Source organism: Solanum tuberosum, unplaced genomic scaffold (assembly GCF_000226075.1).
Source record: "Solanum tuberosum cultivar DM 1-3 516 R44 unplaced genomic scaffold, SolTub_3.0 scf00148, whole genome shotgun sequence".
Taxonomy (NCBI): domain Eukaryota; kingdom Viridiplantae; phylum Streptophyta; class Magnoliopsida; order Solanales; family Solanaceae; genus Solanum; species Solanum tuberosum.
In genome coordinates this window covers 757,955-822,529 of record NW_006239071.1, presented here as the reverse complement: position 1 = coordinate 822,529, position 64,575 = coordinate 757,955, and the positions used below count along the sequence as shown (strand labels likewise).

General features: G+C 31.8%; 7 protein-coding genes across 11 annotated transcripts; 3 read left to right on the top strand and 4 right to left on the bottom strand.

Moving 5' to 3' along the window:
• Positions 1–7,725: 7,725 nt before the first annotated feature.
• Positions 7,726–14,284, bottom strand: LOC102577726 (UDP-glucose pyrophosphorylase precursor). 2 transcript variants are annotated; one of them, NM_001288019.1, is given in 22 exon segments: positions 7,744–7,919; positions 8,004–8,075; positions 8,166–8,270; positions 8,353–8,454; positions 8,554–8,637; positions 8,775–8,831; positions 8,915–8,990; positions 9,098–9,150; positions 9,424–9,456; positions 9,931–9,996; positions 10,090–10,136; positions 10,303–10,307; positions 10,309–10,346; positions 10,464–10,533; positions 11,084–11,157; positions 11,269–11,319; positions 11,418–11,495; positions 11,585–11,645; positions 12,546–12,636; positions 12,776–12,867; positions 13,884–13,931; positions 14,055–14,217. In NM_001288019.1, coding segments are annotated over 22 exon segments (1,416 nt in total). In that variant the 5' UTR covers positions 14,141–14,217; the 3' UTR covers positions 7,744–7,892.
• Positions 14,285–15,966: 1,682 nt separating this feature from the next.
• Positions 15,967–20,063, bottom strand: LOC102605767 (probable tyrosine-protein phosphatase At1g05000). 2 transcript variants are annotated; one of them, XM_006352322.2, is made up of 5 exons: positions 19,620–20,063; positions 19,428–19,527; positions 16,821–16,881; positions 16,673–16,716; positions 15,967–16,567 (listed from the first exon to the last, which is right to left on the bottom strand). In XM_006352322.2, exons 1-5 carry the CDS (start codon positions 19,850–19,852, stop codon positions 16,382–16,384), a joined length of 624 nt encoding a protein of 207 aa, XP_006352384.1. In that variant the 5' UTR covers positions 19,853–20,063; the 3' UTR covers positions 15,967–16,381. The 2 variants fall into 2 exon arrangements, with proteins under 2 accessions (XP_006352384.1, XP_006352385.1); XM_006352323.2 differs by having other exon boundaries at positions 19,434–19,527; positions 19,620–20,059.
• A 2,224-nt stretch (positions 20,064–22,287) lies between these two features.
• Positions 22,288–28,562, bottom strand: LOC102605430 (E3 ubiquitin-protein ligase COP1-like). Of its 3 annotated transcripts, none has more exons than XM_006352321.2 (13): positions 27,950–28,562; positions 26,637–26,714; positions 26,003–26,158; positions 25,115–25,474; positions 24,872–25,029; positions 24,711–24,776; positions 24,445–24,523; positions 24,052–24,207; positions 23,861–23,959; positions 23,516–23,620; positions 23,247–23,426; positions 23,010–23,120; positions 22,288–22,928 (listed from the first exon to the last, which is right to left on the bottom strand). In XM_006352321.2, exons 1-13 carry the CDS (start codon positions 28,298–28,300, stop codon positions 22,758–22,760), a joined length of 2,070 nt encoding a protein of 689 aa, XP_006352383.2. In that variant the 5' UTR covers positions 28,301–28,562; the 3' UTR covers positions 22,288–22,757. The 3 variants fall into 3 exon arrangements, with proteins under 3 accessions (XP_006352383.2, XP_015166404.1, XP_015166405.1); XM_015310918.1 differs by having other exon boundaries at positions 24,711–24,773; XM_015310919.1 differs by lacking the exon at positions 27,950–28,562 and having other exon boundaries at positions 26,003–26,162; positions 26,637–26,716.
• A 3,595-nt stretch (positions 28,563–32,157) lies between these two features.
• LOC102605095 (ubiquinol oxidase 4, chloroplastic/chromoplastic) lies at positions 32,158–37,006 on the bottom strand. Its single transcript, XM_006352320.2, has 9 exons — positions 36,657–37,006; positions 35,749–35,944; positions 35,089–35,182; positions 34,245–34,360; positions 33,717–33,825; positions 33,241–33,309; positions 32,874–32,945; positions 32,742–32,789; positions 32,158–32,651 (listed from the first exon to the last, which is right to left on the bottom strand). The coding sequence occupies exons 1-9, from the start codon at positions 36,830–36,832 to the stop codon at positions 32,431–32,433; spliced, it is 1,101 nt and encodes a 366-aa protein (XP_006352382.1). The 5' UTR covers positions 36,833–37,006; the 3' UTR covers positions 32,158–32,430.
• Positions 37,007–44,137: 7,131 nt separating this feature from the next.
• On the top strand, positions 44,138–47,438 carry LOC102604757 (uncharacterized). Its single transcript, XM_006352319.2, has 4 exons — positions 44,138–44,917; positions 46,091–46,540; positions 46,645–46,948; positions 47,059–47,438. The coding sequence occupies exons 1-4, from the start codon at positions 44,504–44,506 to the stop codon at positions 47,193–47,195; spliced, it is 1,305 nt and encodes a 434-aa protein (XP_006352381.1). The 5' UTR covers positions 44,138–44,503; the 3' UTR covers positions 47,196–47,438.
• A 6,651-nt stretch (positions 47,439–54,089) lies between these two features.
• On the top strand, positions 54,090–56,299 carry LOC107061519 (RPM1-interacting protein 4-like). Its single transcript, XM_015310869.1, has 4 exons — positions 54,090–54,095; positions 54,773–55,231; positions 55,752–55,946; positions 56,279–56,299. Exons 1-4 carry the CDS (start codon positions 54,090–54,092, stop codon positions 56,297–56,299), a joined length of 681 nt encoding a protein of 226 aa, XP_015166355.1.
• A 1,550-nt stretch (positions 56,300–57,849) lies between these two features.
• On the top strand, positions 57,850–62,686 carry LOC102604422 (EH domain-containing protein 1-like). Its single transcript, XM_006352318.2, has 16 exons — positions 57,850–57,990; positions 58,123–58,202; positions 59,103–59,171; positions 59,267–59,324; positions 59,761–59,816; positions 59,906–59,948; positions 60,049–60,110; positions 60,354–60,473; positions 60,583–60,685; positions 60,770–60,819; positions 61,071–61,199; positions 61,290–61,541; positions 61,657–61,736; positions 61,897–62,023; positions 62,121–62,264; positions 62,345–62,686. Exons 1-16 carry the CDS (start codon positions 57,906–57,908, stop codon positions 62,528–62,530), a joined length of 1,644 nt encoding a protein of 547 aa, XP_006352380.1. The 5' UTR covers positions 57,850–57,905; the 3' UTR covers positions 62,531–62,686.
• The last annotated feature ends 1,889 nt before the right edge of the window (positions 62,687–64,575 follow it).

The window sequence follows — 64,575 nt, the reverse complement described above, 5'->3', positions numbered from 1 at the left end:
ATTTTAGCCTTTTTTTTTTTTTTTTTTGCTCATTATTTTTGTTCTTTGTCATGTTACAATACCAAGGCTTCCTGATTTTGCTAGTCAAATCTAATGGAGTAGTGTATATATAGTATTCATGTGTGGGTAGAATTATATGTTGTGAACAAAGATAGCCCAGAGGCTAGCCAAGTTGTTGATCCTAGAGCTAAATCACGCGGAGGCTCAATAATTAGACAACCAAATAATAGATTTGCTTGGGATTCAGATTGAGCACACACGCTTACTTACTTCATTTCTTTCTAGGCAATAACTGATCAAATGAGCACCTATATTGATAGGTGGTGATAGAAGGATCTAGTGGAGAGTGTTTACTACTTTACTCTAGAATGTTCCTCCAACTGCACTTCTAGAACTATCCTTTCTAGAATATTTTTAGACTTTTCTCTCAACAACACTCATTCTAAAGATCTTTCTTCATTTCTTTACAACTCTTAAATATTCTAGATACTTCTCTGGCATGTCTTAGATATGAACTAAGTTGGTAATGAATTCTTGACACTTTCTAGAGTCTAAGCTTTTCATCCTTCATTATTATCTCTATTCTTAGTTACTTGTTATTTAAGTGTTGTCGTATGATTAACAATGATTACATACTACTTGAGTATTTGTGTTAAGAATTCTAGTTTGATACATTATACATAAAAGTTTAATGACGTGGCCAGTTTCCCCGTGCTTTTAATTCTATACATCTAGTTTTTTCAGAATATTTGATTTATAGTCCGCGTTGACATACTTCAGACAAACCTCTATTTTCAAAATTTTGTCTATCTGATTTGTAGGTTATTGTTTTTTTTTTCATGTTTGGTTATAGTAGGCACACTAGGAATTGTTTTGGCACATTAATTAGTGTCTATGTGTCCTTAGAATGAAATATGGCAAGAAAAGTTCTTTTTTAATAAAAAAATCATGATTAATGTCAATTAAGTCATTGTCATTAATTAATTGTCGCAAAAAATCGTTGTTGGTATAGTCAATAGTGTTTAGCCATATTAATTGTACCATGAGGAGCCTTGTTCTAACAAACTTGTTTCTATCTCTTACAGTTGCAAATATTGGACTATTCTAAGTCAGAACATCCCTAATATTCCAAATACAGATACTAATCAACGTCATTTATTAACTCAACTCATTTTGACCAAGCCTAATTCAGCCCATTTAAAAGTTTGGCATATAGATCAAGTTGATACATGAGAAACTTTAGTAAGAGTTGGGTGGGTTGGGCTACTCATTGTTTAGCCCATTTTGACTCAATTCATTTCAACCCAAGTAACATTTGGGGTGGTTAATGACCTGCCCATTTATTAACTCAACACGTTTAATTTTGATTCCTCCAAATTCAACCCAATACGCTGATATAACATCCCTAAACACATGCCCCTTTTATTAGAAATAAATTTAAATCCAAGTTAAAGGAGAAAAAAGTTCGCTCGATATTTATTGACTTTTTATATTTGCAGTAAATTGTTTCTTTATACATGCATGTATAATATATTAGGTAACTCATATGTTCTTCTTGCCATGTTTGATATTAGTTGTATATTTGATGTAATAGAGTATATATATACGGTGATGGCATCAAGGAGGAAGAGACAGTGTTTCAATAAAAAGACTACTCAATTACTCGAATTGTACCGTTGACACCCTGATTGTTTATACCTAAGTTCAAACCAATAAATGTATGCATGATATATGTTTGAATTTGCAGTACCATCACTTAACCTTGATTAATTAATGGTATGCATTTTTACTTACTAAATCACTTAATTTTGGTATAAATATTTTGTGCGAATACATTTTTTTTACTAAAAAAACACAAATAATACGAAATTATTTGGTTCTTGATGATTAATTAAACCTCTTCGTTATTAATAAACAAGTTAAAATTTCCTTATACAATATTGCATCAATATTTTAATTTACCTTACTCTATACAAGATTCTTTTCCATTTATCTAATATTTACCAATTATAGTTTGCACAAAGCATTACGTGACTTCTACAATTCTCTTAATTTTAAGTAAAAAATTTCTTATATTATAAATAAATTTTGACCTATTAGATATTTATAAAAATTTACCAATTAATGTTTGCACATAGAATTACCTTTTAAGTGACCTGATGGAAAACTATAAATTCACCCCTCTTAGAGATATACGTAAACCGTTTTTTTTTCTGTTCTTATATATTATTATATTGTAGTTTCACTTTGAAGAATATACAATTCTCATAGACAATGAAGAGCCTTTTCATGGTTTATGTGATTTTCTTGCTTGTTTCATTCTCTGGTATATTTAATTTGCTCTCTTCGCCTTTTTTTTAATAATCGTGGTGCATGTTCAGGTCAATTTGTATGCATCTCGATTAATTTTTCTATGTTACATGCATCTCACAACACTAGAATAGATACCTAATAACTTTGTCTAGGAGAATCTTAATAGTCTAGTTGGTTAACTACTTATAATTCATATTGTTGGAACTTGGAAAAATATATAGTACTAAGTAAAGGAAGGTGGTAGTAAGTGTGATGATGAGAAACGCACTTGTCCAAAATCTAGTATTCAAGTAATTCAAAGTCCCTCGGGGAGTACACATTATGGCATCCCAGAGTACAATGTCATGATCATGAATGGGTGTGAGTCAAATTGTAGTGGTGTTCACCTCTCTCGTGGTTAATTCATCTCAGCAAATTTTATAGATCCTAAGATTTTCAAGAGAATCGCGATTAATGATTGCCTTGTCAAATAGGAGCACCTATGAAATTTGGACAAGTTCTGTCTTTTGCGTATTCCAATGCCTTCAAATATCCTATGACTGTTACTTCAGTGCCACTAGATATGATTTTGTAGGATTTATTAATAATTCTTAGGTAGTACGAGTATATATGCATGCTTGAATAAGGATAGAGATAAATATAGGCATTTTATATTATATAGTTTATTTTAATTTTATCTCGAATTGAAGTGTAATTAGTTGATTAATTAAAGATTATGCTTGTCTACCTAGTATGATAATGTTGAGGTTGTCTTATTTTTTGGTATGATAATGAGGTTACATTAAGTCAATTACTGTTAAGTATTTTTGTGGTAATAGAAAAATCGATTGCAACTAAATATTCTTTTTGTTGCTTAGTGTGAAACCCCATATTTTTCGATTTATGTTCATTATTTACATTTATGATATCTATAAATTATATAAACACTATGGTCGATAAATAATAATTGATTCTTTCAGATCATTTACATAAAAATCATAGTGAAAATTCTTCTGAAATTGTCATTCTTTCACTAAAGTCGAAAACAAAATAGTAAGTGACATTTATGTTGAAACCTAGTAGAAAAATATGTCACTCTTTATGCTTATGGAACTAACTAAAATGAAAAGTGTGTCACATAAATTGAAATAGAGAAAACAGTACAAGTAATAATTAAAATGACAACTAAATAACAACATGAATAATTTATAATTAATATAATAAAGTTACGTAAATAATACATATTTTAAGAAAAAATCTAAATACTACTACTTCTTTATAAAAATAACTCTAATTTGTCACTCACAAGTCACAATATATATTTGGTTTTCTCCTCTTGGAAAGTAGGTGTAAAATTATAAATTTATTTCTAAGTATATATATTTCAATATCTAACTATTGTCGTGTTATTAAGTAACAAAATCAATTTTTTGCCATTTTTTTAAGATATGAAAAAATTTCAAAATTTATTAATTTCACATTACACTAATATGAACTTTCCATAATATTTTTGGTAAGAACATTACGAAATCAATCTATTTAAAGGGTTTTCTCCTCTTGTAAAAATCAAGTTATATAGCAATCAAGAAAAATAAAAGCATCCATATTTTTTTATTTTCTCTCTAGTTTCAATGGCATCTCCAAGAACATTGCAAGAAAGCATCAAGCAAGTTTTTTTTTAAGAATATATATAAGTAAAACTCTTATTACATAACATTTTTCATATATTTATTTTACGTTTTTTCGTGAATTTTCCTCATTTTTAGGAAACTCGAGAATTTAGAAATGAGGGCACTTAAGATTCAATCCACATTGCTCTTCTGGCAATGCACATTGTTGATTATAAGGAAGAGTGAACCAACTTGCTTTACTTTTGCTCAACACAAAATATACAATGAGATTGATGAAAATATTAAAGAGGTTAGTTTTCGATTTATTATTATAGGTATATTTAAGTTTAATTTGTTCTATTCTATGTATTGATATGCGATAAAAATATATTTATATAACTATGTTATTTACATTAATAATGTGTATAACGTAAATTCTATATATTATTGATGTATTTTTTGTTTCTTTTCTTTTGCAGATCGAAGAGTTACTAAGTGAAATCGACAATGCAAAAAAAATGATCAATGAAGAATAAAGATTTTAATTCTCAATATTTATTTTTAAATTTTGTTGTTGTTATTTTTATCGCACCTTGTTTTGCTGAAGTTAATGATATAAACTTTTTTCAGTTCTTGGTTATATGCACCTTGCAAAAGCATCAAACTCAATATTTTTTTATTTAGAGTATAATTTTTATGTGAGAAGTGACAAAAGTTTTAACAACAATTAAATTTTAAGTTGTAACCTTAAAAATCTAATGAGTTCAGTGCTAAGAACTTTAACGAGTAATCAAACTGAAACCCTAGATCCACATCCATTTATGTTGTGGGTGGGATGAAAGCTTAATCAATATATACATATATATAATTTACAAGTCAAAAGGTGTTTTTTTTTTTTTCAAATTTCATGTCAAATTAAACAATCGTCTGAACCATATCGATACGAAAGAGAAATTGAGATGATGAAACAAACTTTGGAAAGCCTAATTTTTGTTATATAAAACAAAATAACTGGGAAATTGGTACGGTATAACTTCTATAAAATAATATGTCAAACTATAACATTAACTTATAAGGTGCTTATACATACGTTCATAAATGCAGGACATATATTTGAATATGCACAACTATAACGTAAGCTTTGATTAATTAATGCTATACATTTTTACTTTATAAATCACTTAATTTTGATATAAACATATGGTGCGAATAAGCTTTTTTTTTTTTTTACTAGAAAGACAAATAACACGAAATTATTCGGTTCATCATGATTAATTGAACCCCTTCGTTACTAATAATCACAAGTTAAATTTTCCTTATACTATATAGTATGAATATTTTTTGACTTACTATATAGAATTTCTTTTCCATTTTTCTAATATTAATTCCCATGAAAATTAATAAAATGGGAAGTGTACAGAAATATGAAGGAACAAGTTACTCTGATATAGTCATTTCATTTATATTGTATCTATGGTTCCATTAAACAAAACAAGCAAAATTGATTGTTTTCTATTTATGATCAATATTTACATTTATGATATCTATAAATTATGTTAACATTATGCTCGATAAAGAATAATTGATTCTCTTTCAAATCATCTACATAAAAATCATAGTGAAAATTCTTTTGAATTTGTCTTTCTTTCAGTAAAGTCGAAAATAAAATAGTAAGTGAAATTTATGTTGAAACCCTACTAGAAAAAATATGTTGTTCTTTATGCTTATGGAACTAACTAAAATGACAGTGTGCCACGTAAATTGAAATAGAGAAAATAGTACAAATAATAATTAAGATTGGCAACTAAATAAAAACATGAATAATTTATATAATAAATATAATAAAGTTACATAAATAATTATTTTAAGAAAAATTCTAAATACTACTATTCTTTACAAATAACTCAAATTTGTCACTCACAATATATATTTGGTTTCCTCCTCTTGGAAAGTAGTTGTAAAATTATAAATTTATTTCTAAGTATATATATTTCAATATCTAACTAATCTCGTGTTATTAAGTAACAAAATCAATTTTTTGCCTTTTTTTAAGATACGAAATTTTCAAAATTTATTAATTTCACATTACACTAATATGAACTTTCCATATTATTTTTAGTAAAACATTATGAAATCAGTCTATTTAAACAGCTTTCTCCTCTTATAAAAATCAAAGTTATCTAGCAATCAAGAAAAATAAAAATATCCATATTTTTTATTTTCTCTCTAGTTTCAATGGCATCTTCAAGAACATTGCAAGAAACTATCAAGTAAGTTTTTTAAAAATATATATATTTTTCAATATCAACGAGTCAGTTTTAATACGTATATATGTATGTTGTAATATACATTTGTTTTACTTTCACGATTACAAATTCCACATTTTTACGAATGGTTGAATTATTTTCTAGATGTATCAAACTTTTATTTATTTTACGTTTTTCATGAATTTTTCTCATGTTGCTTACTATTTTTAGAAAAATCGAGAATACAGAAATGAGTGCATTTAAGCTTAAATACGCATTGCTTTGCATGCAATACACATTGTTGATTATAAGGAAGAGTAAACCAACTTGTTTAACTTTTGGTGAAGACCAAATATAGAAGGAGATTGATGAAAATATGAAAGAGGTTAGTTTTCGATTTATTATACGTATATTTAAGTTTAATTAGTTGATATGCGATAAAATATATTTATATTAACAATGTGTATAACGTAAGTTCTATATGTTATTTATTGTGTTTCTTTTGTGTGTTTTCTTTTGCAGATTGAAGAGTTACTAAGTAGTATCAACGATATGAAAGAAATGATTGATAAAGAGTAAAGTTGACCTAAAAGCTTTTAATTCCCAATATTTATTTTTAAATTTAATTGTTTTTATGTTATCGCACTTGTTTTGTTGAAATTAGTGATATAAACTTTTTTCCATTCTTGGTATGTTTTAGATTGTTCTAAGCACGTGGATATTGATTTTCATTATATCGTATATGAATAATTTAAAATAAAATTAATAAGGTCACATAAATTATTCTTTTGATAATTAAAAAATATATATTCTAAATGGTACTTTCTCTTTTACAAACAATTACTCAAATTGTTACTCACAGTATTTGGTTACCTCCATTTTAAAAAATAGTTATTAAATTTTAAATGTATTTATAAATATTTTTATTTCAATATCTAGATTTTTTATCAATGACTCCTTTAATTAGGTTCAATTAATCTCATGCTATTGAGCAACAAAATTAATTTCTTACTATTTTCGTAAGATATGCAAAATTTTCAGAACTTATTAATTTCCTATTACATTAATATGAACTTTGAATATTACATTGCTAAAAACTAATGACATTATGAAATCAATCTTTTTTTTAATTTTATTTTTATAAATTTCAAAATAAAATGTAGCCGCTACAATTTCTACCACAACCTTTATCGTTCGGATGAGCACTATGAGATGAATACTTTGTGCACACGGAATAACCCCCACCCTGGGCAATTCTAGTTAAGATGAGCTTTCCTTTTTTTTTCAAATTTCATGTCAAATCAAACAATCGTCTGAATCATATCGAAACAAAAGGGAAATCGAGATGATGAAACAACTTTGAAAAGCCTATTTTTTGTTATATAAAATAACATAACCGGGAAATTGGTATGGTATAACGTCTATAAAATAATCTCTCAATAAAGACAAGTTAAAACTTCCTTATACTATATGGTATATATATTTTTTGACCTACTATATAGAATTTCTTTTCCATTTTTGTAATATTAATTCCCATGGAAATTAATAAAATGGGAAGTAGACAAGCTACAGAAATATGAAGGAACAAGTTACTCTGATATAGTCATTTCATTTGTAGTGTATCAATGGTTCCATTAAATCAAAACAAGCAAAACGTCTGTTTATTTAAAGAGACAAATTTTACATTCACTACAAACATACTTGCTGCACACTCCGCGACGTCGAATTAGCACCAACAGCTCCTCTATATATCCTCAGGTCCATTGATGTCCTGGAAATGAATGAAACAACATCAGACACCTGACTGAAATCTAAATCCAGTAGCTGCGTTAGGCGTTCAGATCGAGTGTATTACCTTGTTTGCAATCACAGCACCATCTGGAATTTCTAGTTTCACTCCGGATTTGGCAGCAATGGTCACTTTCCCCTGTATTCCCCGGATAATGTCATTGATAGGACGTTAAATGCATGTCAAAATAAACGTACTCGAGAAAGAGAATAAAGTTTTGCTAATTACCTTGAGGGTAACGCCAGATCCGAACCATACATCACCGGTCACCTTCAAGCTATCTAGATCAATGATGCTGGGAATAGACTTGAAACGGCCTAAGAAGTTGGCCACCTGAGAGACAAGACAGTAACTGCATTCAGCTAAATGTCATGCAAATCTGCAGCACTAATCTACTTGCGGAGTTGATGCTAACCTTCTTGAATTCAGGTCCCAACTCGATGGATGGGTTGGATGGATTAGACCTGGCCGGGTTTCGGATAACATAGCCCTCATCAGTCAAGGTGTAAAGATCAGACTGCAAAGATATACAGGTGGATGAGCACACTACAAATCATTTAAGCTAACTGAGGACGTATAGTATCGTTAATCAACAAAATGGAGGTTCGTAATTAACCTGAACAAGGAGCAAATCTGAAGTTGCTTTCACGGGAAGGAAACGAGATCGAGGAACATTAGCACCAATTGCCCGGTCAAAAAACTGGTTGAATAAAATGGGAATTAGTAATCCTAGATAGGAACAAGCATCACGAAAAAAGAGGAACAAGGTGACAAAAATATCAAGACTAAAGAGGATGAAGTTGGGTATTTAAAGATACAGAGTTAAGTTTGGCATACCTTAATTGCAGCACCGGCAGCAGTTTCAAGTTGAAGAACTTTGACTCCGTCCACTTCCTGACAATGAATATTGGCTAGATCAGGCACTTATACAAAGTGTTGCAACTATGGACACATGCTAAACAAGAAGAAACTGATACCTTTGGGTTGGGAATAATCTCCATCTTGAGTGCATCTGCTTCTACAAGTCTTTTAATAGCACTCAGATTCACCCACCTGCACAGAAGCAAGGGCTCTCGGTCAGATATTGTTTCATTGACAAGACTGCTGAATAAAGCTGAGAGTAGGTCATAAGAGCTATTAATTAGACTATCTTGACTTACAAGTTGTTGGTGTTGAAAATTTTGAATTTTTCAATTGACTTGAATTCATTGACCTGTACCAAGCAAGTGAAAACGGATCATCAAATTAGGCCCCTCTTGGATGAAGTGAAATAATAGCATACATCGTCGTGTTAAGAGGAAAATAAATGAGCATTTGTAATTTGACACTAGCAACATAAAGGATATATCCATTTCAACAATAGATTCTAGTCCAATTAGAGAACTGTTGACTAAAACGTATTATACAAAGAAACCTGAGTCACTTTCCCATTTCCACACCTAATAACACCACACATAAAACAAAAGAGACGGGAGATATAACTCACATGTTCATCAGGGACTTGTGCTATTTCCAATAGCTGCAGCACCACAGAAAAGAAGTTCAATAAGAAACTTTAGCAAAAGTAACTCATATATATTAAGCAAAAGGCATGCAAGCAGCAGCACAACTATCCTAAGCCTCTCAGAGAAGCGAGAAAATTACGACGACTCCAATCTAGATTCAAAGGACTAGGAGCAAGCATGTTGCCAAGAAATTGCATCATGATGAAGCACCACAGAGGAACTATATTCACTTTGCAGGTACTGTCTTTTCATGGGGTCACATGCAATCTTGGGAGGTAGCAATATGAGGGGTCAAAAAGTAAAATGTAATTTCAGACCCTCTCCAATAGACATACTTAGTTGATCAAGTGAAGTAGACGAGATCTAGGTAGTTGTACTTATTTGTAGGTTGTTTTCGACAAGTCTATATCCAACCAGATGATACATAGACAGGAATTGCTTCGGCGCTTCAGATATAAGAATCAAAAACTGCAGATAAACCCAATTACCTGTACTTTTCCTTCATTTGAGATTAAGGTGCCACCTTTGACATCAGCTAAAGTTTTGGGAGTAACCTGCAATACTCATTAAGCTGTAAAATTGCAGAAAGTAGATAATTGTTTCACCTAGGAAGATGCAGTTTTAAAATAACTGTATCAAGTCAGTACCTCCATGCAATACTCATTTTTGTTTAGGATCAGATGATTTAGGATTTCTGCAATGTCAAATTAAGGAAAAGACAACACGCCATGGCAATTGAGAATGGCTTTAGTGTCAAAACCTTCTTCATGATTGAGATGTTATTAAATTGCACACAAAAGAACTATAGTTTCTTCAACAATGCAAAATCATAGGAAGGATACTCAAATCAACAATGGCACCCAAGTTATCTGAGTTCGCAACAAAGACATATTCCTTTCCCTGTGGAAGATTGAATTATAATAATTAATAGGCAACATTTCACGCAGACAGTAAATGTAAAAAAGGCCACCAGAATGCCAGCCATAATCATAAGAAGGCAATGACATGAGAAGCAAACCTTTGCTAGTAGTGCATCAAGCTTTCCACTATTCATCAAAGAAGGAAAAACATCACCATGACCTGGAGGGTACCTGTACATAAGCAATGTACATTAGGTAAGTGAATATACATGTTATATCTACAAAAGGACTAGAAAAGATGGACAAGGAATCATAATTCTTAAAGCCTTCTCGACTGGATACACTGTTTGAAGAAAGCAATTCAACAAAGCAAACCCAAGAAACAGACAGCTTTACCAAACAATTCTGGCTCACAACAGTAATTACCTACGTTCTGGTTATCATTCTTGAAGCAGAAAGCATACATAAACATAGAGACGACAAATTAGAGACAAAGCTAAACGAAAATAAGCTTTCACGATCAGTTCAGGTCACTAAGTTCAACAGAACAATGATACCCCACCCAATTGCTAACAAAAGAAACAGCAAAAATTTTGATCCAACTATTTCTCAATAAAATGATCCATATCTAACTTGTTTCAGATTTTCAGAAGAGAGGATGAAACTTCGTTATAACTCAACAGAGAGCCCAACAGCTTACATATTCCAGAACTCGAATTAAGATTCATTTTGAAAGAAAAAGAACATCATTAGAAATATCACATCTTAAACTGTCAATTACCATCCATCTTTTCCGGAATTGCCTTTGCATGGAAGTGGGGCAAAGTCTTCCGTAACCAGGCGAGGGTACTGGCTCTGTGAATATTTAACAGAAAACGTTAAATCTCTCTTTACAAATCCAAAACTTTTCCCATGCAGATACAAGCTGATAGATACTTGATATCACTAATGATAAGTCACACTGACCTGATTGAATGTATGAATATCAATGTTTGAGTTCACATATTTTTCTACAATCTACATAGAGAATGCAATGGTAAGAAGTCAGCACTTGCACTCAGCCAAACAGAAAACAAAACCATGGAAGAGAAGACATCAAAGTTATATTGTTTCACCTTCAGTGTATCATCATGGGTGTTGAACGAATTCATCAAAAGCAGGGGAACACTGCATCCGAACTTGGCATTGAGGGCCTACAGAATACGAGTTAATCAAGTTAATCAGAGAACATTTAAAAGTGGAACACCATGATGGATTAAAATATTCCATTGATATGTGGTACCTCAATTTGCTTGACAATCAAGTCGAGGAATGTCAAACCATTACGAACTTCAATAACTGATCTGCATCAACAAAAAAAAAAGGAACTTGAAATTTCTGCATCTTATAAGATAAACAAAAAATGCAATCTACAACTTTGCTTTTAAGTGGAGAACATCATCTCCATATGCAGTTGCAAGTTTCTGAAAGCTAATATTTTTCACAGTAGAAGGAAGGCCAGGTCTTCCCAACATTTAATTGCTCTCTAGGTTCAAGCATACAAATGCTTCAAAAATAAATATGCATGGTTAAAGGTGAAACACATTTGCTGGAGTAACATTATATTTATTTACAGCATGACACAGGAGGATAGATCCTGGCCTCCGACAGGTGAGCTGAATGATTGAATCTGATCTAATTACAAGTAGCCACAAACCATCTTAATTTTACTGCTATCTGAGTTCCTAAAACTTAAAAGGCATCACAAGCAGAAAAATTGTATAGTAGGAGTATCTGTTTTACAGTATTCCTACTCCACCAAATCATAGTGGTAATTAGATCACATAATGGTTGAAGATACCCCCCATCAGCCAGAATACACAACTAAAAGAACCCTCCTATCTGATGACTTCTAGTATTTAAAAAACACAATATTCAAGTAAAATAAATAGTCAAGCATATCGCTTTAACTGGAAAAAATATAAGCAAAGCAGGTGCTAACATCAACCAGCTCGTACACGACTTAGAAATTTTCAGGCTCCCAGCGGACGAGTCTAAAAAACAGCATCAGATGAAAAAAGACATAGAAGGTTGAGTAAAACACTCTAGATCCACCAACAGTATTCACTTTCAAACAGCGGGTGCTCTTAAACTATGGGTTAACGCCAATAAAGCAAGCTTAATGAAGTCAAATTTTCAATAAACTCTGTTTTCCAATAAATATAAGGCCTCAAATTGGCTAGAAAAAAGCTGCATATACATACTTGGGACCAGTGCATCCCATTGTTGTTCCCAAGCCTCCATTGAGCTTCAGGACGACAAGTTTGTCCAAAAGCTTCTTAGTCTCCGCGGGATCTGCATTAATCAAGATAATCAAACTTCTCGAGAAATATATTCAAACCGATCTAATACTAAACAATCCGTGCTGACACTCGTTGATCATGATTATGACAGATCACAAAAATATAAACTTTAGATGATACTGTAAAAATACCTTCAGAAAGAGGTGCTAAGTTGTCATATGGCACCACCACCTCATCAGTTGGCGTCTGGATTTTACTCCAGTCAATGTGTTGCGCTTCTCCACTACGATTCCAAAATGCCACAACAGATCAACAATCAATAACCAAAACTAAACCAAACAAAAAATCTGAAGTGATTTGCGCATTTCGAGCTACAAACTAATTTGATCTACAAAAGCACGGAAATTTAAGTACATTTTTTTATCACACACTATACAAACTAACTTGATCTGCAAAAGCTCGGATATTTATGCAAATTTCGCACACACACACTACACAAACTAACTTGATCTGCAAAAGCTCAGATCTTTATGTACATTCTGTTCACACACACACACACACTATACAAACTAACTTGATCTGCATAGGCTCAGATATTTATGTACATTTTGCACGCACACACACACACTATACAAACTAACTTGATCTGCAAAAGCTTGGATCATTACCTACATTCTGTGCGCACACACACACACTATACAAAGTAACTTGATCTGTAAAAGCTCAGATCTTGATGTACATCCTGCACACACACACAGACACACACACACTATACAAACTAACTCGATCTGTAAAAGCTCGGATTGTTATGTACATTTTGCGTTCACACACACACTATACAAAGTAACTTGATCTGCAAAAGCTCGGATCTTTATGTACATTCCGCACACACGCACACACTACATACAAACTAACTCAATCTACAAAAGCTCAGAAATTCAAGTAAATTTTGCACACACACTACAAATCATCAACTAACCAACAACAATTTCATATCAAGTAAAATATTCAGCATTAAATCACAATTCTCATCACTACTCTTACTCCAGTCAATTGTTGCACTTCACCACTATTTATCCCCAATGCCACAACAGATCAACCATCAATAACCAAAACTAAACCATACAACAAATCAAAAATGCAAATTGATTCGCACTTGTCAAGCTACAAACCAACTTGATCTGCTAAAGCTCACAAATTTGAGCAAATTTTTCAAACACATCAAAAAGCTGATAATTTACAATTCTTACTTAGTACTCCTAATAACCAAAATGATAGCTCCAAAACTATTAACTGTACCTTAGATAGCGACCGACAAGGTTAATAAATCCAGCTTTCTCATTTACACTGAGCCAAAAAAAAAACAAAAAATTAAAATCAGCATCTGGATCCAAATCAACTTAATTATATCACAATCAGTAACAAAACAGCACTGGAAATGGAAAAATTCGTAAAAAAAAAAGAAGTTACCTGATTTGATTAAGACCGGCGACGGCAGATTTGAGATTGTTGAGCTTTTCGGCATCAGCAGGAGAAAGAGTAGTAGCAGTAGCCATAGCGAAGAAGAAGATTTTGATCTACAGAGAGAAATGAGAAGAGAAAGTTCTCGAGGAGCAGAGAGTATGGAGAGGAGTGATAGATATAGTGTGTGAATGTAGAGAGGGAAAGAGGAGAAGAGTTAACACCTATAAATATTCTTCAATTAGGTGACACCTAATGAAACTTAACGATAACCGTTCTTTAACAAAGGCGATTTTATGAATTATGTTGTTGAGACATCGAAAAATATTGTAGGAAAGAATAATATTTCGCTATCATGCCATGTTCGACAGAGTTCCTAATATTTTTTTATTAGATTATAATAATTTTGCAATATGAACACTTTACTCTATGTAAATATTAATGACTATTTTTATAATTCAAACATGCTATAAAGAATTCTTTTATTAAGTATTTAAACTAGTCCATGAAAAATTATATCTCTATTTGAAATATAGGTAAGATATGTGTATGATTTTTTTCAAATTTCATTTTATAAAACTACACGGAATACATTAGTGTTATTATTTCGTCTTTTAACTTCTATGTTTACGTAAAAGGGTTCGAATATGCGCAGGAATAAACTTGGTTTGGATTTCCAGGGTAGGGGTGAGGCCCCCATAGTGTATTTAAATGTAAGAAATAATATTAAATAGTAGATTTGAAATCAAAAAAATTTAAAAAATAATTAATGAACCGATACTAAAAATCTTCAAAATTAAACACATAAATTTTAAATTATGAATCCAAATTCGTTACTATTGTTATGATGAGATTTGTGGTGCATTGATTGATTTTTACGCATTGTTGGGCTTGTTTTGCCCCCACCTCCACCTGATTTTGCTGGGGTCTAGGAGGGCTTCAATTTGGTGAAGCTTCTATTTAAGACGTTTATTTTAAGTTTTAGTTAATAAATTTTTAGGAGTTTCTTGATCTTGTCATATTTTTAGTAGAAAAAAAATATAATTAGTGAAGATTAATGAAGCATTAATGAATGCTGATTAGTAGTTTTTTCTTTTGAGAGTTCTCAAAGAGTCAAATTGATGTACAAGACAACATGTAAATCCACTTTAATCTATCAAAAGGTCACACTAGAGAAAACTTTGAGAAAAAGGAAAGGGAAATAGCATGTTGTATATTAACAAGCATACGATAAATTATTCAAGGTTATCATAGAAAAATTAATATTCATTTATTCTTAATCAGAGATTTCACATTCGAACTTTAAAAATAGAAAATATCCTAATAAAGGAAGTGAGTCTTATACGGTACAAATTTAAATTAATTAAGGCTTCAAACCACGTATATTAAATATTGAGTAGGAAATTGAATACCAAAGAAATTAAAAAGCACAAGATAAAAGAGTTGATAATTCTAAAACACTAGGATAACATACGTTTACATGTGGTGAGGAAAAAGTTTTGATAACTGAAAATGTAAAGACAAATCTATCTTAGTTGCTATCAAAGTGATTTGTCTTTTTTTTAACAAACTCACAACTCTTCGAGTAGAAAGGTTGGGATTTTAACAGCAACAACCAACCAAGGTGCTTTATACGACGTAAATGATTTTCGATCATAAGTGAGAAATCTTTCCTCCTTCTCTGTCTTTATGAAGTAGAGATAAAGTCTCTGCATATACTCTATCCTCCTCAGACACCCCTTTTCCCACTAAGTTCGTTGTTGTAGTAGTATGATTGTTTACTCCACAATTTTGTAACTTGAACTGGAATTAAAGTTTTAACTTAATGATTGTTGACTTCTTGTTGCAAATCTGAATAAATAAAGAGACACTTGCGGTTCAAATTTTGAAAAAACATTTGCACATGTTCTCAAATTCTTTGTAATACAATTTAACTACTTAAAATATATCACCTCCTCCAACAGTTCAAAACCGTATACCAAAGGTATGAAGAGAAAAATATGAAGGTGCACTGAGTTCAAACTGAAGAAAACATAACCCTCCCTTTTCCCTTCTAATAAGCAAAAATAATGCACAACTTTTACAATTCCCAGATCATCTCCAATGAACACAAAAAGAGTTAAGGATGAGAGACCCTTTATCATAGGCCATGGCATCTACTTTCTACAAAGAGAGAGAGTGACTATGTCCAAATGAAAAGAAGAATCGGATACTAACGAAAACCATAACCAGAGTTCATATAAGGAATCCAATACTTTTGGGGGTGGACTCAAATTTTTTGATCCTGTTAAAAATGGAAAGCCAAAATTGCCGCTCGTCCTGTACATCTTATCCATTTAGTTCGGGGAATGTGAACAGAATGTTGGTGGTTGCTTGAAGCCGGAAATGTCAAACAACTCCATGAACCTCAGATCTGATACTCTAGTTTTCTCAGCAGCATACCTTTGGTACTCATCAAAAATTGAGGTGAGGCACCATTTCTGTAATTTTCTGAGGCACCCCACAAGGCTACCAGTTCGGTGCTGCATAATTTACCACGCAAGACGTAAACGGTGGTCAGAAATGTTGAGTGAAGATTCATGTAAGAAGAAAGCCAGATTTTTAAACAAAGACAAATGAAGGACTACCTTTCCTCTTTTGCAGTGAATTAACAGAGGGCGGTTCTTTTCATCTATAAAAAGAATCGAGAGAAATTGTAATACAGAATGTATTTAGCAAAACTAGTGGACAGAAACCTAAAGCAAGATATGATAAAATGCAACCCTTCATACTTACCAAGGACAACCCTCAAAGCTTCCTTTATTGTTTCCTCTGGGATGTTGACCAATGGTGGCTCCTGCATTGAGAAATAGTCGAGTACATGAAACTTTTTTGCTTCATATCAACAACTAGAAAGAAATGCTTCCTATTAACCCGTAGATAGATTGAAAAGAAACAACAATAAGAATATTCACATACACGGTTTGCACAATCATATGAAATTTCTAAAATGTCTGCAAACCAGACATAGCGTTCATATATGTTGCTACTAATGTTTGTAGTATGTGTACCTTCCAGTATAGATTGCAACCATATTAGTACTTTGTTTAAATTTCAAACCATCTCCATAATAGAAATATGTCTTTTCACTTGACCAACACCTTCGGATATCCAGATACAATGTGGTAAAGTGGTTATAGGACAAGAATACACATGGACGTTTTTTTATTCACCAATCAAGCCTCAGTGGAGGAGACAGAGATGGACCAAAAAATTTGGAGTAGCTTTGTCCAGCATTCGGACAGCAGAGAGAAATCATAGCTAGCATATGATGATTAAAAAACAAAAACATAGAAGAGGGTATGACAAATACAATGGTTTCCTAGTTTGATAGGCAACTATTTGACTTCCTCTAAGGCTGCTCAACATCAGGAAGGTAAGAAAAGAAGAAGTCATATGGACTTGATTGGGGGCTACATATCAAATGGCATGACAGATATGACAAACAGCAATAAACTTGATAAACCAGCAGATTCATCAGATTCTCTCTTCATAGTCAATCATCTAGTGATCTTCCTAGTTTAGCAATCCAATTAGTTGGGACTTGGGATGTAGAGTCGGACAGCTAATATGACCTGCTTCTGGTGAATCCGAAAAGAATGCAATTACATATTGCTAGTGGATAAATTTCTCTCTCCTACACACCAATTGGAGGATTTTCTCCAAGAAAGTGCAAAGCTCCAACAGGTTCAACTACTAGAATGTATCTGTTCTCACTTAGAATGTGGAAACTGGACAATCTTTCTTCAGGCTTTGGAAAACCACAAGAAACTCCCTACCTCCTTTCTTAAGTTATGAATTATTTTCGTTGCAGCATTACCTGTATTGCACCACCACCGAAACCATTTGGTTCATGCATCAAGAACAGAGGAAAACTAAAAGCTAAAACAAATAGAAGGAAGACAAAATAAATGCTAAGAATGATCAAGTAGCACCAGTTGCAGCAGGCCCTTATGAAGTAGAACTGTGACAAGTAATGTTGAGTGGTGGCTAAGAAGGAAGCAATAGTAGGAACTGTAGCTATACTTGCATTTTGTTGTAAAAGCAGAGTGCAATTTAAGAGGGAGAGGAACTTTAAGAACTAGACCCTTGAGAGAATCATAGAAAAAATTACAGCATGAGGCTGCAGGTGACAATCCCCATGGTGAAAATCTTTTAACCTATTATAGGTCTGCAGCTATCTGAAACCCAAACATATCACAAAACCATCTCAACTACTAGTTGATGAATATAAACACATGAAAACTTGCAGACGGTTTTGAAACAAGAACATATTTTGGGCCATGCAACCAAAAGTACAAGTTTAATACTCTGACATGACGTATACTAGTTCTGTAAGTCAAAGCCACGATGGCCAGATACATAGTTCACTTCCACAACAACTAAAGGAGAAATCAAGGGTCTGTGACTATTCCAACATACTGCTGCTAAATGACTCAAAATATCCTAGACCACAAAATTTTATAACCTCATCTCCTACAAACTAATACCACAAAACCTTTTGACTTTGGTCCTTGAAGAAAGATGCATCCTAATGCCTGTTTAGTAAGAAACTAATGATTAAACCTCCTGTTATACAAATCAGAATAACTTCAGACATGGAATAAATAAGGATGAGAACAAGTTAACAAACATATAGAGTAAGTATTCAATGCCAATAAATAGACTCTTTCTAAATAACCAGTCAACTAACTCCCATTTTTACATTCTTTGATAGCTAGAAAACAAGTCAATTAACTAATTAGAGAGCAAAAACAATGTCTTTTTCACCATCAGCCGACATAAGGAAATGGAACGAATAAAAGAGTTACTTTTTTTCTTTTCTTTTTTGGATAAGTCAAATAATTTCCAGAATATCACACCTAGTTGGTATTACAAAAATGGATAACGTAGTGTATAGTTGGCTAATCCTTGGTCCTTTCCCAAACTTCCCCAATTCATTTAGTCCAAACTTCAAACAAGCCTTTCTGGTAATGCTTTACAACTTGTAAAGATCAATTGAGACATTTTGGCAAAGGACTGAGGATTAAGTTAACTATACACTACGTTATCCATTTTTGTAATACCAACTAGGTGTGATATTCTGGAAATTATTTGACTTATCCAAAAAAGAAAAGAAAAAAAGTAACTCTTTTATTCGTTCCATTTCCTTATGTCGGCTGATGAGTTATAATCCGGAAATTATTTAATATACAAAAAGTAATGGTTTACAACAGCTTCCTCACAGAAAAATCGGATCAGTATCACTCAGCAACAAAATGCTTCTTTTTTTTGACAATTCCATCACATGATCATAACATTCTATATCATACTGATTTTGAGATATACATTACGGAAAATAACCTCAACCTTAGATCCTTCAATGGCGAACTGAAAAAGCCGAATTCCATTAGCATTTAGAAACTCCACATTAGCTTCAGGATATCGCTCTGGACACAAATATCTACACACAAAATATGCAAACAAACAAAAAAATCAATAAAAACGTAACTTCAAGTAACGAAACCGATCGATCGAATTCACGAACTAACTCACATGATAGAACGAAAACCTAGGGTTTGTAAAAAGGCAAAGTTAGCAGTATCAGGAAAACCAGACCGGAAAACACCGTAATCAACCATAGCGAAATTGAGAGGCGGAACAAGAAGTCCTTCACCATCTAATACCGGTGAATAACTCTCCAGCAGCAAACCGCCGTCGTCTTCGTCGTCGGAGCTGGAATTAACGATCGGATGACACGTGGATCGATCGCCGTTCTCCAATCGCATTGCTGCTGTTGGCGCCAAGTTAAAAAGGAGATACGTATTTAATTAGGAATTGAAAAATGTATATTTATAAAACTGAATTTTGATTCTATGGAATCTTTTCGGATCTTCGGCCTTTTATAAAGGTTAAAGGCCGGCTGCTAAATTGCGCTGCCTGTTTACGGGGTGAAGGTTTATATCGCGGTGTAAATCGAATAATTTGTATAGATCGATAGTATGACATTGAAGGATCGTTTGGTACAAAGGTTAAATTATCACGCATATAGGCTCTGAGTTAATATATCCTATATAAAAGATGAAATAAAATGAGAAATTTAGGATTAAGTTTGATATTATATTTGATTGACGATATAAGTTTAATACTAAACATAATTTTGAAATATTTACTTTATTCTGCGTATTGAATAGCGCTTAAAGATATAATAACTCGATAGTATAACGGAGGATAATATTAATTTTTTTTTAAATTTCTAGAAGTCGTATATCTTGTCTGTTGTCTCTGGTTACATATTTTTGCAGCCAATGATTTTGTTCTAAGAAAAAAATGTTTGTTTTAGAGAGTTTAAAAGGTTAATTTTTTAGAAAAACATAATATTTGAGTAATAACAAAAATTGTTTTTCAATTGTAGTAATGTTTTAAAGAGTTCATGATAAATAAATATTTAACTTTCATACATTTACGAGTTTTATACTTTAACTATCTATTGTTCTATTTACATAAACTTCAATTTTTTCGCAAGTTCTACTCCTCAACTATCACTGGTTTGCACACCTAGTTAGCCAAATATTTGTCTCAAATCGACAATATACATAAGCTAATTCAGCATCGAAGTGTGCTTAAAATTTAAATACAAAATAGTGATAGCTAAAACTGAAACTCGTAAAAGATGATAATAGATAAATAAAATAGTGAATAGTTAAAGATATAAAACTTGTGAAAAATAACGGAGTAACATTTAAGTTTTGGTTGGAAGGTGATAAGGTAATTGAAGGCAAGTGGGAATGAGGTATTCGATAAGGTGTCCATATTTGCCAAGTCCTTTTTGGACGGTTAAAGTTTACTGTATTTGTGGTTAGAGATTAAATGAACAAAAAAAAAAAATAGTGGGCACTACTACTTTTAACATGAGCAAAAAGAAACAAAAGTTTCGAAAAAGACTTGTAAAATAGTGCACTTAACCATATTTATTACGTATGGTGATTTGTGACCAATTTGGAAGTTGTTGGCATTCATTGATGGGTGTTCTTGAAATATTAATCATAGCATATTTTTTGGGTAATAAGTTGAATCATGTATGACTCATTAGCCATGGTAGGTATTAGGTCATATTTCAATTATATATTCGAGCTGTCAAATTAAATTGTACCTCTTGATTGACTTATACATTTATTTTTTGTCTATAAACTTTTTCTTGGATTGGTCGATTATCGAGCGAAAATAACAAGAGAAAGACTACTTATTAAAATTGTCAAGAGAGCAAAGAAAAAAGTGTCTTAAAATATTTTTAGCATGTGTAAACGTCATATGACTCATCAATCATGATAGATCAATTTCCAACTCTATTTATATGAGCTGTCAAGTCAAATTGTACCTTTATTAATAAACTTTGCTTTGGAATTTCAAAATTCACCAGCTTATAATAAAATTTCAAAATTCACCGATTTATAATAAAAATGCAATTTTGATTAAACTCTTTTAGTTTTTTCTTCCTATCAGATAATGATTAGTACATAATGTTATCCTTTCTGCATGAAAGATAAGGCCAATCAATTGGTGGCGCGATTGACGCCTCATGCTTTGAAGATTCAGACACTAATATTATCATATAATATAGAATAATAATTCGGGCATTGTCGGTTTTAAATTTGAATAAAGTAAGAGGGTTATAATAGGTTGACACCGGTGTGAAACTCACCAATTTACGATACTTGTAGGTAAAAGTATCATACATAAACAAGGCAAATATATCGATAGTCTCTTAAACTTGTCAGTAAATTTTATTTAGACACTTGAATTATAGCTTGTCCTGACTAAGCACATGAACACATGATAAAGTGTTTCTATTAGACACTCCCGACTCAAATTTTGAAAAAGTTAAAGTGCAAGTTCTCAAAATCTCATTAAATACACCTCCTTTAATCATACACATTATTAGCCTCAACAAGTCGTAAAACCTCCTATATTTTAATTGAGGTTGATATGTATAACTAACGAAAGTAACAAATTTTATGTGATTTAACTTATACATGTAATGGGAGCTTGAAAATACACACCGAAGCTTCTTAAAAATTTGATTCCAAAATGCGTAAAACACTTCATCACGTGACTACGTTCTCAATTGAAGTATGCCGTAATTCAAATGTCTAAATGAAATTTACTTCCAAAACTTCAAATAGTCTCTATCAGTTTAGTACTATGTGAGGGGAGGAGTGGAAAATGGAGACTAATAAAAAGACCTTTGACAATTGAAAAGAATAGAAAGTGTGAAAATAATGCTTTACATGGTAAAGCTGGCAAAACAGTTTTTTTACAGAAGTAAAATTCATGTTTTCACTACAACTTTCACTCTACTATCCTGATCTCTATATACTATAAACTATAAAACACAACCCCATTAAAGAGAGGATTCACAAACTATAAGAATTATGTGACTTCTACTACTATATAATCAGTTTGGGACTGAGGCGTAGTTGTTCTACTACTATGTAATCACACGTCAAAAGCTACATCTGCGTTCCCATCAAACAGACTTTGTTATAAGGAACCACCAAAATCGAAAACCAATGTTAGCATTCCTGTACAATGGAGAACTCATACCTCTTTTCCTTTGCAATAAAGCCTCTTCATCAGTCAAACGTTATCGATCATTTGTGTTTGATTGATTGTTTGATCAATCAAATGTTATGATCAAGCAGCAAGAACAAGTGCTTTTATTGTCCCTTGACTGTTTGCTGTAACAATCGTTGGGCTGTCCCGTTTCCAACAAACAGCACTGATGAAAAATGATCCCATGTCCCCGTCTGGATCATTCTGATCATCAGAAACAAATCTGTGCCAAGCTGCTGGTTTAGAAATTGCCTGCACATATAGTTCAGTAACAGATTAAGCATTGGAAAACGATGTTAAATCGTTTGTTCTCAACTAGTTTCAGAAATATACCTTGTGATAGACAAAGACTTCATTTGTCTCACTTCCACATGCAAGGTATTCACTGTTTACTGTAAGACCAACAAAGTTCTTCTCGTTTGTATGTCCTTTAAACGTACGCAGCTGAGAGTAAAAACAGAACAAGGAAAATGCTGGTTCAGTATGAATTGGTTTTCACATATTGACTGGCTCTCAGGAATTAGATATTATCTTTCTGATTGTGAAAATGATGGGAGCATGATTACTTACTGGAACGTTCTCATTGACATCCCACAAACGTAGTGTACTATCGGTTGATGCAGAAGCTAGCTCATAGTTTGATAGAAATTTTACATATGAAACAGCTTTACGGTGTCCACTGAAAATGTACAGTGGCTGGCTAATATTTCTCAAGTCGTAATAGTGAACGTGATGATCTGCAGAACCCACCTGCAATTTATATATATATAGGTTCACGCCTTAGTTTGAAAATTTAACCTTTAACATGAAATACAAATAAACCTTCAATGGAAACTTACAGCTATGTGAGCACTGGATCCAGGATTATACTTCACCGAGCAAATGTTAGCTTTCATGTCAATGGTAAGAACACTAGCTTCCTGATTCGTGCACCAAACTTTAACCTGTTGAGAAATTAATTAGCGCATTTCAAGTATAGAGCCTCGTCAAACCAAGTTCTGTTCTTTCGATTTAGTACACTGACTTCAGATCTCCGAGCAGAAAGATATTAGATAAATCCCAATTTCACCTTACCTCATTTGTCAAATTTGTTTTACTTTCAGAAACACTATGATTTTCTTTCCAGAAACCAAATTAGGAAACACGTAAACTTGAGAAAACACATATTCCGAATTTCTATTTACCTTGCAATCATCACTACCAGATACAAGCATAGAAGGTTCAGTACGACAAAAGTCAACACTCCATGCTCGTTTTTCATGCTCCTCGTACTCCATCACACTCTGAAAAAGAAAGTGTTCATCTTATCCCATCAGATATAAACTGCAGATTCATATGAAGGTGTTTTCATGATCTAGATAAAAGATGATACTACCTGACGAGTTGTAACATCCCAAACCGTTACTATGCCCTCATAGTCACTGCTTGCTAAGTGGTTTTTAGTGTAGTTGTTCCAACTCAAACAACTTAGTTTAGATCGGGTAGACATTTCAACAATTGGACATTGCGCATCAGCTGGTTCGTTTACCACCTGATAAAGAGAACATACAACAATTAGCAAATTGTATCTTTTAAAAAAAAACAAAGTTCAATTATCAAACAGTTAAATTTCTCCGAAAACATCTAGCATGTGAAAATCCTATCTGAGAAGACAAAAGGGGCTAGAAACAAAGTTCAATTAATAAAACAATCATTAAACTACAAGCAGAATTTTTTTGTGTGGGAAGATAAGCAAAAATTAAGCAGCTCACATGAAGCATGAACTTACTGATGAAAACTCGAAGACCTTAATTCTTCGTGATACCCCAGCAGTAGCAAACAATTCATCATCTCGGTCAAATTCAATACTGTCAAGAAGAGGAAATTTAGTTGCTTGCAAAAACACACACAAAAAAGGTTTGACTATAACGTATCCAGAAAAAAACTACTAATAAGAGTAGCCTGTTTCTCAATAACCGATTATCTCTAGTGCTAGTTTCGAAAAAAGGACAACTGAAGAAAAAAAGGTTTTGGATTTTACAATGAACTTCTTACCTTGAAACAATATTGGCTGAGTGGAAAATGTCAGAATGCCTGAGTTCAGCAACAACCCGCAGACTACTATTTCAACAAGCACAGTTGAAAAAAGAACGGTAAGCACAAATATTTAGGATCATTTGCAGCCAACACTACTATTATTAGATGAACTGATGTACCTGTATCGTGTAAAGGTAGACAGAACAGATTGAAAATCCTCAAGTCCCGCAGAATAACCTACTCTATTCATGATATTTGCTACCCTTTCTCCCTGTTTCTGCGACTGTCTTGCCCAATAGCGCCTCTTTTGTAGGTAACAATCTTGAAGCTCATTGAACTGTTGACAATTGAACATGTTAAAAGAGGGCATATGAACATCAGCACGACCATCAACAAGCACAACAGTAAGTTACAGAATTAACCTGTGCATGAACGCGTCGTTTCCTTGCTAATGACTTTCCAGGTTGATTAGGATCCTGTGAATCTGATCCACCTTGGTTGTCATCCTTCCGTTGCACAATTTGAGGATTCTGAGGAGCTCTTGTATCAGTATTCCTGGTCTGTGAAGTGCCAGCACGACCTTGTTCTTGTAAATTGACAGGACTAGAAACAATTGCACCACTTCCCTTATCTCTCAATGGAGGCCTGACTGTCATTGCAGATGAATCATCTACTAGCGTTCTCATTTTCGCAGAATATCTACCTCTTGTCCTATATAACTCTATTCTACGCTTCTCCACAGCATTTATGTCTTCTTTAATGTATTGGAGATCATTTTGAATCTAGGAAAAGTGCAAAATACAATCAATAATCTGCTTGACTCTTAATCAGTAGAGAGACAAGAGATTTAGGTTTTCTATTGTATACCACAGGTTTATAAAATTGCCAGTATCTAAGGAGCCTAAAGTTCTTAGAAATTTAACACAAACACAACTTGTAAATGCACAAAATTACAAAAACACATTCCCTTAACTGGATAATAAATGAAAAAAGAACATCCTCAAGGAAGATTAGCTATGAGTTTAATCTTTTTAAATGATAGCGAAATATGCAAACTCCCTTGCTTAGCAAGGGAGAAGGCAAGGTCCAGGTATCTACCAACGAGATCATGTTCCTTTCCTCGTTATAATATTTAATTGAACACGCTTTCTCTAGTTAGAATGCAAAGATATTGTACAAGAAAAGCAAATTCTACCTGCCGGAGGGATGTGAATTAAGTAGAATAGAGTACAATAAGTTCCCAAATGACAACAGATGAACTCAAACTAAAAGTGGCAATGTGTAAAGTCGGTAGAAGTTCAAGGAAAAACCTCATTAAGCTCGTCAACTTTTTGCTTCTTTAAACACTGGAGAAACTCGAGCAGAATCTGAAGATTTGTTTCAGCTTCTTCTTGTTCCATTTTTCTTTTCTTGTCCATAAGAAGTGATAATAGACTATCCAGCTCTTTAACGGACACCTCGCATCCCTGCCTAAGAATCAGAATGAGAATCCTGAACAGATATATGGAGATGATCCCGACAGTATGACAGAGTGTGTTAAAAGGCAAAATCATCCTAGACTAATCAGAGATTAGAGAACTAAAAAGAGCTGCTGAAATGCAAAGTTAGGGACGCTCTCCACTAAAACTAAGTTGAATGGGCACTTACAAGTCTCCTACAGAAAGAACCAGCCATAGCATGCTCAGATATTCTATTTCTGTTTTTTAATTTCTCACAAGTCACGACTTTATGATATCTTTCCCTCAACGAGTCAAAGCATTTAGTACGGTAAAATCTAAAAGTGGCTGGACAATGAAAGAGACTAACATCAGCCTACAATATGTAGCATCATATCACTGGTATCTCAGCAAAACTGAGTTGCATCATCATCCGGACAAAGAACATTAACTAGTTTATCTACAACGATACGAAGAAAGCTTGTTTAACTTTTCATGCATATCTGACCTGCTGTATTGCTTGGCGAAGTTGTTCCACAGGTGTAGCACTTTTGGCCATTTGGCGAGCAGATTTCTTCATCAATAACTACACAATGGAAAAAACTTCAACACAACTTGATTTGAGTGGAAAATAACCTTCGAGAATGTCATCGATATCCAATAAACTGGTGAAAAAATGAAGACCATAAAACAAAATAACAGAAGAAAAGGGAAGAAAAATAGAAACAAAGGAAATGAAACTACTAAACTTTAACACAACTTGGTTTATCGATAAAGTTTTAACTACAAAACTCAGTCCTTTACACAGCAGAATGCAGATCAAACCAGATTAATGCGAGCTACATTTATATCCACCAATTTCCAATCCATGTAAATCTTTACGTACATTCTACAGCAGATTTCTAAAATACCACACAATTAAATTCAAAAAAAATCCCTAGAGAGTGAGATTCCTTCAACAGTAACTTTCTCCCCGCTACAGAATGCAGCACTATTCCAACCAATATTTGTCATTGACGCAATACATAAAATAGGTTTGAGACATCATTAACTCCTATATCTCAGCTGACCCAAGAATTCCTGCAACCTTAAATATTGAAGTCCTGTCGTAATATACAGAAGCCTCTATTTAAGCTGAGGGTCTATCGAAAACAGCATCTCTATCTCTACGAGGATCTCTCTATATCTATGAGGCAGGAGTAAGGATTGCATACACTCTAACCTACATATACAGAAGCCAGCATAATAATTCCTGGTAGACTTACTAATAAGGACCTATATTCAAATATGTATATTTTTCAACTCAAAAAGACTGAACTTTGCTAGTTCAATATGTACTTCCCCAATCACTCATAAAAATCCTAAAATTCATCAAATCCTGAGCATTTCTCAGTAACATAAACACAAAAGGACGAAACCAGATTCTTCCAAGGCATGTTGCTAAAAAAAGAACATTACTGATAATTCAACTTAAGCCAAAAATTTCATCTCAAAAAAAGCACCAGAATTCCAATTCATCTCATCTGCTTTAAAATTTTCCCCAATTTGAAAAACACTAGTATTATTATTACTAATACTGCCCTTAAACAAACTACACAGCTCACCGATCAACGCAATACAACACATTTTGTATCTTCATTCATATACATTTCAAACAAACACGATTATTACACTTATATATAAGTGAAATCCAAATTCATGAAAAAAACTGCTCTAGCTATCGTTAAGGATATTTAAGCTCATTGCAGTATAATCTTCACCGATCTAACTAAAATTCAAAAATCGAACATTCAAATCATGAAAAAAGCTGCAAAATTTCACCTTATTAAGAAGGAAATTAGGATAAAGATGATTCGTCGTCAAGTAATGAGAACAACAAGGACAATCACTTTTATTCTGCAAATGAGTAACAATGCACATATAACAAAAACTATGTCCACACGCCGTTAGAAACGCATCCTTTATAATTTGCATACATATCGGACACAGTATATCCTTATCCACCTCCTCTTCCTCTTCCTCTTCCTCCTCCGCAACTCTCTCCGTCACCACCACCACCTCCGTCCCAACCACCGCCGCCTCCGTCTCCGCTCCGGCCGGAGCTGAAGTTTCACCGGCGTTCACCGTCGGCACTAATACTCCCATTGAATTACGCTCTCCTCCTCCTCCCATCACACTCCGCCCGATCGAACTGATCAGGAGGTCAAGTACGAACAAGGTTCAAGTCTATCGATCTGTTACAATGCGTCGATTACATAATTGTTGTTATGATATATATTTATAGTATAGAAGATGAAAAGGAAATTGGAATGGGAGAGATGATTACTGTATGTGTGATTTCTTTTTTTGTTGTTTGTTGTATTTTTGTGAGGGTATAAAAGAACCACGTTGGCGGGGAACGGGTGTTTTTCAAAACTGGAGAGACTTGTTAGTGTGACCGCCTCATAATAATTATTTTCTTTTTTTTCGTATTCAAATGGATTTATATAGTTTTCAACAACCAATTAAAATCAAGCCGAAAACTTGTTTTCTTAAGTTTTACGTTTTAAGTTTTTTAACTTATTAATCTTTCCACTCAGTTTTACTTATTCACGATATTAAAAATAGATATTATTTATTTATTTATCTAATTTGAAAAATGAAGAGAGAATTTACTACTTTATACTTTATTATATTTAAAATTTCTTCGTCCTACTTTTCTTTTTAGTTGAAAGGTTTGTTTTTTTCTTGTTCAGTATTCAAAATATATATTCATTTTTTTATTTATCTAATTTGAAAAAAATTGAAGTAATAGTTTATTATTTTATATGTCATCATCTCTCAATTTGTTTATCATAAGTTTCGTAAAAGTCTCTTGATGGATAAAATGCTTCCTAATAAAATTCGTATCTAGGGGATTCTAAACCGAGACATCTGGTTAAGGATGGAGAAGTAGTTACAAGTTTACTACCAGCCTTGTTGATTTTGTACCATTAAACTAAAGATAGGTAGAATATATCAAATTAAATAATAGTAATAGTTACAATTTACAAACATTCTAGCATCTAAATTTTTTGTTGTCTAATAAATTATCTAAATCAATTAATTTCTTAAGGATTTTCAATGCATCTTTACATTTTTTTTCTACGAGTAAACTAGGATAAATTAATCATATAATATAATGTAACGTTATTAAGTGGTTCACTTAATAAAGTGTGCTAAAATTATACTTATTTTTAGTTAAGTATGTTTTATTTGTTAAACCCCATATATATCCAAAGAAACAATTACACAAAGTAAACAATTAAAAAAAGGTTAAAATAATGATGAGATTTATGACTGATATAGGTGCTACGGGTTTGAAAAGAGGAAATTATACTATGCGGGACAAGACAAGACATATTAAAATCTTCGATCGTGGATTTATGTGTGTTTGGCCAGCTATGCATCGTGCACACTTGCCCTTCCTAATTACGCTATTAAATGCATGGAGATTTATGATACTAAATTTTGGCCACAAATTGATTATGAATTTGACATTACAATTTAATGTATTTCTAGCTAATTAACCTCACTCTCACATCAATTATTATGATAGAAAAAATGGGACTATACGTAAGTGCAATAAATGAAAGTACTTCACCTAGAAATGAGAAAGAAATGGAAATTAAAATTTTTTTAAAAAAATTGTCAAAAATTCTTATCGATGAGTCAAATTCCAATGAGCCATCCAAAAAAAATTAACAACACTTAACTATAGTTAAGTTATCGATGTGTGTATCATGAATAAAAAGTTATCGATGTGTGTATCATGAAAAAAATATATGTCTTGCATTTGCTGATTTCTAGATGATTATGGATCGATAAATTTGGACGAATCGATATTTTCAAGTGAAAAAATATATTTATAGTGTTAGAGAAGTTTGATAAAATTTGTATGTTGAAGTTCAACCTTATCATAAAAAAGTAGTGACGTGGCGTACTTCCATCGACTAATTAAAAGGGTTAAACTAATCCCACTATAAATAGAATAAACATTTTTTTTTACTCTAAATAGATTAGAGTTAAAATTAGGGCAGAAAGAGAGCAACACAATTTTCTAAAACAAGTGGCTTGACTAATCCACGATATCTGCTAGTTAATATAATGTTTATTTTACTTTAATTAGAACTGCTCATTAGCTAATCCGTCGAATTCTTTCATATCAGAATTCTCCAACATGAACATAAACGAAATTTTGAATTATTTTAATTCTTGAATTTGAGGTATATGAAAAATGACTTTTTGATTTTTTTTTGTCTCTATATATATAGTGATTAGGACGAAGATCAAATAAATCGATATCACAATTGTATAATTATAAAGAATCTTCTTTAATGTGTTATTTTTCTTTAGATTTATGTATGAACTCCAAGAAATTATACGTCTTTTGACAATTTCTATATGATTATACGTCTATCTCTTTCTAATGACAAAGACACAATTTTTATTAACGAAGATTTAACATTTACTATTATATATATATATATATATATATTACAAGTAGAAAATTTAATTTTAATCCTTATATATATATATATATATATATATGTACGATGTGATTTTGACGGATTTAATTAGCTCTTCTATAGCTTCACCCTTGCTTGTCTTCTTCTAACGTCTCCATTCATTTTGCCGATTTTTTTCTACTTTATTCTCGGGAGAATTAATAGTATTCGTATTCACTTTTCAAGGACTCTCAATCTATCAATTAATAATAGAGATATTCAATCGCGCTATACTTACACTTCTTGTGGAATATATGTATACTTACACTTCTTGTGGAATATATGTAATTATCATTTATGGTCTTATTTATAATATTACATAAAAACTTTAGGACCTCAACATTTTCACGTGATATTGTTGGTCTTATAATATATAGTTTTGACATATTCTTCTATAGAGACAATTTGGAGAGCTACACACAATCTTTTCTAAAACAATTGGCTACTGACTGAGCCACGATATTAATTATTACTGTATTATTTATTGGCTGCTTCAATTTTTCCACTTGTTGGAATTTAGTATATATGATAAACGTGGACCAATAAAAACAAAGAAAACATTATGAGTCGTGTAACATGGCCAACAAACCTAATTCTACTTTTTCGTTGCATCATGCATGAACTTTATATAGTCAATCGCGCGCCAAAAGTTGTTAGGGCAACCCATCGTCTCGAATTTAAGTGTTGAATATAATTTTTTCAATAAAAAGTGTTTTTAATAGACTTTACATATTACGTATTTGAAATATCCTATTTGAATACACATTTCAAACACCATATATCTGGAGTTGCTATGAAGCACGAGAATTATGCATATTATATATATGATCATTTAAATAATGGTCGTAAATTGAATATATGCACTTTGTCTGTTTTAATGCGAATACTGAATGCCCGATAAAAGATTGGAAATATAAGAGGGGAAAAAGACAAACAACTTTTTATTGCCTTTACTTTTTTGATGATGACTTGGAGATGTGTCTTCAAAATCTACCATAAAGTACAATTTGCTCATCAATGGTGCAGACTGTAGTGCATGCACACTTTCACATGACCTAAAAATCTGGAGTTCAGAGAACTTTATGAGATATTTTTGCTACAATAATAATTACAATAATATTATAATACAATAAGATAGTTCCAAAGCGTAGCTTCATCGTGTGCATGTAGATTGCTTAAGGTACGAGCAAGCTAACCTGACACCACCGTCATGTACAGTATATATCACATAATCGAATTTTATTTTTATTATTGGTTCAAATGTTAAATTTAATTTAGTATTAATGCCTATTTTTCCTGAAGTTGTAATTTGTCCGATATAAACACCATCCTTGTCAAGCCAAAAACTCTGGTTTCAAACTCATCTAACGTATTCATTAAATATATCAATTCATCTCCGCGAACAAGAAACATGGAGCATAATCTCATTTCCCATTATGGTGTACACACAACTATATAGCTGAGCTTGTCACGGGCTAAAAGGCAACATACTTGTGTGTGTGTAACCAGCTCATGGAGTCGATAGATCCAAAAGTTGTCAAGATCCCTCCACCTTTAATCATAGGTTTCGGGTACACATTCTAAATATAAAAACAATCATAGTAAGGAGAGCTTCTCCTTTTAATAGGCTTACATGAGGTAAACTATGTATTTTGCCTTGAAACTTTCCAAAAGGTCTCCCTACCTAAGACAAAAAGATACAACATGTATCTATATCCTTGTATTTTTGTCTATACTAGTATATACAAGTATAGTTTGTTCGCGTTTTTCCTTTCCCTACCTTTTGCTGACTTGAGTATCGGTGACAGACTTCTTTATACAGTCCACGATACCTATACAATCAACCTGAGGAACGGGACACCCTGGATCATCTTCAGACTCATCACATGGATTTGTGTGGGGAGAACGAAGGCTCCCATGAGTTTGACAGGCTTTCATTGTCTTACAATGCTCTGCTTCGTCATCTCTAATGTTCATGAATACATCGTATAGATTATCTAAACAGGAAACGTAGACTTCAATCAGGATTATACTCTCACTTGTCTAAAAACAGTTTACTAAAGGTATATCATTGAGGTGCGTTTTACCTATTTTTGGTCTTCGAGTATTAGGTTCTCGTGAAGTTTGAAACTCATCTGATGCAATCACAAAACGGTTTAGATTACTGAACCAGATGGATATCGGGTCACGAGAATATTAAGTAAGACTGTAACACTCACCAAACAAATACAAGTCACCTCCCGTGTAGTAGTCCACTGCAATCTTTGGAGCGGGCAAATTCTTCAATTCCTCTGCAGAAGCATTAGGACTACATATATTAGTTAAGAATATATACTCCCCCCCACCCCCTTCAATTTGATTGTACCAAAATGCCCTTCAATCTCGTGGTCTTAAACATGCCTTGTTGAAAGTTGGAATTAAAGAGTTGCCAAAAAGGAAAAAGACATTCGTTTTGAAACAAACAAATTGAAGAATAGTATAGCATATCCTCGAGAAACGGCCAAACAAATTAAAGGAAACTAGCACTTCTAATTCCATCAATGCAACTTTGCTGTTCAAACTATTCAACTTCTTAAAAAAAATTACCTCCTTGATCCTTGATGAATTTATCGTAAGTCTCGTATGCATGGCTCTCCACACATTCAGAGAAATGATCTGCAAGAATTGAAGGAACACCAATCAATGTATTGATATTAACCTTGGTAATGGCCATACATAAAAAAACTCACCAGTCACTCCTTAAGGACCTTATCAAACATAAAATCGTGACCAATCACCAATTTTATTTTCAGGTAAACAAATCAAAGAACTTAAAGCCAGGCAAAGAACGGTAAAAATATCAAAAGTGCCTTCCTCCCCCAAATATGTAAAGAAAGTAAGACCTAAAAAATGCTAATGCTTCCCCTAAAAACAACAACAATGAAAAGATGAAACTCGTACAAAACCCACGGGAAACACTGAATCCATAAACGTGAAAGCTATGAAACCCACAGAGACTCGTTGAAAGAACACACGTACGTTGCAGAAAAATGATTAAATCAGATCTTAATACTCCAACTTACATGCCATTCTCGGGCTCAAAGCATACATCAAGACTGTCATGAAATAATAGAATATAGCTATATGTTGTGCAAGAAATCGATCAAACCACCAAGCATTTCCCCCTAATTCCTGCAGTTGAACCACAATTACCATTAATACCAAGACAAAGAAATATTGGTATTATATCGCAATTAAAATTCTAGAAATTAAGGCTTTGTGATGCCTGACATATATGTTCATTACATTGATGCGCAAATTTGTAGAAGCCCATCCCGGAAAAAAGTTTATTCTTTCAAGAAAATAAGTAAATGAGCTATAATACACTCCTCCAGCAAAAAGTTCAAACTTGCACATAGAGAAAACGAAACATCAAGCTCTCCATATTTTAACTCATTCTGAATAAACTACGGCTAGTTAAGATGGAACATATACAACTCACTCACTAAACCGGAAACACGGATGCTCATCAGTTTAATTAAAAGGCTGAGAGGAAAATAAAACTTGGATGCACTGAAAGGAAATCAAGAAGTTAGAAGAAAGAGCATTACTTCCATAATGAGCAAATGGTGCATCTCATTCCAGCTTTCAGCAAAATGCACCTTCATATAATCTGCTCTTCTCCACCAGCCAAAGCTTTCATACATGTGAAGAACCGATATAAATGCTGTTATGAACACATGACCACACATGTCTTTATTAGAGGTTGGATTTACAATAATATCTTTCACAAGTACAATAAATCAAGAAAGGGCTATTAGGTCTCTTTAATAACTCAAAGATATTTATGGCCTTCAACGGGGAAAAGAAGCATTTCAGTAATCTGCTTTAGAAAGGTACAATCATATCTCTTGCACGATGCCAAGTTAGAGTGTATGTTCAGAGGTAAAGAAACAAGTAGAATAAATGTATACCTAAATACGGAGAGATGTTGAGAAGTGATCTCTTTATGAGAGTGGTGATTGTATTATATCGTGTTCCTCAATTTTATGTACTATTATTATTCTCTTTACTATGGTTATCTTTACTACTTTGTTGTCAATATTTTTCTCTTTCTTCTGTATTTTCATCAGAGCTCTTTGCTCTTGTATCCTTCGAACCTGTTTTGAAAACGCTTTTCTTGAGCCGAGGGTCTTTTCAGAAACAACTGGTCTACCTCTCCAAGGTAGGGATAAGGTCTACATACACCCAACCTCCCCGAACCCCACTTATGGGATCACACTAGCTATTTATTGTTGCTGATTGTATTATAAAGGTAGCACTACGGAAGTGCTGTAGTAATTACATGTGAGCAAAAAAACAAAACAAAAATCCCTTTCCAATCTTACAGGAAGATGTTTGAAAAGTGATCTAGGTGCTACAAAACAATCAGCAGCTTGAAAGAATAGTACTTACCAAAATAAGGAACTCTTGCAATTGTTTCCAGAACAAAAAACCTTGCATAGTTTCGGTCGTGATACAAAGTGTCAAGAATCTTTATCACTGAATCCTGAAATTATCAGCATAATTTTGAGATCAGACAAATTCCAAACCAAATGGAAATGTTGACAAGCTACTCAGCAATAAACCTTGTGCAATAAAGATGTTCCTAATAGAAAATACTGTCAAACACCTTTTCATCAACGTATCACATGATACTATAAAATCAATTTCAGAAAATAACTTATTCACTCGGCACAGAGCAATTCCATAAATTTACAATACAAAACATGTCAAAAGAAGATGAAGTTGCACACTCTATTACCGAATTCCGATGCATTGTTCAAGTTGCAACTAAAGTAATCCAAACAGTAACTTTAACATCAACCATGATCATTTCTAGTTGTATCTTCTTCTTTTAGGGGAAGGGAGAAAGGGATAGGCCCTATTGTAACGAATGGTAGAGAAATAACTTGCACCATGCTGCAGGAATTCATATAGCCAAGACTAACTAATTTTAAGGTTGAGCCATAGTGGATTGATATTAATTCACACGCAAATCTGACAAAGACGCCAGTTTCGAGTTGAAAAGAAATATAAAAGACACTATTTAGATTCAGAAAATGCAATACCTACCGTGAGTAAGATATTTACAGACTGCTCAAGCTTTATAACCCATTTTTCTAGACCATTAGAGGATGAATCATCTGGTGGCTCCCCATTACTTCCCCCTCCCACATTACCAGGAAAACTCTTAGGTGCAAAAGATTTCTCCACAACCACTTCTTCTTCATTCTCTTGTAACAACGTTGCTCGAACCCTACATGATTTTCTGCATACAATTGTACAACGGAAAGAAGGAAAATTTTTTAACCAAATCCATCATTCATATATGTGAAGTTCAAGGAAATGTCAATCAACCTGCAAATTACTACAAAAAAGCAATCAAACAATTAACTTGCCTCGATTCCAAACTAGTTCAAGTCGACTAGAAGATCCTCTATATTCATTCGGCTCTATTTGAGCTCATTACATTCTAATACTATATAAACTATCTTCTTAAGCAACAAATGCACAAGAACTTCATTTCAATGCTAATCATTTGCAAGATTCCAATACTAACTACATGTCCTTTTTAACTCATAAATGCATAGCAAATTTTTTTAAGAAATATCCATCAGTGTTAAAAATGGAGCCTTGACGTAACTGGTAAAGTTGCTGCCAGGTAGCCTAGAGGTCACGAGTTCAAGTTGTGCTTACAATAGACAAGCCCTCCCCACACACGCACCGTGGAAGCTTAGTGCACCGGGCTGCCTTTTTTAATCATTGAATGTTAACCATATGCAATTGACACAAACTAACTAACCAAAGAAATACTTAATCAATTCTCTTAGCCACAATTGTCAAATTGCTGGTTCACACAGAAGTTCAAACTCCAACAAAAATATACTAAACTACAACCCAAAAAACAGCAAATATTTGAAAAAAGATCATATTTTTGAGCTGATTTACCATAAAAACAAAACCTGTATGCAATAATTTACCTCGAAACCGAACACCGTGAAGACCCATCAGATTTCCGAATTGAAAAAAGAGAATTAAACCGAAATGGGTTCTGGGAATTGCATAAAACTGATGATTTCTCAAAACTGCTAGCTCTCAAACAAGAATATGAAGAAACTGAGGTTCCAAAACTCATAGCAGAAGTCGAAATCGCCATTCTTGATCCTTCTTCCTTCCCACAAAAATCAAATTAATACTTTTTTAAGGTCAAAGGAAGGTAAGGAAAAGAAAATTCCGAAGTGGGAAAGTTGCTAGTTTTCTGAGAAACCAAACAGCTTTGCCCAGTGGACAAAGTGCGATGGCATTGGAAAAGTTAGGGATAGTTTTGAAAAGTATCAAAATGTTTTGTCGTTATTTGGAAAATTAGATATTTTTGAAGGACTGTGATTGTCATTTTCGGCAAGTTTTGGTTCGGTATATTCGTTTGGATCGGTGTCGAACCGAAGTTTTGGACCTGTTTTAGAGGACCCACTAATGGGCTTATTAGGAATTTTATGGTATAGTCTGTTTTGATATCGTCATTTAATTTAGGGAAAATTGTATATAATAGCAAACTATTAATTCAAATTAAATGCTATAAATATAGTTTGATTTAATTGTACTTCATAGCAAACTGTTGCTATTTCACCTCTCTCCTGGTGAATCTCGTTCGCCACTCTCGTTCTCTCCCTCGCCTCTCTCGTTTTTTATACAAACGCAAGTGTATAAAGTGTGTTTGTGTTTGTATAAAGCGAGAGAAAATTGTATATATACATATATTTTCGTTCCCCTCTCTCCCCTCTCCCAGATCTCGCTCGCTCACTCGCCTCTCTCACTTTATACAAAAAATCTTTTTGTATATGTATATCAAAACAGATTATACAACTGTTTTTTTTGTATATGTATAGCGAATTATACATATATATGTTTGCTATGGAGCACAATTATGCAAACTTTGCTATAACATACAAATATGAATTTTGTGTTTGCTATATGTGAAAGTTGCTCTTTAATTTATGCCCATCCTTTAATCATTTTTCGACATGTATCTATTTTGAATAAATGGTGTTTGAAGTTAGAGTTGAAGAAATCAAACTTCAAACGAAATGACCTAATTTACATATGAGTGATGCGTGCAAAAATTGGGTGGACTTCAATCATTTTTTTGCATATATGATTAAAGTTCAAGTGAAAATTATTGAATTAAGATCAAAATGATGGAATTTCAACAAGGAAAAAAACCTAAAGTTTAATTATATGTGTCTGAGTTGTAGTCGTATAAAAACTTCACACGTAGATTGTGAAGTTATAGATTTTGTCAAGTTAAATGACAACATCAAAATCGAATATTGTCATGCACTTCACCCACAATATAGAGATCAATTGGGCTTGTCAAAATAGGATCGAGGCTTAATGGGCTCATCAAAATGAGGTCTATGACTTGTCAAGATAAAACATTGGGCCTATTGGGTTTTTCAAAATAAATAAAAATGAGGTTAAGTGGGCTTGTCAAAATAAGAGTCGTTACGGGGCGGAGATAGCAAGGGCCAAAGAGGGTCATCTGGACCTGTTCGATAGAAAATTACACTACTAATATATGATTTTTTTACGTATATATAGTAGATATTGATATGTTTAATTTTTATACTTTAAATCTTCTTAGTGAAAATTATGATTCTGCCATTACTTGATTACATGTCAAGCATATGTTAGGAGTATATGAGGTAAGCATTTGATACATTTTTAACATAGTGAACCTGTTCAACTATATACACGTCAATATAACTAAAATTTATGTCTAATAGACAATATATTACACTATTTTTACTATTTTTCAATTGTTGAAATATCTCGAATTCCTACTTCATAAGCAAAACTAATTTATCAATAATGACAAAATGAAATAATAGAAAAAAGAGTAAACGATTAAAATCGTCACAAATCAACTAGAACTTATGTCAATGAACAATAAATGTCATTTTTTCAAGAAAAACAAATATTATTATTTAAGTCACCGATCAATTTATTTGTTTATAAAATATTTTCCCCCGTGCCTTGGCAGTTTAACTTTTCGAAAAATACAAAGTGAGATGTATTTGCCATAAAACTTGGTCTTGTAGACTATTTCTAAAATTTATTTTTTCTTGTCATGATTTTTCTTCAAAATAATCACAAACAATAATATATGAGACATATAAAAATACCTTTTGAGTTTTTTGTATGGTCATTTTATTCTATATTCTAATAATAAAAAGATCTCTAAAAAATAATATATAAGATTTATAAAAGCACCTTTTGAGTTATTATATGGTCATTCTATTCTATGTTTAAATTATAAGTGAGGATATGAAATACAGGCTCCACGATTAAAAGTTTATGAATTCTGAATGTTAGTGATTGATTTATATATATATAGTTGTGTCCATTAGACAAATATGCCAACTTTCTCTCTACCCCGTCTTAGAAAAAATTTGAAAAAATCGTATCAATTATGAGAAGACGTTTTAATTTTAAAAAAATCATGTTCTAAAAAGTCTTTTATTACAAATCAGTTTTAACGGATCAAGATGAATATTTATCATTGTCTATTAATTTACTTTAAATCTAAAAAAATAGAAATCCAACACTATATTTTAGCCTTTTGAGTTATTAATTTATAGGGAAATAACTTTTTAATTACAAATGAAATATGCATATCTGATTTGAACTAATAATATTAAATTCTGTTGAATTCGTGTCTTCTCTTCAATCTTGTCTCTGATGTTATCTTTGTTATTATTGAATTGTTTATTGATTATAAATCATAGTCTCTCTAATAATTGTTTTTAAATTAGCTTAATTGAATCGTATTGACCAAATAAAAAAGACGTTGCTTGCATTATAAACTGAACACCAAGTCCCACGTTGTCATCATGCTTTTTATACATACTCACGCGTCTCAAATTATCTATCGACACGCTTTCTCAGAAAATATTAACCAAAAATAATTTTTGATTAATTTATTCTTATCTATATTTTCGTATATAATCTTTTTTCATTAAATATTTACTCTATTAGGATATTTGTAATCTTCAAGAACAATTACTTCTTGAACTTTTAAAATAACGAATGATTTGAGATAACTAAACAAGAAAACCTGAAGGACTAAAAGCTCCCATCATGCATTAGGGTTTACGGAAGGAGAGGATCGCAAAATTTGTTGTATACAATCTTATTCTGTATTTCTATAAAAAAGTTATCTCCATAACTCAAAACGATAACTTTTAATTAAATAATTTAAGATAAAAAAAATTTTAAATCACGATAAAAAATTTGAGACGGGAGAATACAATTCATATTCAAATTGGATTGAAATTCTAATGTGTCAATAAGAAGAAAAAGAAGCCGAAGTTGTCGGCACGCAACTTGTCTAATGATAGAACATTAAAACTAATTAACTAATATTTCTTAATTAACACATGATAATTACTTTTACAAGGATATATGATGTTGAAAATTACATAAATATTGTTAACTTAAATTATGTGAAAAGACAATTGTGATGAATAAGATGAAACAAAGGTTTACGTGTATATATTGACAAAAAAAAAGTTTGATAGGTTATTAATCCAAAACACCCTCCAAGTAGTGCTTATCTTCTTGTTTTTTTATGTCAATTTTTTAGTGCTTATCACCCGTTTTTATTTGATAAAAGTTTAAAAATACCTAAAATTTGATCGAACTCCATTATTTTAATTTTAATTTTAATTTTAATTTTAATTTTAAATCAATAAAGTTACTAAATATGTACAAAATAAAGTACGTTCTGAATCTAGCTAGTTTTTACACATAATGGTTGAACCGATTCACACAACTTTCCCTTTTAGGTCATTATTTTGATTTGTTTCTATTTTTAAAAATTGTAAAAATATACTCCTTAAAACATTAGATTATCATCTTCTCGTAAGTTTTTTAGTTCGCTTAAAAGAGATTTTTAGATTATAATATAAAAAATTTAAAAATTGTTAGAGAAATAAAAAAGGAGAGTCACTTGCCAAAAAAATCGTATAAAAGGGACAATTGACATATTTTTTTTTTATGCTATTACTTTCTGTCCTAAAATTTAGAATCAAATTTAAATTTCAATTCCAACTCTTTATATAGAAATAACACAAGCTTTATGTGGATATGATGGAACATTATATGTCCATGACTAGAAATAACAACTCTAATTTTGTGTCCACAATTCCAATTCAAGACTTTAAGCCCTCCACTTTGCTTGCTTTATGTGATTCCATTTATGGCCTACCTTGGTATCTTCAAAGTTCTACAACATTATTATATCATTAAAAGCTTTCAATAATTAAAATTTGGACATATTACATGAGTTGTTCTACCATCATGTCTAGAGTATGTGAATAAAAGTTTCACATTAATACCTAAATAGAAAAAAAGGCAATATATATAAAGTTTAGGAATATTACTCCTAATATAATGATGTGAGATATATAGTTTTGAAAAAATCATAAGAACTTGGTATAAAACAGATAATCTTATTACATTATGTAGAGAATATTTTGGAGTTGGCTTATCCTAACAATTGATATCATAGCATATGATTCGACAAAATGAGTATATATCAATTCAATGTGGTCCTTCTAATAATATTTTGTACTTAGTAGAAAAATAAAATTATATATTTGACTCTATTTACATTTTACACTAAACAAACTCCATAATATAAATTCAACACCTAATAATTTATGATATATTAATACATCATCATGTAGGGCCACTTTGAAGATTAAAAAAAGGAAAAAAATTATAGTCAATTAATTATTGCTAAACCAAGATATAATGCAATTAATTAAATGAAGAAGACACAAGATGATAATATTATTGTCTCTAATTCACATTATAAAGTAAATTTAACTCGAATTAGTTGAATTTTAATTAAATAGACATCATATACATATCGAATTGATAGGGATAAGGTCTAAAAAATACTATTGCGATACTAAACTTTCATGAGGACCTATTACTTCCCTAGACTATTTAATACCGTATTTTAAACATATATATTTGCCCACGTGGATATAAAAATTAATGCAAAATTATAAATAGTAATGTGTCCACGTGGACACATATATACCTTTGAAATACACTATTAAATAGTTCAGGGGGTAAAAAATACGGTATTAAATAGTCTAGGGAGGTAATAGGTCCTCATGAAAGTTTAGTATCGCAATAGTATTTTTTAGACCTTATCCCTATCAATTCGATATGTATATGATGTCTATTTAATTAAAATTCAACTAATTCGAGTTAAATTTACTTTATAATGTGAATTAGAGACAATAATATTATCATCTTGTGTCTTCTTCATTTAATTAATTGCATTATATCTTGGTTTAGCAATAATTAATTGACTATAAAATATTTTTCAGACTATTATCCCATAAATAAAGGTTGCTACTACTTTTCTAATAGCAAGTATTCTCTTTCAATCACAAGTTGCACTTTTTAAAGGATTATTTGTCCCTTTCTCTCATTTTTCAACATAATAAATTACACTAGGAGTACGATCAATTATTTTTTTTAAAACTCAAGCTTGATAGCTTGGATAAATATAAATAATTTATTTAAGAGTTGAAACTCAAGTGAAGTGTGCAACCATGCACGAGTCTAGATTAATTAAAATAGGAAATAATTATATCGTCAAAAGATAAGATGGTTGAAATCTCTTATTCTTAATCAAGAAATTTGATTCTAGTTTTAAAATTAAAGAATGTTTCAGTGTAGAATATTTTACCTCGCTTAATGTACTCATTTGACGTTTATCTGAATTGACTCATAATCAGTAAATTCTGAATATTACATTCACGTCTAAGCTAATTTAAATTCACGTCACATAGGATTCATTAAAGAAAAATGTGATCTTTGTTTCATGTGAAAAGAATTGATCATGACCAAGGGAGGAAATATATAATAAGTAGTTTATAAGTTCATTAAATTCATTAATTTAGGCTTGCACTATATAACATTAAAAATTATACAATAAGTATAAATAACATTTTTGGACCTAACAAATAAATATATTAGTAATAAAATTTCAAATTTGGCAAAAAACACAATATACTATATTTCTATTCATCTGTCCTAATCTTAATATAAATAACACGAAACAAAAAATGTTTGGGAGGTCAAATGTTGCACATGAACAACCACGTAATGCTTTAACTATTTATTAATACCTCTTAATAATTACTCCTTTCGTTTTAATTTTTTTGTTATATAATTTTCTTTTAGTTAGACTCAAAAAATAAGTCTCTTTCTTTTTCCTAATTCTAACTTTCCTTAAATGAATTTCTTTTTTAATATTCTTCGTTATATTCTTAAATTTCATATTAAAGTAAAATTAGATAAACATATTAAAACAGACGGAACTCAAAAAAAAAAAGAGATGATGGTGATTTTTTTAACCTTTTGATGTTCCAAAAAACTTCACGAAGCAGCAATCCAAATCTCACCTTTCACTTCATCATGCTACTTGTGATTTCCCACCTTCTTTTCTCTTCATAATAAATTTTCCATTTGGCATTGTTCATTTCCACACAATCTCTTATACCAATAATAATGATACACCCCACCAAAAAGTTACCTTAATTATATGGATTTCATGTTCGAGTTCTAAATTGAATCAATTTTAATAAGCAGAAAATATTTCATTTAAAGTCGGATTTAACTTTAAAGCTATGAATTTATGCGAGAATAGTAACTTTTTATTCAAATTTTGTACGTTGTCTATCACAATTTACGTGACACTCTATTTTTTTAGTTTAGCTCAAAAATGATTTTGCATGTTAAGCCTAACTTACATTCAAAGCTACGCTCGACAAAAAAAAAAGAGAAGAATTATCAGGAAATCACTTATTTTATTAATCATCGATATAAAACTTTCATCTTCAAAAGATACCTTCTCTATTTGATAGTAAAAAATTAATTTTAAATGTCATTTTTATCATTAATGAGAATTTTATAATTACACAGATTTTCATATGTTGTATTAACCACAAGTTTTAAAAATATTGCTTTCATTCTTGAATTTCACGTCGAGTCAAACAAAGTGGATCTATTACATTGGTGTCTAGTTTTACGTAGATGCAAATCTACCCTTAAAACATTAGGTTGATACTATTTAAAGTCATAAATTCACGAGAATTTAGCAACTTTTATCTAAACCACTTACTTTTATTAAGAAATTCACTAAATACTTGACGTAAAATAAGTTATCATTATTTATAACTTTGAAATCAGTATAACAATTCATAAAAATCGAATCTTGAATTTCCACAAATCCAAATTAATCAGATACCAGACACTTGTCATAGTGTGGGAAAAAAAGAAACAATGATCTACTAATTGTCATGATCCAAAAATTGCTAAAAGGAATCATGATTACAAAGTAAAACAATAATCTTTTGTTTTTCTTAATCTTTCTTAAAGAATTGATTATTTTTTTGTCAACATCAAACAGACCTACTACCAGGCTTATTTTTCCATCTGTATCAACCTTTTCCTTAATTAATTGTATATAAATAGCTTTTGATTCAAGTCACATCTTGAAGGCTTGATTATCTTACTAAATTCCCAATTGGGGTAGTTAAAAAAATTGAATCTTGAAATTTTTTGTATTGATTTGGTGTTTTTTGGGTTTTTCATATTATGCCCAACAGTGTGATTCCCAATTGGGGTAATTAAAAAAATTGAATCTTGAAATTTTTTTGTATTGATTTGGTGTTTTTTGGGTTTTTTCATATTATGCCCAACAAGTGTTTGTTGTAAGTTCTAGCTGAAGAAATTTGTAAAAATGGAAGAAGGTGAAACAGGGTTGTTGTTGCAGAGTAACAAAGAATTGCTTTCTTCAGGTTATTCAATACATGAATATTCTGAAGAAATCAAGAAGATTAAATCAGCTCTGACATGGGTTTTTCTTGATCAATCAAATCTATGGAGGGCTGGTCTTTCTTGGTCACTTTTTTTCATTCTTACAATTGGGGTTCCATTAGTATCTCACTTTATGTTTGCTTGTTTAACCTGTGATACTATGCATCAGAGGCCTTTTGATGCTCTTGTTCAAGTTTCTTTATCACTTTTTGCAACTTTATCATTTGTTAGTCTTTCTAGCTTTGCTCGAAAATACGGGATTCGGAAGTTTCTGTTTCTTGATAAATTGTATGAAGATAGTGAAAAGGTTCAACAAGGATACACTGAACAGCTACATGTAAGTTCATTTCCCCTTTCTTGTTTTACTCTTCTTTTGCAGATTGTGTTATGTGTTAGGATCAAACGCTTACTATCATGCCAAAAGCTATTGCGTTATGTGTTAGGATCAAGCGTTTAATATCATGCCAAAAGCTATTGTGTTATGTGTTAGGATCAAACGCTTACTATCATGCTCAAAAGCTATTGTGTTATGTGTTAGGATCAAGTGTTTACTATCATGCTAAAAGCTATAGTGGATAGCAAGGGTGCGGCTTTATTTCTTAACTATGCCCTACAAACAAGCAAGCACCATGTTCAATAACATTATGGTTGTTAACGGTGGCGGATGTAGGATTTTTAACAAGGTGCTCAACATCTACTTTGTATGAAAAAGATTGGATCTTTTATATACAGTGTGGTTTTCCAATGAAGGGGCTTTGGATTAACCCCTTCCGCTCTTCTAGCTCTGCCCTGTTTGTTAAGTTAGATTTAGGAATTACTTGAACTGCTGCTTTTGGGATTTATTCAAAATGTCTTTGCTGAGTCTCTAGATTCTTGTTGGGTGCCCTCTCTCTAATCGCTTAAGCTTTTAGAAGAGATAGGTGTAACGGTCCTAGGTTGCTATCTTACTCAACCCTTAATCACACATAGTTGTCCTATCAACCGGATCTTGCCTGCATGTGAGGGGGCATGTTGAATATATGATTTAGTAAATAAAAATGACCCCTCTAGTATAAGCTTTTGGATAATGTGGTCATACAATTCAACAGTTCTCTCATAAGTAGAAAGAACTGATTTTTATAGCTTTTTCTTATGATTTAAGCTACGGGTGTCCTGTTAAATAGCATTCGTGATAAGATTTTCTGCCTGTTTGATAATCGTTGGAGAATCATCAATTTTAAGTGGATTACAAAATGTTAGTATTTCTAGAGTTGTCAAATACTGCTGAGGCTAGTGGCCTTGGAAAACGCTTCAAATTCGTATCTTGACGTTTTCTATTATTGGTAAAGAACCAAACATTTACCTAGGCCCTTTTTAACCCAAATCATGAATTTGTATAGGTACTAAGTTGGCATTGATACACATCTGGTTTGTTAATCGAAGTTGCCCTTGCTGTTATTGGGAGAAATTAGTGATATTTTCTTTTATTCGGGTGTTCAGCTGGATAACAGTTTCTCCTTTTTTCGTGCAGAGGTCGATGAAGATCCTCTCATCTTTTGTCCTCCCTTCTTTTATTGCTGAGAGTATTTACAAGATATGGTGGTTTTCCTCCGGGGGAACCCAAATTCCTTACCTGTATAATGCTGCTTTGAGCAATATCTTCGTATGCATACTGTTAATAAGCTCCTGGCTCTACCGGATATCAATTTCCTTCCTTGTATGTGTCCTATTCCGGTTAATATGCTCCCTGCAGATCCTTAGACTGGAAGAGTTTGCTCAAGTTTTCGAGAAACAATCTGATGTCTCATCGATCATGATAGAACATCTCCGAATCAGAAGAAATCTTCGCGTCATTAGCCATAGGTTCAGAGTTTTCATTTTGTCAACTCTCATACTAGTTACCATAAGCCAGTTTCTTGCCCTGCTTCTTATTACTGAGCCTAGCTCCACTGTGAACATCTTTACAGCAGGTGAACTTGCGGTAATACTTCATTCCCACCTTCTGGTTCATTTCCTTTTATTGATTACGTAGCTGCAAACGTTATTACCGTCCTGTTTTGACATTGTATACATGTTACGATGCAGTTGAGCTCAATTACTCTGGTAACTGGACTTTTCATGTGCTTACGTAGTGCAGCAAAGATCACACACAAAGCACAAGCTGTTACATCACTTGCTGCCAAATGGCATGCTTGTGCAACAATCAGCACCTTAGATGACATGACTGAGGAGACTCCCATGGCTCGGACCGTGACATCTCAGGTGGTATACCCTATCAATTCCAGTTGGGACACAGACGAGGAAGGAGATGGAGACGACGTGTTGGACAACACAAATATGGTACCAATTCATGCCAGTACAATATCCTACCAAAAGAGACAAGCACTAGGTAACTCTAGTCTCTAGCGCGTATTTGTTTATTTCGTTGAATCATTTCATGTCTTTGGTATTGACTACGTTGTACCTTATTGATCTCGGTTATGGAAAAATTTGTTGCAGTGACATACTTCGAGCACAACAAAGCTGGAATCACAGTGTATGGTTTCATGTTAGATCGGACATGGCTTCATACAATTTTCGCGATTCAACTGTCTCTTACACTCTGGATACTCAATAAAACTATTGGTATTTCGTAAATCCCAGTCAACGACAAGGTTTTTACTGTGTGTGTGTTCGTAAATATACAAAAATCTGTGCGATCGATACGTAGAGAAACTAGTATATATATATAGTATATATCTATTTCCTTGATGTCAAAATTTTTGCTGATCTTCTAATTCCTACTTATTGTAATTCACTGTTGAGTGTTGATAATGGTGTCTTTCTTGGATTGTCATTTGTTTATATCAATTTTATAAAATGAAGTGAAATTTTGTTAAGAGTAAAATAATTTTTTTCATATTTTGTGTACGTACATAAGTTGTTTAATCGTTATTCGAATTCTTGGTTCCGCCACTACAAGCAAGGAAAATGGAGTTAAAGAAAGAAACCATTTCATGCCCTCGGAGAGTTACTACTTTATCGTGTTAGACACTTAAATTTATGTTTGTTTCGATTGAACACTCAATCTTTTCAATAAGTGTCATATTAGACAAAAAAAATTGACCATCAACAAAATACCAAGTTTAAGTGTTTAAGTGAAAAGTTCCAAAAAAGCATTATTATTTGAGATCCAACGTACCTAACCCTGGTTAGATGAAATGTTTTGGATATATAGCATATGCTACGTGGCCATTATCGAAGAAGCAAATGTTGCATGGAATGTGGTTTTGGACGATGTTATGAACAATTCCACATCGTCCCTTTAAGAATGAGTGGTCTCTTTAATATGATTTGGGCATTTCTAATTTGTTGAGTTAGCTTTTGTACTTTAAATTAAGCTCAAGATCCATTTCTTTAACATGGTATCAAAGTTAGGCCTCTCAATGTAGTCCCCAGATAGATTGTCCACGTAGGGATCGAACATAGTTAGGGGTAATGAATGAGAGTCGAGGGTGACGAATGAAAATTAAGAATCTCACATCGGTGACGGAAGTAGTTCATTTACCAAGTCGTCTTGCTACAACTTGTCGCATGAGGATAGTAAAACAATTGCTTTAGGTCCTCAAAATTTTTAATGATGCATTTTACAAATTTATTTTCACTGAGATAATGTTGAAGTTCGTAAAAAGAATATTTAAAGCATATAAAAAAGATATGCCTACTTTTAATAATAGATATATTTTGGAACTTTGAGTTAAAATATTTATATCTTCACATTAGTAAATAATTTTTTTTATGATAATATCCAAGGCAACGTATTATAAACACATGACTAACGTTTTATTAAATTGAATTAGTTTTTAATAATATGAATGATTATTAATATGTGAAGTTACATGTTTCCATTTTTTCAGAAAATGTCTACACTATAATTAAACAACAAACTTGAAGAAAAAAAAAACAAGTTTTTTTAATTAAAATTTGATCTTCACTCCTAATTATGAAAGCTCTTTTAGATTTTTACAAATAATTTACAACTTCACGATCCTCGTTAGGATACATGTTTCCGATATCTAGGATATGCACGAAGCAAAAGTTGCACAGAATGTGGTGGGCGATCTATTATTACCCATCTCTTCTTCTATCCTTCCCAATGTCGCCCAGGTGATTGGCGCAATTATTTCTCTATCTCAAAGTATGAATCAGTACAATCTCAAACTCGGATATAAGGCTTGCATTTTTCTACAACAGCGCGGTCGGGATGACTTTCCGAGACATTACCCATCTGACATACACACTTGAGGGCTTCGTACGAATCTGTCTCGATAATAACTTCTTCAAATCATATAATTCTTTGCCAAAATCAAACCTCCGTGTATTGCCCATAACTCAACTGTGAAATTTGACGTGGCTCTCATGCCAAGTCGTCCATAGAACCCACCAATCACCTTCCCTTGTCATTGCGTGCCACCCCTCCAAACCCGCCAACCCGGAAATTGGCATGAAGCTGCCATCAATATTGATCTTGATACATCCCTCAAGCAAAAAAGCCCAACTGATGAAAATAGGTTGTTTATGGATCACCCGATTTTCTGTTAATTGAATTGGATGATATTCAACTTTTGGAATTGGGAAAAAATATGGATTTTGACATGGACGAACGTAGAATGTTGTCATTGTTTTTGTTGTATGTACGTAAATAAAATTGCACTAGAACTATACTAATGATAAAACTAGTTAAGAGCGCACACACTTATATATAGTGTCCCAATTTGTAATTAGGTAAGTTAGAAAAAGGAAACTAATACTCTTATTATTTTATTAATCCTACTAGAAAAAGAAAACTAAGATTAGGATTGGATTTTTCAAAAAGTCTCATATTAGCCATCGGTTCAGAGTTTTCATTTTGTCAACTCTCATGGAGTATTAGTTTCTATTTAATAATTCATCTTATTTTTATCCGCTCAAATTTAGTTCAACCTGAATAATTTATTAGATAAAACGTTTGATCATATCACTCATATTCAAACACAATACACATTAAGTCTAATGAAATGATCATAGTCTTCTTAGCTATTTCTGTATTCCACTTCATGGAGCTATAGCACTGCATTTTCCAAAATTAAACCAATTAATAAAATAATAAACTGATCATAAGTTAAAGTTAGAATAAATGGTAATTTAGCCATGAACTTAATTTTCATTCACTTAATTGACTGCCATTAATTATCAACATTGATTGTGGTGGGATGGTCCGTGATCCCTTCACCCCCTTAACTAGATGGTTCATGTTTGGATAAGGCCTTGCAATACGCTAATCCAGATTTAGAGAGACTCCAACACGAATATTGAATACCAAATGAAAAAAAGACTAACATGACAATAATTTGTTAAATCAAAAGTGAACAACTATTAAAAGAGGGAGGAAAATATTAGTTTTTGCAATCCACATTAGGATCACTAGGAATAGAAAGGCTAATGTTGCAAAGTTGAGGTATTTGCTTAGCTCTTTCTTCAATTACTCCAATAGCCAAAGCTTCTTTCTTGAGGCATTCACAAATACTTTAATTATCAAAAGTAGCCATTTTCATTAATCCTTTAACACCATTGCAACAATGACCACTAATATCACCCTTTCCCATTAAAAAATCTTTGCATGGCAAAAGCTTAACAATGGTATTAGGGCATTGATAATTGCCATTAACACAACCAATTGCAATTATTAGAGCTAAAAACACAAACTCGAAAATTAAAATCGAGCGGCCCATTTTGGTAAAAAATTATTATTATTATTTGTGATGGAAAGTTCAAGATTTTTGCATTTATATCGTAGAAATCTTAGGTTGATAAAAAAATGTAACATAAAAATTAAAGTGAAAAGAGCTTGGACTTTACATGTGAGCATACATCTAACTTTTAAAAAATGTGAATTATTAGACTATATGTGTAATAGTAGCATAAAACATGTGTAATACACTTTAAAATCAAAAGATATTATGATTTTAAAAGAAAGAATAATAAAAAAGAAAAAATTATCACTTAGAAGCTTTTACAAAAAGGATTTATCATATTTTGCTAAGTTATTAATTGGTAAAAAACAATAAAATTATTAAAATTTTTTTGAGCCTCATACCTCAATTATCGATTGTTCTATTTACCTTGCTAAATTATAAACTTTTCGCAAATTTTATACCTTAGCTATCACTCCTTTTTTATTAGAACACACCTTGAAGTTGGTTCTCAAGGACCATAATTAAGAAATTTGGGATTTAAGTTTTAGTCATGTTAATATTTTTGAAGCAAATCTTTATTGATTTGTAACTTAAATTTAAAAGGATAATAAAGCTATGTGTTATAGCCTGTTAAATTTATCTTAATAATGCATAAATTAAATCTTCACATCGTTGCCATTAGTGTATAAATTAAATCTAAGTTGAACTACATTATTAAACATTTAACTAAAATTCATTGTTAGGATCAAGATTAATGATGCTTTTGTAATAAATAAAAAGAGAAAAAAGGGAGAAATAAAGATGTTATAATTAAAATTGAAATTGAAATTCACCAACGGTTCAACACAACCATCATTTTGCAGATGGACATACATAAATTTTTTAGAACATATGTTTAATCTACTCTTGTTTTGGCGGTGGTACTAGTACTCGTGGTGGTGGTACTCGTGGTGGAACTTTATGCCAAGTTGGAACAGGATGCCAAATTGGAGAATCATGTTCAGATCTTACAGGTCGTCTATCTTTGATGGTTGATTCTTGTTTTAGCGCATTAGATTCATGCTCTCCTCTATGGGGTGGACAAACCCAATATTCACCATTATTATGACAATGACTTGCTCTTGGGGGATCATAATCTTCAATGGGGATTAAAGATCTAGAGTGGCCACTTTTGAAACAAACAATTATCAAAACCAAAGCAAGAAATGTTGTGAAAGAGATTGAGTAAGGAGCCATTTTTGCTTTAGCCTAATTTGTTTTCAATTGTGAGTGCAAAATCATCATGTTTTTTCTACATTATATAGGTGAAAAAGTGATGAAGCTAATAATTATTTATCAAATCTATAGAAAAACTATCTTAATTGTATTTGTTTTTATTTGGTTAGATTATTTATTATTCTTTACTTGAAAAATATACAGGAAATTTTCATTAATTATATAATCCTAAAACTATTTTGACTTGCATTTTAGTGTAGGGAGAATTATAATTTTTGGTCCCTTTGACTATAGAATAACTTTTCTTATTATATTTGTTTTATTGGTAAACTAATTATTATTCTTTACTTGAAAAAATATTACAGGAAATTTTCATTAATTATATAATCTTAAAATCATTTTGACTGAATTTTGGTGTAGGTAGAATTATACTTTGGTCCCTTGACTATAGAAAAAATTTCATTATTATATTTGTTTTATTGGTAAACTAATTATTATTCTTTACTTGAAAAAATATTACAGGAAATTTTCATTAATTATATAATCAAAAACCGTTACAAGTGTATTTTGGTCGTAGGGAGAATTATAATTTTTGGTCCCTTTGACTATAGAATAACTTTTCTTATTATATTTGTTTTATTGGTAGACTAATTATTATTCTTTACTTGGAAAATATATAGAAAAATTTCATTAATTATATAATCTTAAAATCATTTTGACTGAATTTTGGTGTAGGTAGAATTATACTTTGGTCCCTTGACTATAGAAAAAATTTCATTATTATATTTGTTTTATTGGTAAACTAATTATTATTCTTTACTTGAAAAATATATAGGAGAATTTCATTAATTATATAATCAAAAACCGTTACAAGTGTATTTTGGCGTAGGGAGAATTATAATTTTGGTCCCTTGACTATTTTTAAATTTTTTAAAACACTTTGAACTTTCAATTAATTAAAGTAATGCACTTTTAATTTTATATCAGTGACTCTTCACAAATTTATAACAATATCAATAATTGACAAATTTCTTTTAGCCTAATTTGCCTTTGTTTTTTGTGGTGAGTGCAAAGCCATCAAGCTATTTTTACATTATATAATTGAAGTAGGAAAATTTTCATCACTCTTTCTTACTTGAGAAATATATAGAAAAGCTTCATTAATTATTTAGTCCAAGAGTCATTTCAACTCCATTTTGAAATAGGGATAATTGAAGGATTGGTTCTTTAAACATTGTTAAATTTTAATTTTGATTCTTGTGAATTTAATTTTGAAGCCTTCAATTAATTGAAGTAATGTACTTTCAATCCTTTTGTATTTTATTCGTCAGGAAATTATCACATTATCAATCATATCACTTTGGTTTGTTGATATGTAATATTAATTTGTATTGTTATTCGATACTTGAGGGTAATATAGTTCTAAAATAGTTCAAATATAATATATTTTCTACATAAAGGATCAAAATGCACATTTTTGTTGAGTAAAGATTAGATATGCTAAATCATATACCATAAGGACTAAAATCCAAATTCCACAGCTAAGGGACTAAAAATGTTATTTCCCTTTGCATCGAATAGGTCCATTAAGAGAAACGTAGTGTCATGTCCCGCCACTACCCGCACGGAGTCTTAGCAAATACTCTAAGTCCGTGACAGTAGGGACTACAATCGAAATAGTCGTTCATTTAACCGTTTTTACTTAAAAATAGTCGGTGATTGTGTAACATATGTATATATAATATATACATGTATAACATGTGAATTGTTATGAATCAGCCTAAATCCAATGTCGATACTTATAGGGATGTCACACAAGCAACTATTGGGCTGAGAAATAGAACTAGAAGACCTTCACAAATGTTGATTTGAGATCCAGACCCAATTAACAACTAGTTTAAAAGGACTCTCAGTTAGAAAGAATAATTATGCGTATTATGATCATGCTAATTAGGCAACGCCTGTATCTCTTATCATGTACTCTCTTAGCCTAGTTCCCCGTCTCCTTCTTTGGTCAATCCTAGTTCTTACTTTCACTACTTCTACATTTTCGCTTGGACTTTTACCTTTTGAGTCGTTATATTTACTTTTTGAAACTGTAATTGAACTTTAGCCTTATTAGTGTAGTTGAGAAATTGGTTAGTGTCATCATTGGATTTAAGTTTATTACATGAATAAAAGTGTATAATCTAAGTATACTGACTAGAACAAGTAAATAATAAATCCGATCGACTATTTGGTATAGATTTCTGAAATATATAAACAAATAGGTCTAACCAACAATTAACTCTCCAATTGATGAGTCAACAAAAACCAATTGAATCAAAAAAAATTTAGTTAAGGATCATTTGTTTTTTCCTTCATGCCAAGAAATTAAAGACAATTTTGAAGTCCAAGGTTGTTTTGTTTAACTTAATTTATAATGAAAACAAATATATGTAACCAAATAAACCTCTTTCTTAATTTGCCTAGCAGGTCCAAAAGCTCATTGGGATCTCAGATAAATTAAAAAGGAAAATTTGTCCCAATTTAAGTCTTGAGTTTTCTTAATACATAGTTATTATATTTCCATTGAAGAAGAATTAAACTCCAATATCATTCATGGCTGTAAGTAATGTTTCCTTCTTCAAAATTCTGATATTTTTGCACCTTAATTATCTTATTTTCTCTTGAATATTGTTTTTTGACGCATATATGATAGATGTTAAATCACCTTATTTTCTTCGTGTATCTACTTTTATATATTTTGAATCTCTTCAGTCATGTTAATACTCCTTCTGTTTCAATTGTTTGTCTTACCTTCCTTTTTTGTTTGTATAAAAAAAAAACCTTTTTCCTTGTTTGACAACTCTAATTTTAACGTTTCACATTACATGTTTATGTCCACAAGAGGACATTTCGATACCTTGTACATATTTTTAGTTTAAAACCACAGAACTCGACATCATCTTTACTTTATTAAGTTCCGTGCTATATCAAAACCAGACAAACAAATTCTGGTTGACCTCAACTTGCTTAAGATTGAGGCGTTGTTGTTGTTTTATACCAATAGAAACTATAAAGAACTTCAAGTATTTGTATAATGTTGAGCTGAGATTCCTATAGTCGACCTCAACTTGCTTAAGATTGAGGCGTTGTTGTTGTTTTATACCAATAGAAACTATAAAGAACTTCAAGTATTTGTATAATGTTGAGCTGAGATTCCTATAGTCGACCTCAACTTGCTTAAGATTGAGGCGTTGTTGTTGTTGTTTTATACTTCTGAAGTACTTTTGTTGCATCAGGGATCACATGTTCCAAAATTTGGGAATTGGGATGGCGAAAATGTGCCATACACAGCTTATTTTGAGAATGCGCGCAAAAGTTATAATAAAGGAGGTAAAATGATAAATCCAAATGATCCAGAGGAGAATCCAGAGGCCTTTGCATGTTGCGGAGATGAGGATGCTAGCATTAACATTTCTCCTACGAAAACTCCTTTAGTCGAAAAACATCAGTACCATTATGGTCATCGCAGAAATCCTTCTGCAGAGTCGGGCCAAAACAAGAGTATTGGCCCGACTAATTCAAATTCAGAGTCCTTTGGGGATAGTCAGAGCATTTCTGGTTTTTCAGTTAACCAGCCAACACGACGAAGAAGAACATCTGATGTTAAGAAGAATAAGAACGATCGTGGCAATGGATTCGTTCCACCTAGTCCGAATAGACTGATGAAAAATAGCAGAAATCCATCTGATGATCTTGTAAGTTTCTTATTCTCTTAAAGAAAGTACTTCATGAAATACTCTGCTTTGATGAAGTGATTAATATGTCATAGTGATAGATTTGTCTATGAACTTGATGGTTAAAATGAGTCGTGGTGGTATCTGAGTCAGCTTGTGTGCACCTTGACTAATTCCACGAGCATCTACTACCTCCCACCAACACAAATATCGAGTAACTCTGTCCACCAAGTCCTGGACAAATGAGAAAAGAATCACCTATTGCTTTTGTTTTTTATTTCCACCGGGAATTAAACCTCATGGTTCTCAGTCAACTTCATTGATCAGCAGTAGATCTCACTTTGAGTGTGTTAAAACGAGTTCTATCTTATGATGTACGAACATATTTTTGGGAGACTAAGTTTATCGTATTTCGTGTATTGCTACCAAAATGAACTTGTTTTGACAATAAAAATTTACTCGCATTCTGTGTTTACACCAAATAGAACTGGAACATTATGTCTCTAATTTTCATTTCTTCATGTATGTGTATGTATGTTAGTCTTGTTCATCAGCAGCATCAGTACCAAAATTTGGGGCATGGGATGAGAAAGACCCGAAATCTGGAGAAGGATTTACAGTAATTTTCAACAAAGTTAAAGAGGAAAAGCATATAGCAGCTGCAAAATTCCCTATTGTGCAGCCACAATCAAACATGTCTTCATCAAATAATCGCAAAAAAAATGCTAAATCAAAGGTATGTATTATTGTATCCTTTCTTCGACTTGAGCTATAGGTAGTGGTGGATGCAGAGTTACTCTGCATCCACTAGACTATAACTCATGAGACGGATGTATATGGGAAGTGTTAAAGATATGAGATTGTCACATACTTTAATATGAATAACGTCATGGACAATGGACAAAATAGTGATCTTCGTGTCCCATTTATGAAAAAAGAATTGAAATGGCTTCACATTCATATATGATCCTTTTTTTATGACTGTAGTGTCTGAGTCAACTTTCACGCACCTCGATTACATATAATCCTTAATTTGTCTGATTTTGCTTTTGTCTATGGTTTTTGCAGGTGTTTTGTTGCCTTTTTTGAAGATCTACATGCTCAAGTTAAAAAGAAACAAAAACATATATTAGTGTTTTGCTTAGAAGGTGCATTGACTAAGTATATGTATTAATGTTTTCTTGTAGTTGTGGAAAGAACAATTGGTTACATTTAATCCAAATTTAGGTCATAATATGTTAGAATAATTTGAAATATAACACGAATTATCGTGGTAGGATAGATAAGATCCCTCTGCCTTTAATAGGATGTTTCAGATTCAAACTCTGAAAATGAAAAAAATTCTGATAAGAAACGTTTTCTCATTTAATAAGCCTTACGCAACGTGAAATCAAATTAGTCTAGCTAATGAGTTTTGAATACCAAATAATTATACCAAAAACGATAACCGAGTAAAATGTAATTGCACGTTAAGTCGTTATTAATAATAATAATAATTTGAATCTCCAGTGTTACGCTCTTGGCTGTCTCTTCTTTCGGCTAGTTTCACTTTTGAATTTCAAATTTTGAGATTTTATTGGATAAGTTAAGGCATTTTTCAAAGATTCTTTCCAAGTCACTTCTATTCCAAAATTAATTATTTCTAATTATTTTTTTCAATGATGAATCGACCTAAATGTCCATTTAATAAATTCTTACAACTCTAGTTTATGTGACACTATTTGAAAATAATTTAATATTAAATTTTTTATTTTGTAAATAATAAAGAGTTTTATAATAACGAAAATAATATTAAGACAAACAAATGTTATGCAACATATTCACAAGTTTTAAAAGTTTTTTTTAAAAAAAAATGCATCTATCGACTCAAAAACATCAATAAATGAAATAGATATTGTATACAATCGAACATATCTATAAAAACGTCGCTTATTCAAATGTTTTTAGCTAATATAGCAAATTATTAAAATAGAGAATTAAGAGTTTAAAACAACACATATTAGTACATGTTCAAGACGACAAGTTACAAAGGTCTATAATCATACAAATATTGTAACATGTTCACAAATTTCACGACTTTTTGATTCTTTTCAAACTTCATGTCAAATTAAAATATCATTTTGTCGTAAGAATGAGACTATAAAATTTAGTTTATCCTATAAAAGGAAGAAAAAGAAAAGATAGTAGTATATCCTTACCCCCATCGAGTTAATATTTTAAAAAATCACTGAACTATGAAATTATCAAATAAAATCATTGAACTTTATTTTGTATCAATAAAATTACCCAATTTAAAACTTTTATCTATAAGTTTAATTGGACAAATTAAATTATTTTTTATGACATGTAAATCATGAATCCCGTAAATAAATAAAATTATAAAATCTATTTATTTTTATGGGTATTTTTCCCTCTTTCTATGCCATCAGTTTGAAAAAATCAAGGGAATCGAACAAATTATCCAACAAATTCGATCTCAGATTCAAATATAATGGATGACCAAGATTTAATATTCTAAATATTTTGATGATAAATAGCCGTATAATTTTACTAGATAATTTCTCACAGTTTAGTAACACCTCGAAAATAGTGTCTGTATCTATTATAAAAAGGGGCCGCAATTTTCAGGGGTTTTTCAAATTTCAAATTACTGAAGAATACTGTTCTTCTTCTCCGTAGAGCAAAAAACGCAAAAATGGAGATTGTATCAGTTCCGGTTGCTTCGTTTACGAAAGAGGATGAAAAGATCTACCAAAACTGGTTCAATTTCGCCGATTCAGGTGCGATTTTCTGTTCTCGTCTTAAACATTTTTCATCTGTTCTGTTGAGCAACTCTTCGTTTTTGCATTTTTCGATGAAATTACTGAAAAAAAATGCAATCGCTGTGTTTTTTTTTTGGCTTCGGTGTGCAGATGGAGATGGTCGTATTACAGGAAATGATGCTATTAAGTTGTTTTCGTTGTCGAATCTGTCGAAGCCTGAACTCAAACAGGTTAGTGTTCTTCTGTGCAATTGTTCTGATTTTTGTCAATTTTTTTGGTGAAATGAAATTTATAATAGTTTGTTTTGAATATTCTATTGCCTATCGTGTGTCTGTAAGGTGAGATTTGTTTATATATCTGATTTACACATACACACATGTAGGCGCGCGCACATAGTGATCGTATATGATTATATGGTCGTTTTTGAACTTCATCATTGAATTTTGCTTGTGTATTTGTTAATTATCTGTTGATTAGTAATCTGCGTGCAATTGTTTATCGGTTGATTATTTGAATATTCAAATTTATTTAGGAGTCATCCATTTAAGGCCTGAACTCAAGCAGGTAGTGTTTTTCTGTGCAATTGTTCTGATTTTTGTCCCTTTTTTGGTGTAGAAATAAATTTCATGATTTTTTACTTTGAATACATGGTCTGTTTACCTTCTAAGCCTTTTTGATTTATATATATGATTTGTAGACATACATACACATAACAAATGCACATATAGAGACATAGATGTACATGTGCATCTTTGAACTTCAGTGTAGTGTTTCGTTCTTATAGAAGTTATTTATGTGTTCATTAGTAACTTCTGTAGTAGTGATTGCTTAATTCAAATTTTATGCAAGTGTCATTTACATTGCCATCTTTTGGTTAACTATATATATATATACCACTACATTTATTGTCGAAGAGAATTCCCAACCAATGAAAATAGACTGGTCTTGCTATTTTCCAGCATAAAAGTCCTTCAGTGTGCAATGAGTTCAAGGGAACCTTGAGGTTCTCTTTTTGTTTTAAAGCAACATTTGGACTGTGTTAGCAGCTTTTGCTTCTTTGTTGACTTGCTAGATGTATTACCTAATGTGATAGTGTTAAATCACTAGTTTTTCAATTTTTGTGTATGAAGGTTTGGGCAATCGCAGATTCTAAACGACAAGGTTTTCTGGGTTTCAACGAGTTTGTCACTGCAATGCAGGTCATATTTGCCACTAAACTTTTTTTTTTCCTTTCTATAACTTCTGTCTAAATTGATCAAATAGAAGCTAAACTCATTTTTTCTTTTTATTGTAGTTGATCTCCTTGGCACAAGATGGATCTGAACTCAGCTCTGATCTTCTTAAGAGCAAAGGTAATGCTTCTTGATCATTATTTATAATCCATTTGAAGCATTTAGGGTCAGAGAGTCACAAGGTTAAATTTAAGCTCAAATAATATTTGAGCCGTATTTTACTGTCAATGTGTTAAACAGAGGATGTATTATCATTGAAATATTTCTTATATGCCTATCTTATTTTGAGTGTTCACGTTCATTATATACTCTTGAAAGGAATTACTGTCTATCTGCTTAATGGGCTACTCAATTTTCATAAAGTAAATTTATAGTGAACATACTTACTATTGCATCAGTTCATCCAAAAAAGATTATGCACATTTCATAGTTTTATAAGTTTTAGAATGTATTTTGTTTAACATAGTAATCAATTGGCTGTCATGGTGATGAAAACATTTGAGTATTTCATGGTTGATTTAATTCTTGTTTCGTTTTCTCTTGTTGATATTTGTAGCTAATATGGAGCTTTTGAGTCCTCCATCGATGGAAGGCTTGGATGCTTTATTTTCCGTAAGTGCTTTGACAATTCATCTTTTTCTTATTGAGAAATGAGAACTATAAGCCCTTGGTTATGAATGGTTTCTTTTTTTGCCACACAGAAAACTAGTGGATCGTTGATGAAAAACCTGAGTGGAACAAATGGTCAGTATAAAGTGTCATTTCACATCAATGATGGTTTTACACAAATAAAAAGAATCATAAGCTGTCTTGGTTAAATTGCCTAACTTGAAAAAGCATACAGGAACTATACAAGTGCTGCCACCGTCACCAATCAACATGTTTTCCAGAAAATCTAGAAAGAAGGCGAGTTCTGATTTCCTTGGGATGTTATTATGAAATCTATCTTAGTTTACATACTCCATATTGAGCATTGTGTTATTTTTTCAAATTTTGTCTCTTTTCTTAGTAACTTGACTAACTCGGAGAACCAAAAGTTCCGCCAAGCCTTGTCCCTCAATGTAGTAGTAGTGTCTTTACTACAAACTGGTCATCTGAATATTTTCTCATTTCTAATTTTGACATTGTTTCGTTTGGATTCTGATTCAGATCCAGCCTTCCCTCACTGCTGTTACATCTGTAACTGATGGTTTGAAGAAACTATACAATGAAAAGTTGAAGCCACTAGAACTTACTTACCGCTTTAATGATTTTGCATCTCCTGCTCTGGTGAGTGCATGAAAAACATATTGATTATGTCTTAATAGTAGTATTCTCCGACGACCTTATAGATGTTTAACTTGTATTTCTGAATGCTTACTTTTACTTGTTTTCATAGACGGAGAGCGATTTTGATGCCAAGCCTATGGTCATGCTTTTGGGACAATACTCAACAGGAAAAACCACTTTTATCAAACACTTGCTAAAGTGCAATTATCCAGGTTAGTACTGTCCAATTTCTGTACTTTTATTTGCCAGTATTTACCTAATGTTTGTTCTTTTCTTCTCTCTTTTGGTTGAAATAGGTGCACATATCGGACCAGAGCCAACAACCGACAGATTTATTGTGGTTACGGTAAATAGGGAATAATAATTGTTCCATGTCTTATGCCGTTGGTTAAAGATACTATCTCCTAATGCTCATTGTAGTAATAGTCTTTTACAGTCTTTTACAGTAGTAGTTGTTGCAACACAATAGTCTTTTACAGTCTTCCCTTTCCAATGAGATTTTCACGGCATTACATCAACGATGCAATTTGATTGTTGTATACTTTGTTTAAGGTACTAGTTTCTCATTTTAGTGCCTTACAGTTATTTTTGGCTCAGTCTGGTCCAGATGAAAGGAGCATTCCTGGCAACACTATTGCTGTTCACGCTGAGATGCCATTCACTGATTTGACAAAGTTTGGTGGAGCATTTTTGTCCAAATTTGAGTGTTCCCAGTTGCCACATTCTGTGAGTCAACATCTAGCAATTTCTTTTACTTTTGTCGTATAAACGAAGGATAATTTAATAATTTGTCTAACTATGTGTATTCCTTAATAGCTCCTTGACCATATTTCGTTTGTGGACACTCCCGGAGTTCTATCCGGAGAGAAGCAAAGGACAGAGAGGAGTTACGATTTTACTGGTGTCATTTCATGGTTTGCTGCCAAATGTGACATGATACTCCTCTTGTTCGACCCACATAAACTTGATATTAGTGATGAATTTAAACGAGTTATATCATCTTTGAAAGGCCATGAAGACAAAATCCGTGTTGTATTAAACAAGGCAGATCAAGTTGATACACAACAAGTAAGATATGAGGATTATCAATACACACATGTCTTCTCTTTGCTTTTTTCTACTTCACAAAAATGATTTGTCTTGATGCTAAAAGTTTCTTCGCCTTCTCTTTTTTTAATGGAAGCTTATGAGAGTTTATGGTGCATTGATGTGGTCTCTCGGGAAAGTTCTGAACACACCTGAAGTTGTGCGAGTCTATATAGGGTAAGAGGAAGGTGTTTCTTTCTATAGTTCTCTATGTTTTTAACAAAGTGACTAGATCACTGGATAGCATGTCAATTGTAAAATAAATGAAGCTAAGTTCATAGCTAACACCTTTTTGTGCATCGTGTCTAATAAGTTCTCACAACTTTTGGTTTTGCAGCTCTTTCAACGATAAACCTGTTAATGAAGAAGCTATTGGTTCTATGGGAAAGGGTCTTTTCGAGAAAGAACAAGATGACCTTCTTGATGACTTGATAGATATCCCAAAGAAGGCTTGTGACCGTCGAGTAAGATCACCTCTTCTTGTCCATTGACATTTCTATTTGATCAACATTGTGTACCAGATGGTTTACGATTCTTAATACAACTTTTGTACTATTTCAGATCAATGAATTTGTTAAACGTGCAAGAGCCGCTAAGATACATGCCTACATTATGAGCCATCTTAAGAAGGAGATGCCAGCACTGATGGGCAAGTCCAAAACACAACAAAAGCTCATTCAGAATCTTGACAACGAATTCGAAAAGGTCTACTTCTCAACACACTTACGGGAACTCTTTTACATTTCAGATATATGCTTAACATTCAATGTACATTTGTGACACAGGTCCAGAAAGCGTTTCGTTTACCAGCAGGCGATTTTCCGAGTGTTGATCATTTTAGGGAAGTTTTGGGTCATTACAACATCACTGATTTCGAAAAATTGAAGCCTAGAATGATTCAAGCTGTGGATGATATGCTCAGCCATGACATTCCTGAGCTTCTGAAGAACTTCAGAAATCCTTATGAATAAAAAGCTCTTAATTTTTTTTTTAAAAAAATTAGATGAATGATGATTCAGAATGTTAGTTTTATCTTTGAGGTATTTACTGAAATTTGTGCATTCTTTGCACTGGTGAATCTATATTTCATTTACTTCAAAGTTGTGATAAATTGGCAGTTACATTTTTTGTAATCTGTTATTATTAGTGCTTAATTTTATATGTCACTGTCCTTCAATTTTTATGTCAAATTATTCTTAATTTAGGGTGTGCTTGGTTGGTCAATTTTTTTAGAAAATATTATTTTTAGGGAAACAAATTCCTTGAAAAAAAAAAAGAAGAAGAAAACGACTTTCCAATAGAAGTAAAAAATCAAAATCCCTAAATATGTTTCCTAGAAATTTAATTCACTTTAATCAATTTCTTTTTCCTTATCTCTAAATTTTATTTCTCTCCTTGTTTGGATGGTTTGTTTTCCTATTGTATTGTATTATTAGTTTAAATATAATGTTTGATTTGATTGTTGCTTAAATACTATTGTATCGTATCGTTTAAATCCATTATTAGGTAATGATGAAAAAAATCCATTTTATTTAACAACTGACTTGATGTGATCGCATCGTTATCTTACTGTTTGCTTCTCATTTTATCTTTATGTATTATTTAATAATTATATTTCATTGTTTATCCTATCTTTTTATAATAGCTCTACTCCGTACTCTACTTTCTGGTAGGTCTATCATTCAAATTATGAGACAGAACACGATACTATCTATTTAAACACTAGAATCATTAAAACAATACAATAGAATATGATATATTATGAAAACAGTATGTAACAACCATCCAGTTCATTCTTACTTGTCCATTATTTATTTTTTAAAAATGTTTATTTCCACTTATTATTTTGACATACCAAAAAAAAGTACTTTCATATCTTACTTTAATAGTAATTAATTTTTAAGAATTAATATTAAACATTAATTAATATGAAGGTCATAACAAACTTCTCATTCAATCCTATCACTTTATTTTGGTAATCAAAATTCGCACACTTCCAACGAAAGCGCTGTTTTCATCCCAATAGAAATATGACAATACAATAAGGACAACGGGGAAGAAAAAAAGAAAGGAAAGCACTGATCTATATTCGCAGCTTTAGGATACAGTTCTAAAAAGCCTATTTAAATCACTTCGCTAAAGATTTTACGAAAATTTTTATTATGGATGAGGGATAGATATGATGTGGCAGACACAAGTTGTATGAGGCTCCTCTTAGAATTTGCCAAGTGGATTATTGGGTCCCATTTTCAGAAAAATGGGCCAAATCCATTTCTCTCTCTTCCTTTTTAACTTTTTCTCTTTGATTGAAATCTTCAATTTTTTATCATCTCTTCTTCTTCTTTTTTTTGAAAATAATTTTATTTATAAAAAATGTGAAATTTAGTCTAATTCATCATACTTTTAACATTTGATATTATATTTCTTTCATGTATTGATTATTTACATTACTAAAAATTATTTTTAAAAATTATTTTTCAATTAACAAATTAAATTATATTTATATTTTTATTTTCATTACACTAATAATTAATTATTCTTAAAAATATAAACAAAATTTGTAAAATTGCAAAAACAATTCTTAAGGAGTAAATTAATAAGGTATCGTTTTTATTTATAATTTCATAAAGAATCCGTAAAAGAAAAAATAAATAACTAATACAAAAAACGAAAGGGGTATAAATTATTATTTCTTTCTCTTTCAATAATTTCATATATACTTAAATTCATCAAATATTCACAAGAAAATATAATGGAAAGAGCATCAATAATTTTGACAAATAATTACATAAGTTTTTGTACTATCTTAATGTAACCCAAAATCGATTTTTTTTCATAAACACTTAAATATATACATACTCTTCCGTCAATTTATATGATATCTTTTTATTCTTGAAATCAAGCAATGTGAAATTTAATTAATATTTTAAAATATATTTTTATTTTTTATATTAACATAAGAACTACAACTTATAATGTTTGTTCATAAATAATCCTTCCCACTAAGTTGCAATTC

Excerpts from the sequence above, each read along its gene's own strand:
- LOC102605430 (XM_006352321.2), bottom strand. The coding sequence starts at position 28,300 with ATGGGAGGAGGAGGAGAGCGTAATTCAATGGGAGTATTAGTGCCGACG. Across the intron at positions 26,715-27,949 it reads CTAATTTCCTTCTTAATAAG|TTATTGATGAAGAAATCTGC; the intron begins GTGAAATTTTGC and ends TCCATTGTGTAG. Across the intron at positions 23,427-23,515 it reads GATCCAGTGCTCACATAGCT|GTGGGTTCTGCAGATCATCA; the intron begins GTAAGTTTCCAT and ends TATAAATTGCAG.
- LOC102604422 (XM_006352318.2), top strand. The coding sequence starts at position 57,906 with ATGGAGATTGTATCAGTTCCGGTTGCTTCGTTTACGAAAGAGGATGAA. Across the intron at positions 59,172-59,266 it reads AGTTTGTCACTGCAATGCAG|TTGATCTCCTTGGCACAAGA; the intron begins GTCATATTTGCC and ends TTTTTATTGTAG. Across the intron at positions 59,817-59,905 it reads GCTTGGATGCTTTATTTTCC|AAAACTAGTGGATCGTTGAT; the intron begins GTAAGTGCTTTG and ends TTTGCCACACAG.
- LOC107061519 (XM_015310869.1), top strand. Across the intron at positions 55,232-55,751 it reads GAAATCCATCTGATGATCTT|TCTTGTTCATCAGCAGCATC; the intron begins GTAAGTTTCTTA and ends TATGTATGTTAG. Across the intron at positions 55,947-56,278 it reads AAAAAAATGCTAAATCAAAG|GTGTTTTGTTGCCTTTTTTG; the intron begins GTATGTATTATT and ends TGGTTTTTGCAG.
- LOC102605095 (XM_006352320.2), bottom strand. The coding sequence starts at position 36,832 with ATGGCGATTTCGACTTCTGCTATGAGTTTTGGAACCTCAGTTTCTTCA. Across the intron at positions 34,361-35,088 it reads TGCAAGAGTTCCTTATTTTG|CATTTATATCGGTTCTTCAC; the intron begins GTAAGTACTATT and ends TGTTCATAACAG. Across the intron at positions 33,310-33,716 it reads TTTGAGCCCGAGAATGGCAT|ATCATTTCTCTGAATGTGTG; the intron begins GTAAGTTGGAGT and ends CAATTCTTGCAG.
- LOC102605767 (XM_006352322.2), bottom strand. The coding sequence starts at position 19,852 with ATGCGATTGGAGAACGGCGATCGATCCACGTGTCATCCGATCGTTAAT. Across the intron at positions 19,528-19,619 it reads CTAGGTTTTCGTTCTATCAT|ATATTTGTGTCCAGAGCGAT; the intron begins GTGAGTTAGTTC and ends TTTTGTGTGTAG. Across the intron at positions 16,717-16,820 it reads AGCTTTGAGGGTTGTCCTTG|ATGAAAAGAACCGCCCTCTG; the intron begins GTAAGTATGAAG and ends TTCTTTTTATAG.
- LOC102604757 (XM_006352319.2), top strand. The coding sequence starts at position 44,504 with ATGGAAGAAGGTGAAACAGGGTTGTTGTTGCAGAGTAACAAAGAATTG. Across the intron at positions 44,918-46,090 it reads GATACACTGAACAGCTACAT|AGGTCGATGAAGATCCTCTC; the intron begins GTAAGTTCATTT and ends TTTTTCGTGCAG. Across the intron at positions 46,949-47,058 it reads CCAAAAGAGACAAGCACTAG|TGACATACTTCGAGCACAAC; the intron begins GTAACTCTAGTC and ends AATTTGTTGCAG.
- LOC102577726 (XM_006352324.1), bottom strand. The coding sequence starts at position 14,140 with ATGGCTACTGCTACTACTCTTTCTCCTGCTGATGCCGAAAAGCTCAAC. Across the intron at positions 8,638-8,774 it reads CTGCCGGTGCTGCAATTAAG|TTTTTTGACCGGGCAATTGG; the intron begins GTATGCCAAACT and ends TTATTCAACCAG. Across the intron at positions 8,455-8,553 it reads CAGATTTGCTCCTTGTTCAG|TCTGATCTTTACACCTTGAC; the intron begins GTTAATTACGAA and ends ATATCTTTGCAG.